The sequence below is a fragment of the Mytilus edulis genome, chromosome 12 (assembly GCF_963676685.1).
Source record: "Mytilus edulis chromosome 12, xbMytEdul2.2, whole genome shotgun sequence".
Classification (NCBI taxonomy): domain Eukaryota; kingdom Metazoa; phylum Mollusca; class Bivalvia; order Mytilida; family Mytilidae; genus Mytilus; species Mytilus edulis.
The window spans coordinates 24,891,746-24,963,834 of record NC_092355.1 but is presented as its reverse complement, the minus strand read 5'-3'; the positions used below and the strand labels follow the sequence as shown (position 1 = coordinate 24,963,834).

Genomic DNA, 72,089 nt, shown 5'->3' with positions numbered 1-72,089 from the left:
ATCAGTTAATGATCAATATACTGAAACGACATCAATGAGACATGAAATTTAGATGTGAAGAATGCAATATTATTCACGTGCCTATTTTGTTTGCTTATTCTTTCATCTTAAAGATAATTTCTCATCGGAAGATAGTTTTAAAGTGGCATTAGCTACGAGTTCGATTTGAAATTAAATATATGTTGTGTTCTTTTTTCAGACATTTACCATGTTTACTGAAGCGGAATAATTATGTTGTATTATAATATTGACGTCTGACGTAACTGACGTATAATTGAAAATCAAACTGCAGAAGTTTTTTTTATTAGAATACGAAGTCTATAAAAGGACCAATACAACCAGCTTATTCAATACTAGTAACCTAGAATATGTTTGTTAAATCATGTCAGTACCGAAGTAATTATATGGCCTGCCAAATACCATTTTGATTCATTACATCTTTCAAGAGACTTGAATTGTCAAAATCCGGATATGGTGTACCAGTTTTTTGCACCTCATGTTTGCAGTATACCATTTTTTGCTCAAGTTTATCATGTGTTTATTGTTTTCTGTTGGGTATTAAATTGACAATTAAGAACGTTTCGTTATTCTGGTGATCCGTTTATTTGGCAATCGAAATGGCAGTCAGCAGGGTTTAAGAACATCCGTTGTTCGACCTGCGAGCTGTCAAATGCGTTTTGGTAAAATATACTTTTCCACTTTTCTGGTCTTTTTCAAAATGTTGTCTGTGCTGTATTGAGACCACACTGCCATTTTTTTTACATGCACACGTATAAAAATTGCGATTTTTATCCGACGAAATTATAGGTTTGAACGTTTTAAATACTTATAAATTCATTCACAGAAAACAGCGATTTAATATTGCTAAACAAAATACCAACCTAAAAAATGTTAAACAATTTGTGTTAAACCATTCAAATAAAAAATTTACAAACACATAAACTATAACGTTGCGTAATTTAAACTGATAACCGTAACTGGAATTACGACTATCCCAATATGGCGACGGCAGATATATGTAAAATCTTTACAGTCATTTTTCTCAAATGTAGCAAAATTTTGTCATTAGTTACTCAGCTGCAAGGTTTTACCATACCAGTACATCATACTTTAATCGTAAAGGTGCACTGGAATTGTCTAAACGCTTTGAAAATTGCTGTTAAAAAATTCGGGATGATAATCGTAACTCAATGGCATATTTTTTGTTTGATAATCGTAATTTCTTTACAAGATAATAGTAACTGAAAAATAATAAATGTGTCTTTGAGCATTTCAATGGTATTTTGTGTATTAAAATGCAAATGTTCAGTTAAACGATGACATAACGCAAAATAAAAATATATGTAGAAACTTACAGGTTAATTCTAGGACAAATTTACTTATATATCTCCATTTATAACTGACAACACTATGCCTAACCGTTTAAAAGAGGGACGAAAGATACCAAAGGGACAGTCAAACACATAAATCAAAAATAAACCGACAACGCCTGGCTAAAAATGAAAAAACCAAACAGACAAACATATAATTAATATATACATGTACCTGTTAAAGATATGGAAATGAAGCAGCTGTCGAGTAAGTTATTGTGGTAAGTAGATATTTTAATTTCTTCCAAAGTTTCAAAGTTGTGTGCGCGTTAAAGGGTTCTTTCGGTTTGTTTTGTTGTTTTGTTTTTTTGTTTGGGGGGGGGGGGGCGGGAGGGGAAGTTGGGATTAGCAATATCCCATATCCCAAAAGTGCAATCCTTTCAATTCATTGATCAAAATGAAAGTCCCGTATATCACATTTTAATATGCCATATGTTTTGCCTCTAATATCATGTTTTTTACTAATATTCTGTGCGAAATGAAAAAATGTTTCCAACAATAACTTTATAATTGCATTATCGGATTTAACAGTTGATACTTTTATCGGTGGATATGAGTGTTCATATTGCCCTTTTCCTAATATTTCAATAAAAGTGCATATAGTTTAATTTTTGAGTGAATTGATAATTCCGGTTAAATAGTCGTTCATATTTTTTCCCGTGGATTTAACTTTTTTTCTGTTTTATACTGATATAATATATGATTTTAAAATCTTAATTCAAATGTTTTGATCAAATACCCATGTATGTAAGGACGTTTCGTTAAACAGTGTGGATGAAGCTTGCGGTTCACCCTTCCAATTTTATGATATACTTGTACGTAGCTGTTTTTATTAGAACTATTAATAATATATGTATCAAAAGAAATGTCATAAGAGGTTTGAACGTTTTCGTGATTAATTCATCACCATAATTTCTTACCCATAGTTAAAACACGAACGACTATTTGTAAAGAAGATACTTTTATTCTTGGGTATCAATTTATGATGTTTGACATCAATTTCTTTTATAAAATCATTGAGTATATATCATGTCTATTTAAATTAGTATCAACTTTGTAAACCAGTAACCTCAATATCTTTTACTCCACTCTTACTGACTATAACCTGTTTGAACGGGACTGAATGATGTCCAATACTAACTTATAGAATAGAAATACTAGGTTCATAAGCGGGCGGTAGTGCAGGATAAAATGGATATATTATTTGTGTTATCAACTCTAATATATTGAATCTACAATCTTGTGAGCAACTCTTATTGGTTTTATCAAAAAAGCCTGAATCAGAAACATTCTTCTAAAGTCCGGTGATAACCTTTATACTTTCAGGTAGTCTGTTATTTCGCGAACAGTAAAAGTAAAATGAACAAAATAACTGCGGAAACACAATAACCAGTTATTATGAAAGTCCTACCTTGTAAGTTTGTAGCTTCTGTAGTGAGTACAGCCTTTCCTTGAATTGCAGTACTTGTCTCTATGTACATGTACCATAACCCCTCGGCTGCTGAATTAGGACCAGTGCCAACGGTAGGGGTAAAACCCTAAAGCGACAACAGTTAAAACATAAAAAACAATAACATTAATATTCATTTCTATCCACGTTTATGTACAGAACAACATGTTGAAGGTGAACCTTATAAACTTATAAACTAACAATCCTTGTAAGAGAGGGACGAAAGATACCAGAGGGACGAAAGATACCAGAGGGGCGAAAGATACCAGAATTAAAACTTTGTCAACTAGATTGATCAATACCGCCCGAACTATAAAATTTATAAAAGTACGACGTTGCAGGGCATCGACGACCAATTTTTACAAAAGGGTTTTCCATATACAATTAAGGAATAAAATTGAAAATAAAAATCTATTTCAGGGGTTTAAACCCCTTGTTTTTGAAATTTCAAAACCATGAGCCTATCAATTAACTAATTCACACAACTAACGTGTAAAACAATGTACATGTCTCAATCAATAGACCATGACTAATGAAATTATGTCATATCAGGTTCATAGATACGAAATGTGTAAAGACTTATACAACTGTATACCCAATAAAAGGTATAAAACCACTAATTCAGGCCCAGTCGGAAAGAACATACAAGAAAGTAATACATATTCTAAACAATATATGTCCTACACATAGCTGTATCACTGTCAATAGGTTAAATATTTAAATAGTTTTTCGGTATCAAATGACTTGGGGACTACGGATTACTGTAGAACCCTTGTTGAAAGTTTCTTATGATTATTAAATAAGTATATAAAACTATAATAAGAAGGGACATTGCCCTGTTGTTCAGATAACAAGTACCTGTTTTGTACTATCAAACATCAGGGAACCAGTACACTCTAGTATGCAATTAACGTTATGTTGAATTTTTCTTCACAAGTCAGGATAAGGTATAGTTTTGACATGAAATTACTGCCACTTTATTTGAACTTCAGACAAAGTTGCCATTAATGCTTGAAATTGCATATTTTAACATAGAAGGCAAAGGGGCTATACGTATTGGTTTTAGACCATAATTGAGTAACCGCAGCACGTTTTTCTTATTGTAACAGTTGCTAACTATGTCACAATGACCTTAACCTATGGCCATGTTAACTCAGGATCGATTGTGGTCTATTTTTTTAATTACATCTCGTAAGCTCACAGGTTATGTCTATTTTCAGTCAAGTTAAGTCAACCTCTTGCTTAATAGTAACTAATATTATTGAAATCTTTTATTCTAGATTTGTATGTTCAAACCAGATTCGGTAAAGTGCAACCACTTTTATCGTCATTGAATATGAGTATCCATTTCCAACAGAGTATCCAATTTTCTCTCCATTTACTCGTTTTTTTTTTTTAATCAATTAAAGTTCTGATAGTTGCGTTTTACATAGGTAAACAATCAACCAATCAACCAACCAAAATGAGTTTGGTAACGGCAAAGACAAAATATTGCCATATCTAAATTTCGTTGTTGCCGTTTTGTGCTGCTGAAATAGCATAAAGCAACAAACAACTAAGCAATCAATTTAGATTTTGGGGGGTAGGCATCTAGTTTTTGCATCATTGTACAACCTCCAATTATTTTTTTCTAACGCTTATTTGAGTTGTTAAAGATAGCAAAATACTAATCAAATTGTTTGTTTATTCGAAAGCGTTAACAGTTAGTTTCGAACTTGTGTGTCTAAATATCCATTTGCTATCTCCTTTTCTTTTAAAAACTATACATCATGTAGAAATGGTCGGGAATTGTACGACTTTTTTGTTAAAAGTAGACTTGTTTTTGTTAAAGAACTTACAGATCCCCGAGTGTAATCAAAATCATCCAGACTTTTTTGTCTGAAAATACATTGTACAGTTGTCTCAAATCCACAGCTATAGTTTATTTCTGGTTTAACTGTAAATAATATCAAATTGTATTATGTTTAAGTAGATGGAATCATGTATTAATATGATCAATCAGTGTTAACTGTATATCTATTTCAGGGGTGTCCTTTTGTCTATTTTGATTTATATTTTACTATAACATACGTACAATGTAGCATGTCGAAAAATATAATAAAAATTGTTAGGTTCATATTTGTTGCTTTTAATTTTGCATCTGTCCCAACCAATAAGAATATACAACATGTACAAATTGGAATGATTATCTGTCGATGGTTCTGTGATTCAGGAATCATTTTTGCTAAATTTATTCTACTACTACTATATTTGACGACTCAATTAGCAGTGAACGTTACAGTCAAAACAAATAAACTAGCAGTATGAAGACATCATTAAGGACAAGGTCGCACTATAAACAATCTACCTTAATTGTTTGGTCTTCAACGGGAAAAGTTCAAATCGGATATGTTTTGTATAAATATGTAAATTTTAGATTTAAAATGACGTTGTTGTTGGATGCACTAGTCGCCACTTTCTTTGAAGTAGAATATAAACTGTCTATGAAAGAGGAGGAAAACCCTTTTCTATGAATTGTTTAAAAAACAACTTTTACAGTTCAATATTATTTGCAACATGGCAGCATGGTATTTTATTCAAACACTTGCCTTTGGATTCATCCTCTCCGCAACATGGATTTTTGTTGCAGCATCTGCCCTTTTTAATCCATCCTTGTCCAAACTTTTGTTCACACGTTAGACCTTTTGTTCCACATTTACCATTAGAAGCCAGACATTGTCCAGTGAGTACTGAAGAGAACAGTACATCGATACAATATGATATTATTCGCTCTTGTATATTCAGTGATGGTGTATTACATGTATTAATACTATAGATAAAAGGTCATAAAATGTAAACAATTCCATTATTATAAAAGTGCTAAATATTACCGTCAAATTGCTGGAAATTATTTCGGCAGTTATTCTAGCAAATAGATAGAAATATACCTTCCAAGCTCTATTATATCTAATTTTCAGATCGTACATGGTATTTCACAGAATTGTGAGGGAAACATGGAAAAAAATACATCTAAAAAAGAAGAGTTGGTATGATTCACAATCATATTTCAACATTACCCACGTAAAATATAGGACATAAATAAAAATGTGATGTTATGATATTGTGGTATTTATGATTTCTTGAAAACCACAACTCTCATTTGAATCTCTGCTGCCGGAGTTAAAAGCTGAAATAAGAATGTAAGTATCTACCTACGTGTTCTTAACTTACTACGGTAACACGACACCTTACTTACACGTAACTTACGAGTTAAACTTCCCTTGCCAATTTGTTCGAATTGTTTATTATGTGCATACGTATTCATCTAAACAGGTTGTTTTTGTTATCGGTGAAATGTATTGAATTGAACATCAAATTTAAATTGTTTAATTTCTTCTTAAAAAATCAGTTTACACAAAGTCAGCATTCCCAAAAAGGAGATTCTGGTAATTTTACAACACTCAAACACATTTCTCTAGTGAGTCTTTTGATCATCAACACTTTTCGACTTTGAGTTTTTATTCCTCTTTAAATGTCACCCAAACTCTTTTGTAGACAAATGTTGTAAACAGTTTCTCGGTTGAAAGCAGTATTGTACGCTAATACTATTTTGATTTAACTTTGTTTTATTTGATCGAATAGCGAACAAGCTGTACTAGTTATAAGATACTTACGGCCGCCATTAGTCAAGTAAATTGTGCAGATGATGATTACAATCAAACAACAAACCTTCATCATAATTCTGAAATGAATATTCTTCTATATCATTCTATATTCCAGATAATTGAGAAAGTACAAATTACGGGGCGCCGAATGGGACTCTTGTGGTTTTGTACAAAATTCAATTCTGTCATAACAAAATCATTTTTGTCTTACAAAACTATGTGCTACAGACTTGTTTTGTGAGAACTTCAATTTTGTGATGACAAAATTCATTTGTGTAGACAAAATTAATTTTTGTCATGACAAAATTCATTTTTGTAGACAAAATTCATATTTGTCATGACAAAAGTCAATTTTGTCTAAAAGGTATGCAAATATAAACATATTTGCATACAAAATTGACTTTTGTTACCTGATATGGAAATTAAATCACAAAAGTCAATTGTGTGAGGTAAGATTCAATTTTGTGAGACCAAATTGACTTTTGTGAGACAAAATTGACTTTTGTGAGACAAAATTAACTTTTGTGAGACAAAATTAACTTTTGTGAGACAAAATTGACTTTTGTGAGACAAAATTGATTTTTGTGAGACAAAATTCAATTTTGTTGAGACAAAAGTCAATTTTGTTAATTTTGTTGAGACAAAAGTCAATTCTGTCAATTTTGTTGAGACAAAAATCCATTTTGTTGAGACAAAAATCCATTTTGTTGAGACAAAAGTCAATTTTGTTAATTTTGTTGAGACAAAGGTCAATTTTGTTAATTTTGTTGAGACAAAAGTCAATTTTGTTAATTTTGTTGAGACAAAAGTCAATTTTGTTGAGACAAAAGTCAATTTTGTTGAGACAAAAGTCAATTTTGTTGAGACAAAAGTCAATTTTGTGACGACAAAATTCATTTTTGTGACGACAAAATTCAATTTTGTAACAACAAAATTGACTATTATGAGACAAAATTGACTTTCGTGAGACAAAATTGACTTTCGTGAGACAAAAATCAGTTTTGTTGAGACAAAATTCAATTTTGTCAATTTTGTTGAGACAAAAGTCAATTTTGTCAATTTTGTTGAGACAAAAGTCAATTTTGTCTCACAAAAGTCAATTTTGTCAATTTGGTTGAGACAAAAGTCAATTTTGTCAATTTTGTTGAGACAAAAGTCAATTTTGTCAATTTTGTCTCACAAAAGTCAATTTTGTCAATTTGGTTGAGACAAAAGTCAATTTTGTCAATTTTGTTGAGACAAAAGTCAATTTTGTCAATTTTGTTGAGACAAAATTCAATTTTGTCAATTTTGTTGAGACAAAAGGCAATTTTGTCAATTTTGTCGAGACAAAAGTCAATTTTGTATGCAAATTAGTTCACAGAAACCAAACTAAACTAATTTGAATACAAAATTGACTTTTGTCGCCCAATTTTCAAATTAGGTAACAAAATTCAAGTCTGTGTAACAAAAATGAATTTTGTCATGACAAAAATGAATTTTGTCATGACAAAAGTGACTTTTGTCCGCTGATAGATAATTTTGTATGACAAAATTTTAAATTTGTAGTATGATACAAATTTTGTTAAACTGAACTTATTTTTGTTGAACAAAAGTGACTTTTGTCCGTACAAAATTGAATTTTGAGTACAAAACCACAAGAGTCCCATTCGGCGCCCCGTACAAATGACCAGAAGCAAGCGCAATGCTCTTGAATTCCCTTATGATCTGTTTTTGAAATTCTGAAATTGATATCTGTGTACAGTTTGGTACGTGCTTTGAAGGATATAATCATCTTGTTACTATTGCAATATAGGAATTGTTGTGGGGGGGGGGGGGGAGATAAAACATGTGAATATATCCACTCCGAAACGGTCACTTACGAAACAAGTATGGAAGAAAAACGTTTCGTAGTGGACACTATCACTACCGTGCAGTCGTTTTTTTACTATTTTTTTTCAATTATATTATTTTAAAACAATTAACAAGGGTTAGTTTCATGTCATGTTCATCAACATAGAATAGGGTTGATGTCCACTACAAAACTTTTTGTCCACTTCGAAACTTTTATTGAAAAACGCCCTAATACTGTATCAAGGTTTTTCAAAAACCACGCATATATCAATGTTTATTTGTAATGGTGTATCTGCAGTGGTACAAGTTCGCAATTATTGCAGTTATTCTGGTTAACGTTGGTACCAGTCCACTTTTAGTGGTATAGGTTAACCTAGTACGAGTTTGTATTAGTATGAATGAACTTGCTATCCAGGGAGGAACAATATTCATCGGTTCTTCAGTACGAAAGTAATGAGACACATATCAAAAGAATGTTTACTTCTACGGGGATCAGGGTTGAGGTCTGACTAACCTCCCAAAAGTAAATGTTAATGACCCAAACCTTACGTCCTTGATGTCACTCCATACCAAGTTTGTTATAAAATGACAGGTGATTATAAAACAGGTGGTCAGAAATTCTTTGGCTTTACATTGCTTAAAATGTATATGTTTTCTTTATTATGAGCAAAAAATGAAAATTTGTAAAGGCTCAGAAATAATTTAAAAAATAATTAAAGTAAATTCAATCAACCTAGATTTATTTTTTGCGTCAATACAATATCATTACAAACAAAAAATAACAGTTACAGGTTGCTATTACGAAGTCTACCACATTTTTTACTGATATGCATATGTGACGCCTAGGAGTTTGACCCTGTATGTTTTTCAAATCTTTTTGAAATAACGAACAGGAAATCATATGGTTAAGTGGGTATCTCAACCGTTTACAAATTCTAAAACAGGAGGGGGTTTGGAGACCCGATGTTATTTTGTCCCATTCATCAATATATTATAGTTAAGTGCCGGGATCTCGACCATTTCCAAGTTTTCAAACAGGAGGGAGTGAGGTGACTCAAATGACGACCCCTTTATTTCATTTGATTCATTAGATTGTCCAATACATGAATATATATGGTTAAGAGGTGGGGATATAGACCGTTTTCAAGTTATAAAACAGGACGAGGCTGACCAAAATGACTACCAAATTATTGCATTTGATTTGTTAAATTGTCCCTTACATGAATATATATGGTTTAGGGAGGGGTATTTCGATGTTTTCAAGTCCTCAAACTAATGGGGTTGGGTGACCCCAGGGACTCCATATATAGTTTATTTTATTTCTTATTATGTTCCATACACGAATATATGTGTTTTAGGGGTGGGAATTGCAATAAAAGCAAATTTTCAAATTGAAGGGGGAAGGGATAACCTTAATTGACCCTATTTTTTTTTATTTTTTTAGTGTACTCATCTCATTACCGAAGACTACGTGTGTCTATCACTTACTGTAATAGTCATTTGAAGAAATAAATCCCATAGGGTTCTACAGTTAACCCATGCCATCTTTAGGTCCCTCAAAATACCCCAAAATAGTCCCGAATGCACAAACGAAAGATTGATGGCTCCTCTAGTTAGTAGTACATTTTATGAAACCCTATGTAAATTTAACAAGCGGTCCGAGTTGTTATCTTAGACGGTCCGACTTGTCTCTGGGACGAATTGTTCCCCATTTTTTTTTTAAATCGACCTGAATTGTCAATGTATTGTTAATTCATAAAATTAAGATACGGTCAGAGTTAAACAGAATAATTTTATAAAAGAAAGGAATTAAAATGTGAATGCATTTAATTGAAATCAATTAAATTATCACATTCTACTTAAATTTACAGAATATCCTGATAAATAATACTTTCGTTTAATCGAACTTTATACATTATCATCAGAATCTATTGCACATGTTGCACTTACGATTCGTCTAAGTTAAAATTACCGCCAACTTAGACTACCACATGGAAATTTATTTCTTTTATTATAGAGATTTGGTGTACATGAACAATATTCCAGCGCATTTTGCCATGATTAGGGTAGTATAAACGACTTGTAATTACAGATTGAAGCGTTTCATACAATTGTTTCTTGATCCCTTAGCCAACAGCACAGGGGGTAATTAACTACGTAAGGATTTCTATTGAGCACTATTTTCTTTGTGTAACTTCAAATGTTATGGTCGTCCAACGATCATTTAAGGTTATTTTTGTCATATTTGTTTGGGTTTTCCACAATTGAAAGCATGAAAAAATGTCAAATAAGTTATATTTAACATATTAACCAGCTACATTATAACAATGGCACTTGTTTCAGAATTCGTTAGGAAGAACACAAGTAAAGGATGTTAGAATGTGGCAGCTTATCTGCCTAAAATGAGTTTTAATATTACACAATTATTTTGTTCCTCATCTGCAAAGTCTGGACATAAATTTGTTTTTAAATCTTGTTTAGTTTTTTTTTGTACCCCCTTCTTTATGCTTGTTGACTGCCATTAATTCAGTACAATTCAAACAATTCCCTTGTTCTGGTAATGCTTTTTTTTTCAACATGACATTTTTGTATTTCATAAATTATTCCAACTTCTTTCAGAAAGGAAACAATATTTGGAATTGGAACACTATCAAACGAATCATACATACTATTGACATTGAAATGCTTCCTGCGAATATCAGCAAAGACAATACAGTTATTTAAAACATATTTAATATTATACTTGCAGTTGCAAGGTATACATTGTGGTTCATCTTCATTTTTTTAAAAGATACTCGTGTTAAATATAAAAGAAGTGATATATTAGAAATACCGGGGAATTTCCAGGAAAATTTAAAACTAAAAGTCCCTAATCCAATTGCAAATACATTTAAGATAGAACATATTCATATGAAATATAAATAAGCAAACTCAGAATACATTTTAAATACAAATTACAGCCCTATCTGTGTGAAAGATCAATAATATTGACTGTATCAATTAATTGTACAAGCAATTTTCCTTTTTTTTTTACTCGGACCACTTAACAGAAATAAAATATAAGTAGATTTCACAGTGTGTATGAAAAAACACATAAACCAAAACTGACAATATGTACACTTTATTATGACAATAATATGGCGCGGTATTACAAATCAGAAAACAACTTTCAACTTAGAATTAAGAGAATCAGTGTTCTTTTGATGTACTTCACAATCGCGAAAAACACTTTCTTATTTCATGATTGTTCGTATATAATCGAATATAGGACTTCATCCTCCCTAACTGGCCATCTCTAAAAAAAAATATGGAAATTATATGACGATGATTTTAGAATGATAGTTTAGCTTTGCAACGTCACCACTGTTTCGATGTTCGAAATTACTGTTGTATTAACTCATTTATTGAATTTAACTATTTCAAATCACAAGACCTTTATTATTTAAGAAAATATTTTAAAACTTACCACGATGTGTAATAGAAGACCTGTAGATAGAAAGATTACTTTAAGAGTGAAATGCCTACTGATATATGAAGTTGAATTAAAGAAATCGATGAAACATTCTGCACGGTGTGCATATGTTGCCTTTCGTCCTTAATCAGCTGACTATGCAAATATTTTTTAAACATGTAACATCTTATATCTGCTGTTTATGCCTTTCCCTTAATGATCGATTTTGTAATTGCATCGGCAAATTTAGAATGTCTTTTCAAAATAAAAAGGCAAAATATATCTACACGAAAAAATTAATATACAAAATTACACCTATATGTCAATATTCATAACAATAGTTATCAAAAGTACCAGGATTATAATTTTATACGCCAGACGCGCGTTTCGTCTACATAAGACTCATCAGTGACGCTCAAATCAAAATAGTTAAAAAGCCAAACAAATACAAACAAGTTAACAAGTTTGCTTATTTACATTTCATATGAATATTTTATAAAAGTAGTACTATGAGTACTATAAGTTTCAATGAATATTTCTGATGACATATTCAACAAGATTTCTTTTTTCAGAATGGTAAAAACAAATTTTTAACATTTCAAAATGTTAAAATAACATTATGCAAGAATTTTCGTTATTTGTCTGTAAGGTACCCTCATTACGACCCTCATACACATGACTCATCAGTGGAGCACACATCACCATACGGATGAAAAAAGATGAGTATCACTGATAAACAAATAGTTCTGTCAAATCCTCGATTAATTTAGTAAACGTTCCCGTGAAAATAAAAAAAAGATAAAAAAAAAATTGCATTCATAGAAAAGAGTTGTTAGTTTATTTATAAATATAATAGCATGGTCCAGATAGATGCAGGGGATGTTTTACTAATTGTGTGGTCGATTTTTTTTTAAAGAGAGTGCTTTTTATAATATATAATGATCTGTTTTGAAAATAAACGTGTAAGTAAGTACAAAATTAGGAACATTTACCTTATCTCTTAAAGTAATATCGTGCTTAAGAATTTAAATAGTTTGTCCCGATCTTTATACAGGGTGTTATTCTCTAAATCTATGATCTGTCGTTTAGTATTCATTTAATGTGGTGTCTTTACTTTACGAAAGAGTGTGTTTCTCTGAATATGTAAAATGTTTTTCTTTGTTCATTTAATGTGTCGTCCTTGCATTTATAATCATGATTATGGGTGTGCTTTTTAAATCTGAATCTGTTTTTCTTTGTTTATGTGGGATGTTATCCTTACATTTATAAAGATATGTCCATTCAGATGTAAATCAAATATAATATGGACCTGTTGAGTCGAGCCCTTTTCAACGGATTTTTATTGTTCGTTTATATGTTGTTCTGTTACACAATTCACCCTGGTCAATTAAGGTTTAGACACCTGCAAAAATGTTTAACCCTGTCATATTCTATATATGCCAGTCCCAAGTCAGGAGTCTGTTTTTTAGTTGTTGTAGTTTGTTGCTGTTTCATTGTTATGGACATATATAAGGTCGCCAGTTTCTCGTTTCAATTGTTATACTTTATGGAATAAATTTTGCTTATTGATGAAGGTCGTACTTTTACCTATATTTTTAGTTCCTATGTCATTTGTTTTGTTTTGGAAAGTTGTCCCAATGGCAATTATACCCGCTTAAGTTTGTAGTTATAGCAAAAGTTGCTGGAACATTAATCACTTATGTTATGTTTAACATTTAATATATTAGACATGTTAGAGAAAATTAAATTACATCTATGATACAGACAAGGTGGGGGAAATTGATTTGTGACAGACTCTGCTTTTCTTTGTAATGTAATTGATTATGCAGTTTCTACACTTTATAATTATGCAAATATTACGTCTATAATATTTTATTCAAACCATGTCAACTACCGATTGATTTTAAACATATTATGCTTACGTCTGTGGAATTTTACATGTTACCTTCAAAAAGTACATGCAATATAAATGTACACATGAAAAGTTCCTTGATTCAGGAATTTATCTTTGAAAATAAATAAAGCTGATCGAATTACATGAAAACTTAGATTCGAGTCTTCTGTCACAATCGCTTTTGTCCTTCTATAGGAAACTGTCAGGATTATGTAAATGTTGTCAATGAAAAGAGAAGTCTGCAGGTACCTATTGCACCATCTGATGTACTTGAATAGAATAGCCCTGTATTCCGGTTTCTTTATTTGTGACTTGTGAGTTCGGACCTTTTTATTAAATTTTCCAGTTTAGCCTATGTGAAATTCTTGCAGTCAACACATTCACTAATCAATACAGTATGTTCAATCTATTGATTTACATGTCATGTTTACATTCACTAATCAATACAGTATGTTCAATCTATTGATTTACATGTCATGTTTACAATTACGAAGAATATCTGTCAACTATGGAAATAATTTACATTGCCGGTTTCAAAGTTATCATAATTATTTGCAGCACACCCCAAGTTTTTACTGCAAATTCCTCTTTGTTCTACCGATATTAATTCTTGTCAGATTTCATTTTCCATGCTGCTGACAATTATATGTGAAGTTATCCTTTTTAGTCAGTTCGTTCATTCTGGTACTTGGAAGGTTTGATTTCATAACGTTGAATACGTTTGTAAAGTTTGGTTCATGAGTTCATACAAACACTATCAGTTCTGTATTATCCTATCTTTCTTTAGACATTCGGAGTTATTTATTTACGTTGTTAAGCTTAATAATTACCGTTTAACATGTTTAAGGAGGCTCGAGGGTATACAAATTTAAGAAAAAAATTAAACATTTGTTTTTTCATTACAAATTTTAGTTCTGACTTTATTAGTTGTTACTTTATCATATGGTACAAAAATCATTTAAATAAAACAATTCGTTTTGGCCCATATGACTTTTAAAATGTATATATCATTGAAGAAGCTGAAAATGATCTCCCTTTGGTGCAAAAATGCAATTTTTTGGCATTAAAATTGAAATATCTTTTTTAACTCATCGGTGACCTATATTATCAGATTATTATTATTATTTTCAAATAAGCTAAACTATTGTAAAATTTTAGAGATTTCTGTAATTTAGTTTTTTTTTTTATTTCGATATTACCTCTGTTTTTATTAGTTCAACAGTTTTAAATTCCGGTCCAGCAACGAGTGGTCAAAAAGACCTTTTAATAACTACGTTTCCACAAACGTTGCAATTCATTGATTGACTGCTTTATGGATTTGCTTACTTGGTGGATTTTTTGTAGTTCATAAAAACGACCTTGCTTTTGGTGTAAATAATCTAAATAAGCTTTTTCATGATCTGTAAGCGAGTCATTGTATATGCATGTCATCTTTTTTATATTTCATTTTGTCGCTTTTTCCGGAATTTGTGGCAGTTTTTGTGGTACAGTATTGATCATGAAACTGTTCTATGATCCTTTCTTTATGACAATTTCTGCCTCATACTAGTTTTATACCATCTTTTTTCCTTTATAAATGACAGTATAGTCATTATCTTTTATAAGAGCTTGAATGCTGGGTTGTTTTTTGGTCTCTCTATTGGATACGTTTGTTTGCAGCTTTTAAACTAATTTGGTACTTAAAAGACTAAAGATTTGTGGTAAAATTTATCTTAAAAGTTGAATGTCTGTGCCTCCTGCTGTGCCATAAGGTAGCACTCCACAGTTAGGAAATAAAACTAAAATTGAATCACAAAATGTTTCATCATCTTGTATTCCTATTGTCTCAATTGTAATTATACCACCTTAAGTTTGTAGTTATAGAAAAAGTTGATGGAACATTATTTACTTATTTTATGTTTAACATTCAATATATTAGACATGTTAGAGAAAATTAAAAATACATCTATGATACAGACAAGGTGGGCGAAATTAATTTGTGACAGACTCTGCTTTCCTATGTTAATTTAATTGATTATGCAATTTCTACACTTTTTAATGATGCAAATGTTACGTCTATAATATTTTATTCCAACATTTTATTTACCGATTGATTTTTAGTTATATTATGCTTACGTCTGTGGAATGTCACATGGTTCTTTCAAAGAGGACATGCAATATAAATGTATACATGAAAGGTTCCTTGATACAGGAATTGATACTTGGAAAATAAATGACCAATAACTGATAGAATAACATGAACATAATAAAATCGAGTCTTCTTTCACAAGCGCTTTTGTCTTTTTGTTGGGAACTATCAAGATTATGTAAAAATTGTCAATAAAGAGAGAAGAGGAGACTATGACTTATACCATTGTTTGTTAGGAAGTTCTGAAACTCTTGAACTAAGCGTTTATTTTTAGCTAAGGTTTAAATATCTTTATGAAATACTGTTCCATTTCATATAGGTATATTTAGAACCACCTGTTGCACTTCAAAAATGGTAATATTTTAAATGTTCCATTGCCGCACGTTTCATTGTGTATTCTAAATAGAATTTGCCTGTATTTCGGATGCTATTTGTTCTTGTGAATTCGGACCCTTTCAATTAATTTTCCAGTTTGGCCTAGGTAAAGTTTCTTGCAGTTAACACATTGAATTATATTGATTTATTTTCGTTTATACATTCACGGAGTAATTCTGTCCAATGTGGAAATATTTTATATTGCCGGTCTCAAAGATAATTATCATTATGTGAAGCACGCACAAGTTTTACTGCAAATCACTTTTGGTTCGAATCTAATTTTAATTAGATACATTTTTTTCAATTTATAAGCTGCAGAAGCTTATATATATATAGCCCAGGTGGTCGTGTGGTCTAGCGGGACGGCTGCAGTGCAGGCGATTTGGTGTCACGATATCACAGTAGCATGGGTTCGAATCCCGGCGAGGGAAGAACCAAAAATTTGCGAAAGCAAATTTACAGATCTAACATTGTTGGGTTGATGTTTAGACGAGTTATATATATATATATATACATATATATATATATATATATATATATAATCGAAATATAAATTGTTGGTGTCCGTTTATATGTACCTACCTTTGGGGTAATAAATTCTTTGGGGTAATTCGCCCAAAGGTTTGTACTAATTTCAACCTTTTATAATAATGTTATCATTTTGTGGTTTTAATATGATATACAGCTAGTTGATATGTCCCAAAAACGCTTAAATCGGACAACTATTTGAACAATTATCGATTTTTGAAATATGACCGTCTGTAAAGTGCATATCTAGCTGGAGTTAAAAACGGGCGGTTGGGCTAATTCGCCTTTTTTTTGTTTTCCACCAAAAAACTGATATATATCACACATATTATTATTTAAGCATAGTGGTGGGAACTTTCTGCAGTTTTCAATTAATTTTCCCAAAGAAATTGTAAGAAATAGAAAAAATATTCGACATATATATGAGTAGCATGTCTGAAATTTCATAATCTTTCGAAGATCTTATTTGGAACACCTTTGGTCTCATTCGCTTCGATTAAATAGGACAAAATGGCAGCTTGCAGGTAAAATCGTTCCGTTTATAATATTATATATATCATTATTTTATGTGTCATTCTTTCAACTGATTTTTAACGTATTGTTGCAGATAGATGTATTATTGTTCGATTGAAGAAAGAATTGTTTTTTTTTTCTTTTTATTCATTCGTTACTCATGCATGTTGTAACGGACGCTTGCTTCTGATTGTTCTGTCGGATATAAATCATAAATAAAAATTATACTAGTAGCCTCCTTCAACAAGTCAAAGATTTATATATTTTATATTTTTTATCTATTGAACAAGACGATTGTTTAGTAAGGTGATGAGATCCAGTGAAATTTATACAGTCAGGGGCGTTACTTAAACAAGTTATTTTTTTTTAATTACTTATATAAGTATTTTTTTATTTTAAAAATAATAAAATTACTTAATAGAGTTATTTTAATTTTCAATAGAAACATAGACTAAATGTAGTTTTCATGATTTTAAACAACATTTTATATCATAAAATAAAGAATTTATCAGATTTGAGAGGAGTATAGAGATAAAGGGTTACTTTGAAAATAATGGCAAAAATATTACTTGAATAAGTTATTTTAAACATTTTTGAAAAAAATAGCAATTAAACTTATCTAAGGCACATATGTAATTGATTTAGGTTACAAACTATAAATAACTTCAGGTCTTAATTAATTCACAAGTAACTATCTATTTATATCAGTCTACCTTCAAGATTTTAGAGGAAAATGATAATTTAATAGTCCTAAGAGACCAATCTTTGACCCAGAAGTGTCGGTATGAAAGATAAGTGCGTCGGAAAGTTAATTAGTGTTTCTGAAGAATTAGTTTTTATATATCAAGAGAAAAATAACCAGATAACTGTGAAAATTATGTAAAGCTAGTAAAATCTGTATTCTTGGACACCTCTAAACATAATATTCAGAAAAATAACTTATATAAGTTATATTTAAATTGGCCTCGTTTTCAACATTACTTGTATAGGTAATTTTAATTGTTACTTGTTTAAGTAATGCCCCTGACTGTTATATATACGTGTACTTGTGAAATTTGAGCTTTAAAAATTGGCTATTTAAACAGCTTGCCACTTAGTTCAAATAATTATGACGTCTTGAAAGGCTATAACAAAAAAGAAAAACATTATAATAGCCTTCGACCACGTATAATAGCCTATCATGATTATTTGGACTACTTGCCACTAGGACCTTTTGGATGCATCAGCCGTCTGGTGTCTGTCTGCCTATTGGCAGTGTTGCATGTCTGGTGGTAGATCACATTGGCGGATCCAGGGGGGTTCGGGGTTGGAAACCCCCTTTTTTGCCGATCTATGCCTTTGAATGGGGACATAATTATAGTTTGAACACCTCCCCCCCCTTTTTTTTTAAATTGCTGGATCCGCCCCTGGATTATTCTTATGGTATTCTTCTTTGATATAGTAGTTAAACTCAATAATTAGTACTCAATGATCTGTGGCATAAAGGACATCAATATGCGAGTGTGTTACTTGGTTTTCTTTTAAGATTTAGATGTACATGTATGTTTATTCCTTGGCGCAAAATGGTGAGTTGCCTTCTTCAGATATTCATGATATATATTTTCAAACATGTTACTGTTATTTTTGTAAAACATAACAAGTCTGGTTTCCTTTCTTAGTTGTTATAGGGGGTCCATCATGTCTGTGACACTAGCAGTTGTCACATACCCTGCAGCCCTTCTTTGTATAAAAATGTTTGTTCTATTTAGTCATGTTAGTACTAAGACAAAATGGTAGATGGATTCTTTTGTGGCAGCTGGGTCCGATACAGTTGTGGCGTATTCAAGTTGCGGTCTTACTAATAATATTTTGTCAGCCTGGACTTCTTTCAACTTGTGGCTGTATAGAATGATAGATGGTATGTTGATTTCATTTTGATAGACCTGTGTCTTCCTGTTTGTTACCCTTTAGACATTGCATTTGTGGGGATAAAATTGCATACACCATGATCGTTCCAATATTGCAAGTGTTTCCCCAAGGCATGTTTATCATGGATAGACTCCATGCCCTTTTTGCTTACCTGGCCCATAGGGCCAAGTGAGCTTTTCTCATCTTTTTGCGTCTGTTGTCATCGTTCATCGTCCATTGTCGTCGTCATTAACTTTTAATTTTTAATTTACAAAAAATTTTAATTTACAAAGTCTTCTCCTCTGAAACTACTAGGCCAAATTTAATCAAACTTGGCCACAATCAGCATTGGGGTATCTTGTTTACAAAATGTGTCCGTTGACCCGGCCAACCAACCAAGATGGCCACCATGGCTAAAAATAAACCATAAGGGTAAAATGTAGATTCTGGCTTATAACTCTGAAACCAAAGCATTTAGAGCAAATCTGACATGGTTAAGATTGTTTATCAAGTTAAGATTTATCTGCCCTGAAATTTTCAGAGGAATCTGACAACTGGTTGTTGGGTTGCCCCTGGAATTAGTAATTTTAAGGAAATTTTGCCGTTTTTGGTTATCATCTTGAATAGCATGAATAGTATTATAGATAGAGATAACCTGTAAAAGCAATAATGTTCAGCAAAGTAAGATCTACAAATAAGTCAACATGACCAAAATGGTCAAGTTACCCCTAAAGGAGTTATTGACCTTTATAGTCAATTTTTAACAAATTTTCATTAATTTGGGTAAAGGAGTAGGGTTTATTAAACATAGTGAAATGATGTCCATCTATAATAAAGCAGGTGAAATTGATAATCAGCAGGACCGAGAAATATTTTTGATAACTTTTTTAAATTGGCACATAAGGTTTAAAAATGCATATTAGGATCAAGAAATGTCAACGAAAAACATGATTTTTATGTGATGACGTCACAATTATGTCATTATATATACTGTTTTCACAAAAACGATGAAAAATACAGAATTTATACAGTTTTCTATCTTTATACAATGTATCTGTTGTGGAAACATCGTGTGCAGCCAAGAAACAACAAAATAATTTCACAGATGCTTTGTTACAACTATTATGCTATTAACAAAATATCACCAAATTTAAAGTTGTTTCTTGTCCTTTAATTAATATGCACATAGACAAAGGTGAGTGACACAGGCTCTTAAGAGCCTCTAGCATGTCTAGTTAAATGATAGACACTGCCATGCACTTTTTATGTCCTAATAAATGATGCCATACCGTCTTCACTTCATGTTGGTCTCGAAAATGATTGAATACAAGAAAGTGGATGTACAAATATAATTTTCAATCAGGATTTAACTATTAAAAGATCAATTTATATGGTTATTTAAATCTTTCAAAAATGTGAACTAGTAAAAATTATCGTAGTTTTTTCAACAAAACCTTTGTAAGTATTTCTCGGTACTGCTGATTATCAATTTCACCTCCTTTATTTTAGATGGACATCATTTTACTATGTTTTTAATAAACAAAGTTGATGGAAATACTAAAATCTTTTTTTATCAATTTTGACAAGTCACCATTTTGTGAATTTTTAACTGGTCCTTCACTATCAATCAGGCAAAAATAATCACGAATATAATGCCTACCCATGTTAAAACTACAATAAAGTATTTCTTAATTAATGTATATTATTTTTAGATAATCCCCCAATATCATCAATATAGTAGCCTTATTTATCATTTTCACCTCAGAAACTAACAAAACCTTTAAATAGACTTATCAAGAAGGGATATAGTTACGATACTGTTGTCAGGTCACTAAAGATTGCTTATTTTGGCGTTAATATTGATTCACTTATAGGGTCTTTGCATCGGAACTAAACACATTTATTAAAAAACCAGTTGTTGGCATGACACGGGTTATGTTCTTCTCATATATATACATGATATATGTTATGATGGTATGATACTAAACCCCTAACGGGAAGGATTGTGCCTGATATTCATATGATGAAATCATAATCTTTCAATCAGTTTAATTGAAGTCTGGAGCTGGCATGTCAGTTAACTGCTAGTAGTCTGTTGTTATTTATGTATTATTGTCATTCTGTTTATTTTCTTTGGTTACATCTTCTGACATCAGACTCGGACTTCTCTTGAATTGAATTTTAAATGTGCGTATTGTTATGCATTTACTTTTCTACATTGACTAGAGGTATAGGGGGAGGGTTGAGATCTCATAAACATGTTTAACCCCGCCGCATTTTTGCGCCTGTCCCAAGTCCGGAGCCTCTGGCCTTTGTTAGTTTTGTATTTTTTTAATTTTAGTTTCTTGTGTACAATTCGGAAATTAGTATGGCGTTCATTATCACTGAACTAGTATATATTTGTTTAGGGACCAGCTGAAGAACGCCTCCGGGTGCGGGAATGTCTCGCTACATTGAAGACCTGTTAGTGACCTTCTGCTGTTGTTTTTTCTATGGTCGGGTTGTTGTCTCTTTGACACATTCCCCATTTCCATTTTCAATTTTATTACTTCATTTTTTATACTTTGACAATTCTTATTCAGACTTTGACAAGAGAGTAGATTTCACAAATGTAAATATTGCCATTTTACATGATCCCATGCTTAATTTTCAAAATTATCCATATTGCTGCATCTTTGCTAGCCAAGGAGTACATGTACTTTCAAGTCCCCCTGCTTCTGATTTGATTTTACCCACAAAGGTAACGTAATAAGATAATAAATACATGAAATATATATACATTTTTCATGTATATAATCACAAAAAGATGTGTTATCATTACCAATAAGACAACTCTCCATTCAAGATCCAAAGCAGTGAACTTAAACAATTATAGGTCACTAAGGTCAGAGTGTGCCATTCAATAAAGAGCCTTGACTCACACCGCAATATAAGCTATGAATGGCCCCAATGAATACTAATGTGAAACAATTCAGGTAGGACACACTAACAGCCAGTCTAATATAAAAAGATTAACAAGCTATATATAGCTACATGTACAACCACTAAAGTAACAGGCTCCTGACTCAGGACAGGCACATTGTGCATATAGTATAAATACAGCTAGGTTAAACGTATTTGCTGGATCCAAATTTTAAACCCTCTCTCTAACCTGATCTGATCTAATGCAGACACCACTGTATTGATCTAAAGCACAAAAATATAAACAAACATTTAAAACTCTTTTGTAGGGGTTTTAACTCATCAGATGCATGATTCAGATCAATACAGTGGTGTCTGCATAAAAAAAGTTGATGGAAGAATGATGTTTACTAAAGGTACATGTAGGGTTTAAACTGGGTTAGAGAGTGACAATAGAAAAAAAATAAATTTTATAATTTTATAGGGTGTTTTTCAGGGGTTTAAGATGTTTTTAGAACGTTATAGTTAATACAAGTGTTGATTTTGGACTTCATCATGTTCATAATGCCCTGGATGTCACTTTAACCTATCTCCTCTTATGCCCTTTTTTTTATACGACTGCAAAAATTGAAATAATATTGGTCGTATGTTGGTCATGTTGGTATATGACGTTGGAGTCATCGTCCGAAGACATGAAGACATTTGGTTTTCGCACTATAATTTTAGTATAAGTAAATAGAAATCTTTGAAATTTAATCACAAGGTTTATGAACATAAAAGAAGGTTGGGATTGATTTTGGGAGTTTTGGTCCCAACAGTTTAGGAATTAGTGGCCAAAAAGGGCCCAAATAAGCATTTTTCGTGGTTTTCGCACAATAACTTTAGTATAAGTAAACAAAAATCTATGAAATTTTAAAATAAGGTTTATGACCACAAAATGAAGGTTGGGATTGATTTTGGGAGTTTTGGTCCCAACAGTTTAAGAATTAAGGGCAAACAAAAGTCCAAAATAAGCATTTTTCTTGGTTTTTGCACAATAACTTTAGTATAAGTAAATATAAATCTATGAAATTTTAACACAAGGTTTATGACCACAAAATAAGCTTTGAATTGATGTTGGTCCCCGAGTTTTGGTCCTAACTGTTTAGGAATTAGGGGCCAAAAGGGGCCAAAATTAAACTTTGTTTGATTTCATAAAAAAATGAATTATTGGGGTTCTTTGATTTGCCAAATCTAACCGTGTATTTAAATTCTTAATTTTTATACGTCCGTCAAAATTTTGACGGGACTTATTATGGTATACAAATGTCTGGTGTCCGTCCGTCTGTCTGTCCGTGCCAACATGAGTGTTACGAACGAACAGACAGAGGAATTGAAGGTATCATTGTGTTACTATTACCCCCTCGAAGCATCGCTGGGGACAGGTAATTACTCTGAAAAAAAGAAGGATGTCTCTTGAAGGGAAAAGTTCGGCGTGTCGACAAAAAAATCCAAGCCGACATGTAAGTTCAAGTGATTTTTATAGTTCGTTCTTATGTTGTACTGTTATACCACTGTCCCAGGTTAGGGGAGGGTTGGGATCCCGCTAAAAATTAACTTAATTGTTTAACCCCGCCACATTATGTATGTATGTACGCGTACTGTGCCTGTTCTTAGCCAGGAGCCTGTAATTCAGTGGTTGTCGTTTGTTTATATGTTTCATATTTGTTTTCGTTCATTTTCTATTATATGAATAAGACGGTAAATTTCGCGTTTGGATTGCTTTATATTTTCGGAGCCTTTTATAGCTGACTATGCGGTATGGGCTTTGTTCATTTTTGAAAGCTGTACAGTGACCTATAGTTGTTAATTTCTGTGTCATTTGGGTCTTTTGTGGAGAGTTGTCTCATTTGGAATCATACCACATCTTCTTTGTCATAAATCTGCTTCATGATCATGCAGACTACAAGAAACTTGGATATATAGCAAAATCGTGGCTCTATGGCGGTAGATAAGTAAATAGTTATCAAAGGTACAAGGATTATAATTTAGTACGCCAGACGCGCGTAAAAGGGGCGGATCCAGAAATTTCAAAAAGAGGGGTTCCAGAATAAAAAGGAAAAAAAACAAGTTGTTGTCTCCTTTTCTGTAATCTTCTCGTAATCTTTCGAATTTTCCGAAGAAAAAAAATATTCAATCACAGACCCGCCCCCCTTGTACAACCAATGAGTAAATTATTTGTAACTTTTTATCTGTTGTACATAGTAAGCTTGGATGGTCTGCATGAGTATGACATACGATGTTTAACTTTCTTCTGTTCAACTGAAATTGATGCGCAGAATTCCATGACCCTGACCTTTGAAATTTTTAGGTTTTAAGTTTATCTTCTTTTCTGAGTCATATTTTTTTTATAGGTATTAACTACTAACTTTTATCTTTGCGCAAGTTCATTGTATTAGGTGCATAAAATTGTAAATTATCATTACTGTAATAAACGCATATGTAAATTATAATTTCTGATGCTTTTTAAAAGATGACAATATAACACTTTGACTATTTAAAAACTAAAAATATTCAGCAAATATGGGAAACATAATCAGATCACCATGAAATTCTAATGATGAAAAGGTATGCATGACAAAGCTATTACATGTTACTTAAATAAATGAAAAATTACAAAACTTTCTAGTAGGCATCAACAAGATAAAAATCACACCAATCGCCATTTTTCCCAAAAAAACACACACTAAGATACTAGTAACCGATTATACAATGCTGCCAAAATCATCATCTGAAGCTGTTCCGGTCATGATTTTTTTACAAAGATCCAAAAACGTCCCAGTCTGGATCCTGTATCATATTCGTCAAAGGGTTGCTTTCCTTTTCAGCTACATGCTGCTGACATTCTTGTGTTGCTTTGTTGTAGCTTGAAGCGTAACATTCGTGGCGTACTGAACACAGGTAAACACATTCAATGATACTTCTTGCAAAGGCTGTTTCCACAAAGTCCTCTTCAATTCTGTGTCCAGATGCTCCACACTTGTAAGACCCTTTACCACCTGTTGAAATAAGATAGACATAACTCGTAAAGCGTAACACAATATCTCAAACTGTGCTCAATTCAGGCTTAAGTATGTTCGCTGTTCTTGTTTTCGGCTATTATAAAATATTCGAAATCATCTAAATATAAATTTTGTTCGCCTACCCTTACTTTTTCTATTAAGAATTCCATTACATATAGTTTAAAATGCCATTTTTGAAAATCTAATAAAATCCATCGAATGTTTTTCTTGCTATTTCAAATGATTTTAAAAAAATCAAATGACAAAATGTACACAAAGACACAAACATTTATAATAAATACAAAACAATTGCCATAAAAAACAAGAGGCTCTCAAGAGCCTGAATCGCTCACCTTAATTCTTTTGGTTAAACCTCTCATCAATGATTATTTTGGCTTTTCAATTTATTTAAATGTTTTTTGGATCGTCCTATTTTCTTCAAAAGCCAAAAAAAATAATCATTTTCTCCTATGTTCTATTTTAGCCATAGGAGCTATGTTTCTTGACATACAAGGAAATAAAATATAAAATTTATACTAGATACTCTGAATCTCATTTAGCCTAAGTTTGGCTGAAATTGATACAGCAGTTCCAAAGGAGAAGATTTTTTAAAGTAAGTCAACATGATGAACAAATTGTGAAAAAAGTCTTTAAAGGGCAATAACTCCTTAAGGGGTCAACTGACAATTTTGGTCAAATTGACTTAATTGAAGATCTTACTTTGCTGAACATTATTGCTGTTTACAGTTTATTTCTATCTATAATTATATTCAAGATAATAAACAGCAAAATTTCCTTAAAATTATCAATTCAGGGGCAGCAACCCAACAACAGGTTGTCTGATTCATCTGAAAATTTCAGGGCAGATAGATCTTGACCTGATAAACAATATTACCCCTGTCAGATTTGCTCTAAATGCTTTGGTTTTTGAGTTATAAGCCAAAAACTGCATTTGACCCCTATGTTCTATTTTTAGCAATGGCGACCATGTTTGTTGATAGATCAAAACTTCGGATACAATTTACAAACTAGATACCCTAAGGAACATTCAGTTAAAGTTTTGAAGTATTTGGCCCAGTAGTTTCAGAGGAGAAGATTTTTGTAAAAGATTACTAAGATTTACGAAAAATGGTTAAAAATTAACTATAAAGGGCAATAACTCCTAAAGGGGTCAACTGACCATTTCCGTCATGTTGACTTATTTGTAAATCTTACTTTGCTGAACATTATTCCTGTTTACAGTTTATCTCTATCTATAATAATATTCAAGATAATAACCAAAAACAGCAAAATTTCCTTAAAATTACTAATTCAGGGGCAGCAACCCAACAACGGGTTGTCTGATTCATCTGAAAATTTCAGGGCAGATAGATCTTGACCTGATAAACAATATTACTCCTGTCAGATTTGCTCTAAATGCTTTGGTTTTTGAGTTATAAGCCAAAAACTGCATTTGACCCCTATGTTCTATTTTTAGCAATGGCGACCATGTTTGTTGATAGATCAAAACTTCGGATACAATTTATAAATTAGATACCCTAAGGAACATTCAGTTAAAGTTTGAAAGTATTTGGCCCAGTAGTCTCAGAGGAGAAGATTCTTGAAATAGTTTACGACGACAGACGACGACAGACGACAGACGACGGACGACGACGGACGCCAAGTGATGGCATAAGCTCACTTGTCCCTTCGGGACAGGTGAGCTAAAAAGGAAAAACTAAGACGGAAATAATGCTTATCTCTTATACCTATATATTCTGATGGTAACTGTCTGCCATATATTTCAACCTCTCACAATGAAAGATGGTCTGTTTGCTCTAACTGAATACGAACGAACTGTCCCACTGTATTTTGCTGACAGGTTGCATTTAGAAAGACGACTTTCTCGTTTTGATAATGACATTCGGAAATATCTCCCATGAAAAAGTCGGTCCAGTTACCAAATTGATAGGGTCCACATTTAGGAGGCTTTACTGGCATAATGGCATCAATGGTAAACGATGAAAGTCTTTCAACTGAAATCATATATTCATATTTTCCATGATATTGGTTACATTGACTCATCATGGTTATATACATAGATATGTAAGCGGCAATAAGTACAATAAGGCATTAGGATTAAATCCAAGTCAATAAGCTAACGCCTAGGTAGTAATTATATTGCCTACATGAGGATTTAAGCTTAACTCCTTTAAAAATGTATGCAGGCATTAACATTATTGCCTAAAATATAAATGCGTGTATATGAAAGACATTTATTCATTTAAAAAAAAATAGCATTTGTTACATAACATTAACATTACGAGAACGGAGGCTCAAAGTGTCATCTACCGGAAATAATATCACTGATAATACATTTTATTTATTGATATTTTAAATCTCATCTAATAATACTTTAATATGATCATTTTTTATCACAAGTTGTGGAACTATTAACAGAAAAAAACACTTATCCCCAAAAACATTGGAAAATGGTTTAAGCAAACAATCATATCTTAATTTGTCTACCTTTATCCAGTAACCACTTCTGTTTAATGGACAATACAACATAAAAGTATGAGTTAATGATGTACACCTCTGAGGAGCCAGAAAAAAAAATCTTGATTTAAAGTGTTTTTCTTAACCTGATTTTTGGATTTATATAAAAGAATAATTGATGAAGAAAACATCTAATAGTGTTGACTTTTTTTTGCTACTGCCCTTAGAAAGAACCATCTTTAGATGATTTGGGTTTATTATCGTGAAAAAAAATCACAGTCAAATATTTGAATTTTATTCATATTTTCAATAAAGATGAAGTGGACCAATCTTAATAAATTTAACTTATAAAAAGCTATAGGATTTGGTGTAATATAAGAAATGTTATCAAACTTCAGTCTTTTTCGTTTCAAACATGTTGTCCATTTTGTAAATTAGTAATTTTTCTCTGTTTTAGGAACAAAATATTTATTCTTTCAACAGCTATATTATAAATGATTGCAAAATTACATATCTAAAAAAATTAAAAAGAAAAAAAAAGTGATATGGGAATTATATTTGTACATATTGTACAATGTCATGTTTCTGGTAAACACTTTTTTTGTCCCTCTTTTGCTCATTTGTGGCTAAGAAAACTTAATTTTTAACGTTTAATCCCGCTGCAAATGTTTGCACCTGTCCTAGGTCAGGAATCTGATGTACAGTAGTTGTCGTTTGTTTATGTACTTTATACGTGTTTCTCGTTTCTCGTTTTTTTTTTAAAATTTAATCTAGATTAGACCGTTGGTTTTCCCGTTTGAATGGTTTTACACGTCTAGTAGTTTTGTTGCTTGTTGTTTGGTGTGAACCAAGGCTCCGTGTTGAAGGCCGTACATTGACCTTAATGGTTTATCTTTTTTAAATTGTTATTTGGATGGAGAGTTGTCTCATTGGCACTCACACAACATCTTCCTATATCTATTGGATGGAGAGTTGTCTCATTGGCACTCACACATCTTCCTATATCTATTGGATGGAGAGTTGTCTCATTGGCACTCACACCACATCTTCCTATATCTATTAATTACTAGATTGATAATGACATTTGAACAATTTATTACTCAAAAACTACTTATTGTAGATACACAATGTTTATATAAAGTTATGTAGGTTTGGTCATAACATTTTTAAAATTCATTGATATTTTCCACTTCTATCACATGTTTGTGAAATGATCCAAAACGAGATTTCAAAGAGACTGACACATCATGCAGAAAATTACGTCGTTCATCATATTTTAAAAAGGCAGAATTCCATTATATTTACAACGATGAGTGAAGCAAACCAACAGACATACAATGTCAAAAGTACAGCAGACAACATTGTGCTATAATCTTAATCACTAAAAAACATACAAATATGAAACAAACATCACAAAATGGCTCAATCATTTACGCAAAAATTAAAGACAAGAATATGCAAATTGACCTTAGTACAATTACACAATGGCGTGATGTATATAAGTACAGAGCCACGTCATATATGTGACAAAGCAACATAAAAAGGTATATAGACAAAGTAAATAACAACACTGAAACACAAACAACAAACAAGTTTTCGAAGTAACACCCAGAGCCATATAGACAAAAAACATTGGTAAAAATACCGCGCTGAAGTACGTTCATTATTCATAGTTCAATATTCATTATTCAATAATGAATAATGAAATAGTTCACTATTCACTATTCACTATTGAAAAATGAATAATGAATAATGAAATGGTTTATGTTTCATTATTCAAATTGAAGCGGTGAATAGTGAAAAAAATAAAGAAAAAATTGACTGCGACACAATAGCTATATTTTGATTCGAAATGACCATAAGACGGTTTACGGAGGACCTAAATGCCACAATATGCATATAAAAATGAGGAAATATCAAAAAAGAAGATGTGATATGATTGCCAATGAGACAAATATCCAGAAAGACCACAATGACACAGACATTAACAACTATAGCTCACCGTACAGCCTTCAACAATGAGCAAGGCCCATACCGCATAGTCAGCTATTAAAGGTTCCGCAACAAATATTAGAAGTCCTAAATGCCGAAATACGCGTGAAAATCAAGAAATAGCCAATAGCCAGAAAAGGATATTTTGAATAATAGAATGGAGTGCGGCCACCCTTTAGCCCCCAATTATAGATAAACCTTATACCTCATTCGAAAGCTGATTACAAGAGTAACAAAATGTATATAGTCAATATGTTCCGCAACGAATATTAGAAGACCTAAATGCCAAAATACGCATGAAAATGAAGAAATAGCCAATTTTGAATAATGAAATTTATATTTTGAATAATGGAATGGACTGCGGTGACCCTTTAGCCCCTATTATGGATAAACCTTATACCTCTTCCGAAAGCTGATTACAAGACGAACAAAATGTATATAGTCAATATGTTCCGCAACAAATATTAGAAGACGTAAATGCCAAAATACGCGTGAAAATTAAGAAATAGTCAATTTTGAATTATGAAATGGACTGCGTCGACCCTTTAGCCCCTAATTATAGATAAACCATATACCTCATTCGAAAACTGATTACTAGACGAACAAAATGTATATAGTCAATATGTTCCGCAACAAATATTAGAAAACGTAAATGCCAAAATACGCGTGAATATTAAGAAATAGTCAATTTTGAATAATGGAATGGAGTGCGGCGACCCTTTAGACCCTAATTATAGATAAACCTTATACCTCATTCGAAAGCTGATTACTAGACGAACAAAATGTATATAGATAATATGTTCCACAACGACTATTAAAAGATCTGATTGCCAAAATACGCGTGAAAATTAAGAAAAAGTCAATTTTGAATAATGAAATGGATATTTTGAATAATGGAATGGAGTGCGGCGACCCTTTAGACCCTAATTATAGATAAACCTTATACCTCATTCGAAAACTGATTACTAGACGAACAAAATGTATATAGTCAATATGTTTCGCAACGAATATTAGAAGACCTAAATGCCAAAATACGCATGAAAATTAAGAAATAGCCAATTTTGAATAATGAAATGGATATTTTGAATAATGGAATGGAGTGCGGCGACCCTTTAGACCCTAATTGTAGATAAACCTTATACCTCATTCGAAAGGTGATTACAAGAGGAACAACATGCTTATAGTCAACATGTTCCGCAACGAATATTAGAAGACCTAATTGCCAAAATACGCGTGAAAATTAAGAAATAGCCAATTTTGAATAATGAAATGGATATTTTGAATAATGGAATGGACTGTGGCGACCCTTTAGCCCCAATTATGGATAAACCTTCAACCTCATTCGAAAGCTGATTACAAGACGAACAAAATGTATATAGTCAATATGTTCCGCAACGAATATTAGAAGACGTAAATGCCAAAATACGCGTGAAAATTAAGAAATAGTCAATTTTGAATAATGAAATGGATATTTTGAATAATGGAATGGAGTGCGGCGACCCTTTAGCCCCTAATTATAGATAAACCTTCTACCTCTTTCGAAAGCTGATTACATGACGAACAATATGTATATAGTCAATATGTTCCGCAACGAATATTAGAAGACGTAAATGCAAAATACGCGTGGAGATTAAAAAACAGCCAATTTTGAATAATGAAATGGATATTTTGAATAATGGAATGGACTGTGGCGACCCTTAAGACCCTATTATAGATAAACCTTATACCTCATTCGAAAGCTGATTACAAGAGGAACAAAATGTATATAGTCAATATGTTCCGCAACGAATATTAGTAGACCTAAATGCCAAAATACGCATGAAAATGAAGAAATAGCCAATTTTGAATAATGAAATTTATATTTTGAATAATGGAATGGACTGCGGTGACCCTTTAGCCCCTATTATGGATAAACCTTATACCTCTTCCGAAAGCTGATTACAAGACGAACAAACTGTATATAGTCAATATGTTCCGCAACAAATATTAGAAGACGTAAATGCCAAAATACGCGTGAAAATTAAGAAATAGTCAATTTTGAATAATGAAATGGACTGCGTCGACCCTTTCGCCCCTAATTAAAGATAAACCTTATACCTCATTCGAAAGCTGATTACAAGACGAACAAAATGTATATAGTCAATATGTTCTGCAACGAATATTAGATGACCTAAATGCCAAAATACGCATGAAAATTAAGAAATAGCCAATTTTGAATAATGAAATGGATATTTTGAATAATGGAATGGAGTGAGGCGACCCTTTAGACCCTAATTATAGATAAACCTTATACCTCATTCGAAAGCTGATTACAAGAGAAACAACATACTTATAGTAGAAATGTTCCGCAACAAATATTAGAAGACCTAATTGCCAAAATACGCATGAAAATTAAGAAATAGCTAATTTTGAATAATGAAATGGATATTTTGAATAATGGAATGGACTGCGGTGACCCTTTAGCCCCTATTATGGATAAACCTTATACCTCATTCAAAAGTTGATTACAAGACGAACAAAATGTTTATAGTCAATATGTTCCGCAACGAATATTAGAAGACGTAAATGCCAAAATACGCGTGAAAATTAAAAAACAGCCAATTTTGAATAATGAAATGGATATTTTGAATAATGGAATGGACTGTGGCGACCCTTTAGCCCCTATTATAGATAAACCTTATACCTCATTCGAAAGCTGATTACAAGAGGAACAAAATATATATAGTCAATATGTTCCGCAACGAATATTAGAAGACCTAATTGCCAAAATACGCGTGAAAATTAAGAAATAGCCAATTTTGAATAATGAAATGGATATTTTGAATAATGGAATGGACTGCAGTGACCCTTTAGCCCATATTATGGATAAACCTTATACCTCATTAGAAAGCTGATTACAAGACGAAGAAAATGTCTATAGTCAATATGTTCCGCAACGAATATTAGAAGACGTAAATGCCAAAATACGCGTGAAAATTAAGAAACAGCCAATTTTGAATAATGGAATGGACTGTGGCGACCCTTTAGCCCCTATTATAGATAAACCTTCTACCTGATTCGAAAGCTGATTACAAGAGGAACAAAATATATATAGTCAATATGTTCCGGAACGAATATTAGAAGACTTAAATGCCAAAATACGCATGAAAATTAAGAAATAGCCAATTTTGAATAATGAAATGGATATTTTGAATAATGGAATGGAGTGCGTCGACCCTTTAGACCCTAATTATAGATAAACCTTATACCTCATTCGAAAGCTGATTACAAGAGGAACAACATGCTTATAGTCAACATGTTCCGCTACGAATATTAGAAGACCTAATTGCCAAAATACGCGTGAAAATTAAGAAATAGCCAATTTTGAATAATAAAATGGATATTTTGAATAATGGAATGGACTGCGGCGACCCTTTAGGCATAAATGTCAGAATACGCCCGAAAAAATTAAGATATAGCCAATTTTGAATAATGAAATGGATATTTTGAATAATGGAATGGACTGCGGCGACCATTTAGCCCCTATTATAGATAAACCTTATACCTCATTCGAAAGTTGATTACAAGAGGAACAAAATGTATATAGACAATATGTTCCGCAACGAATATTAGACGACCTAAATGCCAAAATACGCATGAAAATTAAGAAATAGCCAATTTTGAATAATGAAATGGATATTTTGAATAATGGAATGGACTGTGGCGACCCTTAAGACCCTATTATAGATAAACCTTATACCTCATTCGAAAGCTGATTACAAGAGGAACAAAATGTATATAGTCAATATGTTCCGCAACGAATATTAGTAGACCTAAATGCCAAAATACGCATGAAAATGAAGAAATAGCCAATTTTGAATAATGAAATTTATATTTTGAATAATGGAATGGACTGCGGTGACCCTTTAGCCCCTATTATGGATAAACCTTATACCTCTTCCGAAAGCTGATTACAAGACGAACAAACTGTATATAGTCAATATGTTCCGCAACAAATATTAGAAGACGTAAATGCCAAAATACGCGTGAAAATTAAGAAATAGTCAATTTTGAATAATGAAATGGACTGCGTCGACCCTTTCGCCCCTAATTAAAGATAAACCTTATACCTCATTCGAAAGCTGATTACAAGACGAACAAAATGTATATAGTCAATATGTTCTGCAACGAATATTAGATGACCTAAATGCCAAAATACGCATGAAAATTAAGAAATAGCCAATTTTGAATAATGAAATGGATATTTTGAATAATGGAATGGAGTGAGGCGACCCTTTAGACCCTAATTATAGATAAACCTTATACCTCATTCGAAAGCTGATTACAAGAGAAACAACATACTTATAGTAGAAATGTTCCGCAACAAATATTAGAAGACCTAATTGCCAAAATACGCATGAAAATTAAGAAATAGCTAATTTTGAATAATGAAATGGATATTTTGAATAATGGAATGGACTGCGGTGACCCTTTAGCCCCTATTATGGATAAACCTTATACCTCATTCAAAAGTTGATTACAAGACGAACAAAATGTTTATAGTCAATATGTTCCGCAACGAATATTAGAAGACGTAAATGCCAAAATACGCGTGAAAATTAAAAAACAGCCAATTTTGAATAATGAAATGGATATTTTGAATAATGGAATGGACTGTGGCGACCCTTTAGCCCCTATTATAGATAAACCTTATACCTCATTCGAAAGCTGATTACAAGAGGAACAAAATATATATAGTCAATATGTTCCGCAACGAATATTAGAAGACCTAATTGCCAAAATACGCGTGAAAATTAAGAAATAGCCAATTTTGAATAATGAAATGGATATTTTGAATAATGGAATGGACTGCAGTGACCCTTTAGCCCATATTATGGATAAACCTTATACCTCATTAGAAAGCTGATTACAAGACGAAGAAAATGTCTATAGTCAATATGTTCCGCAACGAATATTAGAAGACGTAAATGCCAAAATACGCGTGAAAATTAAGAAACAGCCAATTTTGAATAATGGAATGGACTGTGGCGACCCTTTAGCCCCTATTATAGATAAACCTTCTACCTGATTCGAAAGCTGATTACAAGAGGAACAAAATATATATAGTCAATATGTTCCGGAACGAATATTAGAAGACTTAAATGCCAAAATACGCATGAAAATTAAGAAATAGCCAATTTTGAATAATGAAATGGATATTTTGAATAATGGAATGGAGTGCGTCGACCCTTTAGACCCTAATTATAGATAAACCTTATACCTCATTCGAAAGCTGATTACAAGAGGAACAACATGCTTATAGTCAACATGTTCCGCTACGAATATTAGAAGACCTAATTGCCAAAATACGCGTGAAAATTAAGAAATAGCCAATTTTGAATAATAAAATGGATATTTTGAATAATGGAATGGACTGCGGCGACCCTTTAGGCATAAATGTCAGAATACGCCCGAAAAAATTAAGATATAGCCAATTTTGAATAATGAAATGGATATTTTGAATAATGGAATGGACTGCGGCGACCATTTAGCCCCTATTATAGATAAACCTTATACCTCATTCGAAAGTTGATTACAAGAGGAACAAAATGTATATAGACAATATGTTCCGCAACGAATATTAGACGACCTAAATGCCAAAATACGCATGAAAATTAAGAAATAGCCAATTTTGAATAATGAAATGGATATTTTGAATAATGGAATGGAGTGCGGCGACCCTTTAGCCCCTAATTATAGATAAACCTTATACCTCATTCGAAAGCTGATTACAAGAGGTACAACATTCTTATAATCAATATATTCCGCAACGAATATTAGAAGACCTAAATGTCAAAATACGCGCGAAAATTAAGAAATAGCCAATTTTGAATAATGAAATGGATATCTTGAATAATGGAATGGACCAGCAGTACCCTTCAACCCCTAATTACAGATATATATTATACCTCAATCGAAAGCTTATTAAAAGAAGGAAAAAAGGTATATAGTCAATAGGTTCCGCAACGCATATTAGAGAAGTAACGAAGGACTTTTAAAAATATCGAAATACGCGTGTGCATATAGAAAGAGCCAATTTTGAAAAATGAAATTGAAATTTAGAATAATGGAATGGACTGGCAGAACCCTTCAGCCCCTAATTACAGATATATGTTATACCTCAATCGAAAGCTTATTAATAGAGGAACAAAATGTTTATAGTCCATATGTTCCGCAACGCATATTAGAGGAGTAACGAAGGACTTAAATATCGAAATACGCGTCAACATTGAGAAACAGCCAATTTTGAATAATGAAATGGACATTTTGAATAATGGAATGGACTGGCAGGACCCTTCAACCCCTAATAACAGATATATATTATACCTCAATCGAAAGCTGATTAAAAGAGGGAAAAAAGGTATATAGTCAATGGGTTCCACAACGCATATTAGAGGAATAACGAAGGACTTTTAAAAATATCGAAATACGCGTGAGCATATAGAAAGAGCCAATTTTGAAAAATGAAATTGAAATTTAGAATAATGGAATGGACTGGCAGGACCCTTCAGCCCCTTATTACAGATATATGTTATACCTTGATCGAAAGCTTATTAATAGTGGAACAAAATGTATATAGTCAATATGTTCCACAACGCATATTAGAGAAGAAACGAAGGACTCAAATATCGAAGTACGCGTGAACATTGAGAAAAAGCCAATTTTGAATAATAGAAGGGACTGGCAGGACCCTTCAGCCCCTTATTACAGATATATATTATACCTCAATCGAAAGCTTATCAAAAGAGGAACAAAATGTATCAAGTCAATATGTTCCGCAACGCATATTAGAGGAGTAACGAAGGACTTAAATATCGAAATACGTGTGAATATTGAGAAATAGCCAATTTGGAATAATGAAATGGACATTTTGAATAATGGAATGGACTGGCAGGACCCTTCAGCCACTAATTTCAAATATATATTATACCTCGATCGAAAGCTTATTAATAGAGGAACAAAATGTATATAGTCAATATGTTCCGCAACGCATATTAGAGGAGTAACGAAGGACTTAAATATCGAACTACGCGTGAACATCGAGAAATAGCCAATTTTGAATAATGAAATGGATATTTTGAATAATGGAATGGACTGCTATGACCCTTCAGCCCCTAATTACAGATATATATTATACCTCAATCGAAAGCTTATCAAGTGTAATGGTAGTTGGGTCTCAAAGTTCAAGTCCAATAAATTCTACTGTTTTATTGTTATAAGACGCATTTGATGAATAATACACAATACAATAGACTGCATACAGTGTCGCAGGTACCCTCGTACTAAGTTCAGTTTACATGAAAAACTACAAAGAAAAAAATGAAAACAACCTTATTAAAACAGTCAAAATAAACAGAAAATATATTCGAATGACATATGAATCAAGCACAATATCCGCACAATACAAAAAACACAACAAATTTACCTTTTTGGGCCAATTACATACTGATCCAGTTCGTACATTCGTTCGTTCACTGACAAGGGAGATAACTGAAAAACAATGCATAAAACCTAAAACCTAAAACCTAGGGCGCATCTCCGCGTCCGTTACATGGCTCCTCAAATTAGGATATCTAATTTCACTATTAAAGTCAACGAATAAATCCTTTTATTCGTATGGCTCCTCATCAGGGAATTATTCGGTCTCCTGGAGTAAGACCAATTTATGGATTGGTCGTTCTAGTTCGGTGAGCTTTGACTTACGGACTCCTCTACGATCCAAATTTGTTGATCCCACTGCGAGTCTTACTTTTCGGACTAAATTATCATCATCAATGAATGTTTTGCAAATTCGACCTAGTCTCCACATGTTTCGCACTAAATTGTCATCCTTAATCATAACAATGTCACCAACAGATAAATTTCGCTTCGGAGCGATCCATTTTTGCCTAGACTGAATATTTGAAAGAAACTCTTTCCTCCAACGACTCCAAAATTCATTTGCAAGAAACTGAACCCGTCTCCAACGCTTTCTGGAATATACGTCGTTTTTCATGAAGTTTCCAGGTGGTGGTAGAAAAACTTTACTTTTCATAGTCAATAAATGATTTGGTGTCAACGGTTCAACGGAAAGCGGATCGTTCAGGTTTTCCAACGTAAGTGGTCGACTATTCACTATAGCTGTTGCTTCAGACATTAAAGTTCTCAACGACTCATCATCAAGCTGAGTTCCTAGCTGACATAGTAAAGTTGAAAGAATGTTTCGGACAGAACGTATCTGTCTTTCCCAAACGCCACCCATGTGGCTAGCAGACGGAACGTTCATCTTAAATTGTACGAAATCACAGTTTTGTTCAAGTAGATATTGACGGATTCGGTCAAAATCCAATTCAGACATTGCCTTAGTAAATTCTCCTTCGGCTCCAACAAAGTTAGTTCCTTGATCACACCGAAGATGCCTTACGGGTCCGCGGATAGACACAAATCTTCTCAAGGCATTAATGAAAGACCTCGTATCTAAAGAGTTAGCAGTTTCGATATGAATTGATCTCGATGACAAACAGGTAAATAAAACTCCATACCGCTTAAGTTCCTTGCGGCCCTCCTTAATTAACCAAGGTCCAAACAGATCAACACAACAGTACGTGAATGGAGGCACGGTCTCTAGTCGGTCTACCGGTAAATCAGCCATTTTCTGTACTTGGGTTTGGCTACGCAATTTTCGACATGTAACACATTTAAACAAAAGGTTCGAAACAGCAGAACTACATCCGATTATCCAATATCCATGTGAACGTATTGTGTTCGTAGTAATTCCACGTCCTTGGTGAAATGATTTTTCGTGAAAATAGCGCATGATAAGCTCGGTGACGTGAGAATGTCTAGGTAATATAATAGGATGCTTCAAATCAATGCTCAGATCAGCACGTCGGATGCGGCCACCAACTCGGATGATGCCGTCCTGGTCGAGAAAGGGGTCAAGTTTATACAAAGACGATTTCTTTTTCATAGTATTGTTTCGCACTTTAACTGAGTCGTTAGCTTCAAACGGTCCTTCAGAATCAAATGAACGCAATATGAGTAATTCTTCCTTGAAGAAAGTGTTTTGAACCCTTTTGACAATTTCAAGTTCAGCTTGTCGCATGTCTTCCACGTTAACGGATAAACAGGTTCCCTTCGGACGTTTTGCTAGCAACGCATTTCTCAGGTTCAAGCAAAGAGCTGTCGCATGTTTAGCTCTGTTCCAATCTGAAAAGTATTCTAAACGTTCAAGTATGGACGCAGGAGAAGGTAAACAAGTACTTGTAGACATCACTTTAACTTTTCTAACTTCCGTGTCATTCAATAACGGTTTATACGTATCCGATAATTCCTTTCTGACTACGTGTTCCGCATTCCATAAGAAATCTGGTCCCGTAAACCACTTTGATTCTCTTAATTTGATCGGTGTAGCTCCACGAGAAGCAATGTCGGCTGGGTTTTCGGCAGAACTGACATAATTCCACTGAAATGGTTCGGTGTTGTCGCGAATCTGTTGTACTCTGTTAGCCACAAACACATGAAAACGCCTGGAATCATTCGCAATATAACCTAGTACTACGTTACTATCGGTCCAGAAATACTCAGTGACATTTTTATCGGAATACTCAAGTTCATCTCTCAAAATTGCACTGATTTTCACGGAGATTACTGCAGCCGTAAGCTCTAACCTGGGAATCGTAATGGGCTTTAACGGAACTACTCGAGATTTACCAATAACCAGAGCACAATGTACTTGTTGTTTAAAGTTGAAAAGGCGAACGTATGAACACTGACCGTAACCATTTGAACTAGCATCTGAAAAATGATGAAATTCTATGAATTTTACTTCGCCAAAGTCGACCGGTTTGAAGCAACGATTGATTTTCAATAATTCAAGGTCTATTAAGTCTTGCTTCCACCTTTCCCATTTGTTCTGGATATCTTCTGGTAACGGGGTATCCCAATCGGTTTGATCCTTACATAAATCTTGCAAGAGCTGTTTCCCAACAAGAATAATGGGTGAGATAATACCTAGCGGATCATATACTGCGCTTAATGTAGACAGCATTCCACGCCTTGTAGGCGGCTTGTTGTTGAGCGTGATACGAAATTGAAACACATCTAATTCAATACACCATTCAATTCCTAATGTCTTTGTCGTAGGAAGTTCATCATGTGATAAGTTTAAATTCAACTCTTTGGCACGATCCTTTTCTGGTATGTGCGCTAAAACATCCTTAGAATTTGACAAAAATTTGTGCAACCGAAGACCACGCTTATTGCACATTTCTACACTACCATGTATAAGGTTTACTGCTTCTGTAACGTTTGACACAGATTTAAGACCATCGTCAACGTAAAAATCACGTCTAATAAAGTTCGATACTTCGGAACCAAAATCGGCTTCATAATCATTAGCAAGTTGTTTAAGTCCAAAATTGGCACATCCTGGGGATGATGCGGCCCCAAATAAATGGACGTTCATCCTGTATTCGCATGGTTCTTTCGAAAGATCTTCATAATTGTCCCACCACAAAAATCGTAAATAATCTTGGTGTTCAGTTCTCACTTTGAACTGTAAAAACATTTGTTCATGACGAAATCTACAAAGCACTCCTACCAACGAGTTCGTTAAGTCTGGGCCTTGCAGCAAGTAATCGTTTAGTGATTCACCTTTGTATCTAGAACTACAATCAAACACAACACGGACCTTTTCGGGCTTCTGAGGATGATATACTCCGTGATGTGGTATGTACCAAACATGTCCTTCGTTATCGGATTGAGACGGTTTAACTTTCTCCGCAAATCCCTTTGTTATTAAGTCATCCATACTCTTAAAATAGTCATTTCGGTATCGAGCATCATTGCGTAAACGCTTTCGAAGATGATTGAATCTCTGAATGGCTTGAGACTTGTTGTTCGGTAATATCGGTTCGGATCCTTTAAAGGTCAAGGGCATTTCATAATGTCCATCATTTACTCTGATTCCGCTTTCAAGAATGTTCAAAAAACGTTTGTCATCAAATGACATAGACTGTTTGTCATGAGTTCGTTCGGAAAAATCGAGTTCCATCATTCGCGCTACTTCAACGGGACTTACTAATTTTGTACAATTTCTAATAATAAATAATACATGGCTTTCAAACGCTATCATTCTGTGAGAATGTGTAGTTAATGCATCATCAATGCAGCTCGGATCCACAATACCAACTATACCCCATCCGAGGTCTGTTTTCTGTGCGTAAGGTCCATCATCAGTTGTCGGAATCACCTCTCTAGGAGTCAATGCACGGGCGCAATTATAACCTAAGTAGTCCGAATTCGCAATCACTTACTGGCATCAACTGACTGGCAATCTTCTCTAACTGCGACCATCTTCTCGCCATATCACCAGTAGGTATATGTGCTCTATTTGCCGGTAAGATGTCGCGGGCAAATGTAGACGGTAACGTTATCTTCATGTCGCTATCGTAAGCCCTTACTATCAATCCATCTATCTTACAGCTATCGACTATTGAATTCTGTGAATGCATGGTTGATAATGACAGCTTCACGTCGGTACCAGAAAGTCCAAGAGTTTGACGTGTATTGTCCAAAATGAACGTAGTATCAGACTGAGTATCTAAGAGTGCGTACACTAGTATTTCATGTTGTTGGTTATCAGTATGAGAGAGATAAACAGGAACAATCATCGAGCTTTTTCCACATGACTCGGTTATGCTCATTAAAACCGCACCAGTTTGAGACTTATAAAGTTCCTTTTCCTCATTACAAGGTGTAGGTTGTTTTGAATTGTTCGGATATTGTTTTACTACATCTACATGAAAGGCTGTCGGATGTCGTTTTGTGCAAATGCTGCACGTTGCGCGTTTGTTACACTGTTTCGATAAATGTCCAGAGCCTAAACAAGCAAAGCACAACCCTGTTCTCTTAGCAAATTCTTTACGCTCTTGTACAGATTTTGCAAGGTAGTTTCTACATGAATCAAGTATGTGTCCAGCCTTGTGACAGAACAAACAATTCTTATTAGCACCGGAGTTACTTTCTTTGGTCCTATCATAACTAGTCGACTTTGTCTCCGTTGCAAATGCATTTCTGCGTGGTGTATTACGGTCATTTTTAACACTTCGAAAGTTTGTGTCCGTATTTCGTGGTGTACTATCTGTTTTAAGAGAGTTGAGAGAAGTAACAGGATCGTTCGCAATCGTTGATTCTCGTTCAATAAACACAGAAAAAGTCTGAAATGACGGAAATGTATGATGATCACTTTTATGTTTAGCGACAATTCGTCCCCATCGTGTAACTATCCAGTCGGGAAGTTTTGATAAAAGTTTTCGGTTCTCACGATCATCGTTAAGAACGTTCAGATTCTTGATCGTTTTCATTGCGGAAAGACACTGTTTAATATAATCTGAAAATTTTCTCAATCCTAAGCTATCACGAGACGCTATCTTGGGCCACTTTTCTAGTCGGTCACGAAAAGCGTTACCAACGATAAACGGGTCACCATACCTTTGGTCTAACAGTTTTTTAGCATCAAAATAAGAGTCATCTGTTGCAATAAGGAAAAAGTTTTCGATTACTTCACGAACGGAGTCTCCAACATACCTACGTAGGTAATGGATCTGCTCTAAAGGTGGTATGTTCCTTCGCTCAATAAGGGTCTCAAAAGCTACTTTCCATGACGCATATTTTAATGGATCGCCATTAAATATCAGAGGTTCAGGCGGAGGAAGTCTATTCAAGTTAACTTGGTCGGCAAAAGATTTGGCTAAGTCAGTAACCACATCTGAGCTTATTGTTTTTGACATAATTGGCATTTCGGTTTTCGGTAAATCCACATGCACAGAATCGGTTTGTACGTGATCCATCGCTCTGAAACTACTTGTTTCTCTTTGAATCGGAACAAATTCATTTACTTCCGGATTTAGACCTGAGGAGCTAACAAAAGGTGCAACAACTGGTTGATTTTGGTTTATCGCATAGTCAACATTTGTATCACTAGTAAAAGGCACAGAAGACGATAAAATGTTAGGTACACTTGAGTTTTTGTTTTGATCATGTGAAGCACTTACAGTCTTTAAGAAGTTTGTCATTATATCGGCTTGTGGTAAATATTTTTTAGCATCATCAAGCACTGAGCCACCCTGACTTACTCCTTCGAGTATTTCTAACTTTACTTCTGCAGTTTCTAACTCACGCCTAGTTTGAATTTTATCAAGTTCTAATTTTGCTTTCGATTCAGCTTCAATATATTTCAATTTTGTTTTAAGTTCAGCGGCTCTTGCAGCAGTTTCAGATAATTTAGACGCATTTGATATTCGAGACGAAACATGTGACCTTTCAGACACTGAACGATTCGATCGACTAGAACGCCTAGATGACCTTTCACTTTTTACCTCATCAATACATTGTATGCGTTTAGTAATCTCTTTTAAAATAGTAGCAGTATCCGTTTCACACTGTTCGAATTTCTGAGAAATATCAGTTCCAATTTCGCTAGCTAATTGAGAATGTTCCGAGCCTACTCCGCTTAGCAAACGCGACAAATGTCTGTAAATGTCTTCAATTTGACTCATACATTTTACCAATGAGTCTCTAGTGGCACGTATTTCTGCTAAATCATCACTGTCACTCAAGAGAATACTTAACTTATTGTGTTTCGAGTGCCAAGCTGATATAGCTTTTTTTAAATTTTGCTGAAGAGTGTCTAATTGCCAAAATAAACCCTTTTCAGTCATTTTGCGGTGTCGCGTAACGCGTGGTTCCTCACCAGGACTAGACATGAAAAATTATTATACAATATGATATATACAGAATCAAAATGCACATAATTCAAATAAATCAACATTCAAACCTATGCATCAATATGACAAATAATAAGCAATAAAAATGACAAATTCACTTTGGCAAAATATCAATATGACTTGCTATGACAAGTTTATAAAAAATGCAATAATATTCAAAGGTATTACCAACATTATTCATCAAACTATACAAAAATCTAAAAAAGCAACAATGGCGCAATGAAATTTCAAGTTTGTCAATTATGCTAAATCAATAGTCATATTAATAATATCAATTTATTTCTGTAAATAATAGAAGGCTATGTCCCAGTCTTGACAGCTTCCACTGTTCTTCTTCTGTTGTAACCGCAATTTCTATGAAGAATAAATGTTACAAACACTTTGGATTCGTTTATGATTGTTTTTTGCACAAATGTTCACTGTTACGTAAGTTACGTGTCAATAGCCACTGCCAAATCACAAGTGTTAAATTAACGCATCACATCAGGTATGAAACTGTGTAAAAAGTTTTTCACTGTAATGGTAGTTGGGTCTCAAAGTTCAAGTCCAATAAATTCTACTGTTTTATTGTTATAAGACGCATTTGATGAATAATACACAATACAATAGACTGCATACAGTGTCGCAGGTACCCTCGTACTAAGTTCAGTTTACATGAAAAACTACAAAGAAAAAAATGAAAACAACCTTATTAAAACAGTCAAAATAAACAGAAAATATATTCGAATGACATATGAATCAAGCACAATATCCGCACAATACAAAAAACACAACAAATTTACCTTTTTGGGCCAATTACATACTGATCCAGTTCGTACATTCGTTCGTTCACTGACAAGGGAGATAACTGAAAAACAATGCATAAAACCTAAAACCTAAAACCTAGGGCGCATCTCCGCGTCCGTTACTTCAAGAGAGGAACAAAAGGTATATAGTCAATATGTTCCGTAATGCATATTAGATTCGAAATACGCGTGAGCATTGAGAAATAGCCAAATTTGAATAATGAAATGGAAATTTTGAATAATTGAATGGACTGGCAGGACCCTTCAGCCCCTAATTACAGATATATATTATACCTTGATCGAAAGCTTATTAATAGAGGAACAAAATGTATATAGTCAATATGTTCCGTAACGCATAGTAAAGGATAAATGAAGGACTTAAATATCGAAATACGCGTGAACATTGAGAAATAACTTATTTTGAATAATGGAATGGACTGCTGCAACCCTTCAGTCCCTAATCAAGGCAAAATTTATAGACTAAATTAAAGCTTATTGGTAGAGGAATAAACTGAGTATAAACGATATGTGCCGCAATGACCATTAGAGGGTTTACGGAGGATCAAATGCCAAAATACGCGTGAAAATTAAGAAATAGCCAATTTGGAATAATGAAATAGATATTTTGAACAACGGAATGGAATGCTGTGACCCTTTAGTCCTTATTTATAGATAAACCTTACACCTCATTAGAAAGCTTATTACGAGAGGAACAAAATGTATATAGTCAACATGTTCCGCAACACATATTAGAGGAGTAACGAAGGACCTAAATATTAAAATACGCTTGAACATTAAGATATAGCTTATTTTGAATAATGGAGTGGACTGCTGCAACCATTCAGTCCCTAATCAAGACATTCTTTGTGGAAGAAAGAAACACACACACAAAAAAAAACAAGAGTGCACACGCTGAAATGTCTCGCCTTCTTTACTAATCATTGATATTATTTTGATAGTCTTAAATATAAAGCTTTATTACAACTGTCACATAAACTCAACATAAACCAAGAAAATGAAACATTGATCAATTAACCATGAAAATAAGGTCAAGGTCAGATGAACCATGCCAGGCAGACATGTACATCTAACAATTCTTCAATACAACAAAAGTAGTTGACCTATTGCTTATAAATTAAGAAAAACCGACCAAAACACAAACACATAGCACTTAGCAATGAACCGTGAATATGAGGTCAAGGTCAAATAAAACCTCCGCGACTGACATAATTTTATTATAAATAAGTATGTAAATAATTATCATACACCAAATATAGTTGACCTAATGCATATAGTATTAGAAAATAGACCAAAACTCAAAAACTTAACTTTGACCACTGAACCATGAAAATGAGGTCAGGGTCAGATGAAACATGTCAGTTAGACATGTACACCTTACAACCATTCCATACACTAAATATAGTAGACCTAGGCCTATTGAATATAGTATTAGAAAAATAGATCAAAACTCAAAAACTAACTTTGACCACTGAAACATGAAAATTAAGTCAAGGTCAGATGACACCTGTCAGCTAAACATGTACACCTAATAATCATTCCATACACCAAATATAGTAAACATATTGCATATAGTATGAGAAAAATAGACCCAAAATTCAAAAACTTAACTTTGACCACTGAACCATGAAAATGAGGTCAAGGTCAGATGACACCTGTCAGCTAGATATGTACACCTTACAATCATTCCATACACCAAATGTAGTAGACCTATTGCATATAGTATCAGAAAAACAGACCAAAAAACTTAACTATAACCACTGAACCATGAAAATGAGGTCAAGGTCAGATGACACCTGCCAGTTGGACATGTACACCTTACAGTCCTTCCATACACGAAATATACTAGACCTATTGCTTATAGCATCTGAGATATAGACTTGAACACCAAAACTTAACCTTGTTCACTGATCCATGAAATAAGGTCGAGGTCAAGTGAAAACTGTCTAACGGACATGAGGACCTTGCAAGGTATGCACATACCAAAATGATCTTATTACTAATAATAAGAGAGAATTTAACATTACAAAAAATCTTAACTTTTTTCAAGTAGTCACTGAACTATGAAAATGAGGTCAATGACATTGGACATGTGGCTGACGGAAAGTTGGTAACATGAGGCATCTATATATAAAGTTTGAAGCATCCAGATCCAGGTCTTCTACCTTCTAAAATATAAAGCTTTTAAAAAGTAATCTAACACCGCCGCCGCCGCCGCCGCCGGATCACTATCCCTATGTCGAGCTTTCTGCAACAAAAGTTGCAGGCTCGACAATAAAAATTCACAAATAGAATAAACACAATGGATTTTACGATTACAATTATGTCTGATCAGAGATAGAATACGGCGCAAGAGGTATAAATTCTGGAAAAAAAGTGGACGCTGTTAAGGCCAATCTAGAACAGCGCTGCAATGATGAGGAAATTCTCAAATGGCAAGGAGTAGGGCCGGACTCAACATGGATTGTCAAAGACATTAAAGATGTTGACACGAAGTAAAAGTCTGCAAAATTATAACCTTGTGCTCGAAAGGGGAAACTATTCGCACATGGGAATGTGAGAGATTAAACAAGCAGCTTTCTACCGTCTTGGCAAAGAGAAAGAGACCGATGGAGCTGTGCACTTTTTGAGCTATGGAATTAAAAAATCAAGACACACCGGGTACGTTTCACGACTTTCTTATTTTTCATAAGGATGTAGGATCGAGAGTGTTAGGATATGTTTTGTAAGCCCCAAAACTGGGTCTGAAAACCAGTGAACTGGGGATGGTGATTTTGGGGTGACCTACATTGATTTTTTTATTGTTAGGATAAAAACATGAATCCAATAGTGAACATGGAGTTAGTAGTTGAAAACGTCAAAGCCCTGAGAGGTATAGCCATAATGAACCACCTTCGAGGGTATTCCCGTTTGAGGAAAGATCAGTTGGTTGAGAGGTGATAGAAACGAAGACAAATCTTAAATTTCATCGTCGTCCCAAACCCCACACGAGGAAGGAGATTATCACCCAGACAAAACAACTTGGGTTGAAGGGAGTTAGCAGGCTGTCGATAGATCGACTGCTAAAGAAGGTGCAGGAAAAGATTTGGGAAGATAGGAAAGCCATTGGGGATAACATTGATGTACATTCGCCGAAGAAAGCCTTTAAAGATGTATTTACTACCTGGAATATGACCCCATCATGGCATGGATGTGCAGACCTCCCTTGAGGTCTCTCGGGTGTCACGTGAGGAACTTATAGAATATGGACATTGTAAGGGGCAAACCAATGTGATCATGCACTGTACCTTTGAAAAGATTAATCCAACAGGTAAGGCGGATGATGAGAACGAGAGATAATTTCACTCTGGAAACTAGATTTTCACCGCGGCCACGGACTTGGTTGAATCCCTTGAGGAGATAGATGAAAAGATCGTAGAAAAGATTGCCCGGTGGATGTCTGACAAAACTAGGAAAATGGTGAATACTTCCTCGGTCCAGTGGAAAGGGGGGGTGTATCCCTTCTCGAATGTACCTTTCTTCTTGGTGATTCGGAAAATCGGGGTGGTTTAATGGGAGGTATGCTGCCGTAAAGGTTCCAATACAACTTGTTTTCATGCTCCTTATGACTTGCGGCAACAGGGACCATCTTGATAGCGATGCTTGGTGGTATTGCACTGGCGATCAAGATCTTTCAGGACATCAATATAGGTGCGTGTGGAGTTGGCTGAAAAGTATTTGAACATTTTCTCTTTCATGGTGCGGTTTCAACGTTTGACGATACTCGACTTATCTTCGTTCCCGGTGGAGTAGAGATCGATACCATGCTTTTGAAGCAGCTGATTTACATGTGTGTTGTAAAACTCAGTGCCTTTGTCTGTACATAGCGTCTTGGGCATACCGCTTGGAAGGCATCCCGCACCATCACCCCCTTCCTGTTCTTGAGTGGTATCAGCCAGTCATATTTCGAGAAGACATCGATAATGCTCAGGATAAAGGAGTAGGTCCGGTAAGGACCGATTTTGGCCTCAAATTTCAGGTTCATCTGACGAAAGATTTTGACCACTTTTTAAACACTTGAGTGTCTATTTTATTTGAATTAATTAGTTTATGTGAAAGATTTTAACAGATTTAGTCATTAAAAACGATCCGATTCAAGCTCAAATATGAACAATCTACCTAATATGCCGAAAAATGTCACTTTTCAGATGGTTTTTGGTAAAAATGAAAGTGGCCGCATCCGTGTTCATCCTCAACCTTTATATATGTTATGTATTATCATCAAATACAACTTACATTTCAATATTAAGGATGAACACGAATGCGGCCACTTTCGTTTTACAAGAAAACCGTCTAAAATTTAACTAAAATGCTAGAATTATGAGGATTTCAGTAATTTAGCATGACTTAATGGTGCTAGTACCGGATATATGTGCATTGTATTATCAAAAACAGCCCATATTTATGTAGCAGAAGCATTCTACTGTCCAAAAAATAACTAAAGGTTTACATTTTAACAATTTTGTAAAACTGCTATATTTTGGGGCCAAAAAAGGGTCTTACTGAACCTACTCCTTTATTTCCCTTGATGTCCCTAGAGAAGTCACTCATATCAACGAGGTCGGCCGCCCAGGTCTCATCCACACCACCCACCGCTACAGAGCGTTTATGAAACTAACGTCGAACTGGTTTGTGCAACTCCTCAGCTAGCTCATCGGTCCAACGAACAGTTTGTTAACACCCAGACCGAATCGAACTTTGGTACCGATGATTGGTCCGACGATACTGCAGTCCAAGCGTTCGTGTGTGGTACAGTTGGGAATGGTGTTAAGCGAGGCTAGCGTAGCTTCGTCACAGATGGTGTTGCGTGCGGTTGCATCCTTGTGCTGGACATAACAAAGATCGTGGTGATATTTGGTCACCTTGAATAATGGGTTTTGACCAAGCCTTCGGGTGCCATCGGGAAGTAGTCGCTTTCTAAGTCTAGTCCCTCGCCCGGTGAAGTTGTGTCCGGGTACATGAATTTCCATAGGTAATCGGTTGATTAGTTTGTTCATGAACCCTGTACCGGTTGTAGCAACGAACTGAGATTTCTTGGCATCGCACACCTTGCAGTTGCCTATCTTTCTTCGTCGCCCGTTGCTGGTCATTACCTCGCTTGTGTTAACTGTGTCCGTCTTTCTATGACTTTCAAGCAGAAAATCATCTCTATGTTATTTTAATAAATGAACGTTGAAGACTTTTCCTACAGTGCCAACGCCCCCACGAGGAATAATCACTACCTCCTACTTCAGCGATCGATAAGACGGTTGATCATTGGGAAATCGGACTGTGGTAAGACGACGCTGCTGAACAACCTATTCCAGCGCGATGGATGACTCCGACTACAATCGATTGTACGTCTACGGATAATCGCTTCACCAACCTATCTACCAGCTGTTGGAGCAAGCGCTGGAAAAAAGCTTCCCTAAAGAAGATATCGAGACCTCCTACAGTGCAAGGGCAAGTCACCCTACTCGTTGATCGATGTGGTCAACACCTTATCACCACCACGACACCCGAGTGGTATCGAGACTTTTTTCGATCAAAGGAGCGATGTACCAAACCCCCGAGAACTTGATCCCAGCCGTAAGAACCTCATGGTGAACCTCATGGTGTTCGACGACTTGATGCTGAGAAAACAGAACACGTGTGAAGACAACGTCGATTGTTTCTACGTGTGCCAGAACTACTTCACACTGCCCCGCCAGTCGATCCGGGAGAATGCCAACTTCCCCTGACTCTTTCAGCAGAATGCTAAGAATATCGACCACACCCGACGCGATCACTGCAACGATCTCACCAAGGAACAGTACAATTTGACGCTCTGTGTAAGCATTGCTGGTCCAAGCCCTATGGATTTGTAACCTTCGATTTTACAAGCACCAAGGCAAATGGAAAATATGCAAATTAAATGAGTTCTTTGAGGTATAAGATAATATAAATAGATAATATCTGGACACAGCGGAACCCCAGCTCTGCAAGTTCGAATGGCCCTGCAAATTCAATTTTGAGTGGGTTCCATGTTGAAAATGCAGTTGCGTGATCCTTCGACCAATCTAAAGCGGTGGAGGTGATTTCAATGCATGGAACTCCACCATTATGGTAAGGTGTAGCGATTTTCTCAACCCCAATGCCCTGTCAAGACGCTTTGAGGCCACCAGTGCACATACCCATGACACTTGAATCTTTCGAAGAAAAGGGATCCGTATCAGCTGTGTAATACCTTCATGCGCAACTCATTGATTAGGGGCGTTCACACCAACGTTTAGGGGCGTTCAACAGCATTCGATCCTATTAGATAAATGACATTTATCAAGATTATCGACCCTTAGCAGCGTGAGGCACTTGTCAGGGAGTTGAAAGACACCAAACGGAAGATTCAAGCCAGTAATATGCAGCATCGCCTCTACAAGATTGAACTTAGCCGGGACCTTTACAAGGTGTTCAAGCCTGTGGTTGAGGCTAAGCGAGAGGCAGCTTCACAGATCACCAAAAAGATCGCAGACCTTCCTGCAACAGTGCCAGTACTCCCTCCTCCACCGCCCAAGTTTGCCGTCCCACTAGTAATTGCACCACCTACAGAAACCTTCCTTGGATCTCGAGCACAGCAGCATTTGCAGCTCAGTATGACTACTTCCGACGACCACACCTTTTGATTGCGATCTGAAAACAATGGTATCTTCATCAGAAGCTGACCAGTTACTTTTGACGGCGATAATTTGTTCATGGATAGAGTACAAAGGAAGTTATGGTGAAAAAGAAACAAGAATCGTTCGAGCACGACGACCTTAAGCTTGACGACTATGCAGAGATCCTGAAAAGTTCCGGTAATATGTATAAAAGCAATTCCATCTTTTCAAGAACCCCGAAGGCGAATAAGAATTACAAGTGGAAGGGAATCGTGTCCCACATCTATCAGAAGTATAAGTTTGGCAGTAAGCTGCAAACCGTGTTTTTTTCCAACTTCAAGCAGCTTCTCTATCGCTTGGAACTGTGTGCTGCAGCATATACCGAGCAGGAAATAATGGTGTGCGCAACGAAATTGTGTCGATTATATCCATGCTATGAAAAAGGGTAGATATATCAGCATCGAAGAATATATGGCGCTTCATCATAGTATCCTATAATAAATGTTGCAAATCAAGAAATGTTACGCCTGAAAGTAGGCATACAGTGGTAGAGGACTGTTTGGCACAATTGCCAGTTTGGCTGGACGCATGTTTACTTCCTCTGCCACCAAAACCATAGGAAGTAAGGCCGTAAGTGCAAACACCAATGCAGCCTTGAGAGGTATTGAAAAAGGGGTCCCAAAGCCGTCGACCATGTGGTTGATAAAGTGGCCCGCCCCCGAAAACGCAGAATGTCCACTCAACAGTCCAATGGTCAATCAGCAAACCGCAGCAAACCCAGTTAAACAACCTGATCTCCGTTTCTGGCATTGCTACCAGCCACGACTTTGTGCAGCGCTATACATAAATACATAATGTCCAACATCCTTATAATCACCGAAGGGTTGCTCTACTACGAAAGTCTTCAAAAATATAAGGTTCACGAATACGTACCTCAAGCTGGTGCCAACCTGAATAATTCAGGTGAGATCCGAATCAACTTCGAAACCCAAGACTTGTTCCTCCATCCCGCTGAAAGTTATCTCTTGGTAGAGGGGCGACTGTAAAAGAACCACGGTAGTGCATATGCTAATGCAGATCTAGTGTCTCTCATTCACAATGGAATCATGTATCTCTTCAAGACTATCAGTTACAATTAATGCAAGTCTCATGCCAGCTGATCGAACATATCAACGACCCAGTCGTTGACATCACTATGCTGGGAATGTTGATCTATCCCAACAATTTCTCCAAATCCCAAGGTCTTAACTAGGTGTGGTACAAAGATTCATCTACCGACGCCGAGGCCGAAAACACAGGCTTTGCAGAACGTCATGGGTATATAATATCACCAAGCCCGCCAATAAAAGGATCGTTTTTATTCACCATACCCCTGAGCAGGGTTTCCACTGGCGGTATAATAATTGTGGCGATTAAAATTCGTCATTGGCGAAAGAATTTGGCGAAAGAAATATACTATAACGATTTATTTTCAACCATCTTGTTTGTTTACTTTTTCTTTTGGATTTTTCGGTCTTTACCTGGTCAGACAATACTCTGAATTCACCTTGAACTCGTTAAGATTTTGACAGAAAATCAATAATCAGCTGATTGCATGTTATGCCTATCGACATCAAAGGACTAATTAATAAAGGTTTTGATTGTAATGACAAAATGCTATGGTTGAATGGCGTTCGTTACATGTCACTTAAAGGATCTATTTACCACTTTGCGACGCACGTGTTTGAAACAAAATTTTGACGACTCCTCTCCTTCTTTTAATGATAGTCCAGAAAAGAAAACTTGCTATGAAGGAAAATGTTCAAAAGCAAGAAAGGTCTCTAATTTAAAACTTTATCATTTAACTTTGATATCGATAATTCATTGGATTGGGTACTTTAAAGTCATTTCAGTGACACACATATGTCAAGCATAGTTGTACTTACACATGTATTTACGATGATCTTGAAAAGAAAACTGTCGTTATGAAAAAATTTATTCAAAAGATTGGGAACACCCCCTCGAATGAAAATAACCCTTCAATGTTATGACTACACCTTACATGAGGGATCAATGTCAAGTGATAAAAAAAAAATTGTTTTGTTGTAAAAAAACACTTCTTAGTACGAAAGGACACATGTTATTATTTTTTTTTAAACTTTCCCAAAGAACTGTGACATCTTTCATGTAACCAAGTTTTTTTATATTCCAGGATATATATCTTCTTTAATTTCAAAAGTAAGTGGCCCCCTTCTTTTAAAGTTGTTCAAAATATAATAAATTTTCCCTAAACAGTTCTTTTTTTTATAAGGTAAATGTTTAGTATTTTTATTTATTACAATACAGACCGTAATAATAGTTTTAGAAAGTAATCTTAGACAGCAATTGGGCAAAGTAATCTTATTAAGGTTTGAGGGAGGGGAATTCAAAAGAAAGATATATCTGTGTCACATGGCGAATTGTCACTCGTGCGCGACTCGGACGACAATGCCATCCTGCTGCTGCCGTCAACGACGTGGCGAAAATCAACCTGAGTAAGATCTCTTGGTTTGTTCCTCACGTCCTTCCTTCCTTCCGATAAAAAAAACTGCGGTTGTAAAAGACCATCCAAAGCAAGAGTAAGATCGATTGTGGTTTCCGAATACGACAGTGTGATTCTACAAGTGCTACCGAAACCTTACAGTTCCACTGGCGTTTGTCTACCAAGAGCGGTCGGGAGAAACATCATCGTAGCCTTTCAGACCGGTAAAAGTACGATCGGACTTAAAATGAAGCCGTGTTCGACCACTGCCGGTTGCGAACTATCTACGTCACCCTCAACGCAGAATGCTACCTGGCGGTAGACTTCAATGCCAGTTTCACACAAACCAAGATCGCCAGAGAGTACAAGCATGTCGCAGAGTTCTAAAAGAGGGACGAAAGATACCAAAGGGACAGTCAAACTCATAAATCTAAAACAAACTGACAACGCCATGGCTAAAATTAAAAAAGACAAACAGAAAAACAATAGTACACACGACACAACATAGAAAACTAAAGAATAAACAACACGAACCCCACCAAAAACTAGGGGTGATCTCAGGTGCTCTGGAAGGGTAAGCAGATCCTGCTCCACATGTGGCACCCGTCGTGTTGCTTAAGTGATTACAAATCCGGTAAATAGTCTAATTCGGTAGGTCATATTCATGAAAGGGAAGGGGATTGTAGTTACGACGTAAGGAACATATCCGATATCATTTGTGAAACGGTTATTCCATAACGGTCAACCAACTCGTGATGGCGTCCGTAAAATTTACGAAGGGCACTACTTCAACATGGACCGTTTTATCAGCAACTGCAACATTAACCCCTCCGATTTCAACGATCTGTATCTACTGTTTGTCATTGATGTGAGTCACCAGTCCATTTGAATCCGATAGTCAGAAGATGAACGTCGTGTACAAAAAGTAATAAAATGGATAAAATTCACATACAAGTAATTCCTCTTTGCCAGCCGCCCTGCCGAAGTCTATGCGATCGTTGTGATCAACAACTGAGAAGTATGACGGTATCGAAGAAAGGAAGCAAAAATATGTGACAATGGTGTACCATAAATAAATGGATAGCATAGTTGTTCTTTGATTACCGTACGACTATTATTCTTTTAAATTATAGCTGTCTTACCTGAATAATGATGTAGATAAAAGATAATTACAATCTTTTTCGATATTGATTGAAAAAAAACGTTATCCGGAAACACATGGAAACTGATAGAAGTCATCCCAAACTCGGATGAACTATGAAATACCGAAAATAACGGCAGATGATATAAATACTTTAATATAATTAGAATAGCATTATTTATCTATTGATGTAATATTTACAATATTTTGTAAACGACTAACAATATGCAGTTTATCTACCTGAAGAATCCCTGAACTTCTGGTACTAATGAAACAGGGACCTTCCTTGAGATAGCTGTGTCAGTGGAGTAATTATTAACAGCGAGCAATACTGTTGTTGAATAAAAAAAAAAGAAGAAAAAAATGGATAACACATGGTTTCAGCAATTGCTAAAATCACCAATCCCAAGCATAGGTTTTCCTTCATCGTTTCTGGAAACGATAGCCAAATTTTTACCCGGTTCAACCTGCACTGCAACTCAAGGAACCAAAGACCTACGAGATGGCATTGGTAAATCTGAAAACCAATAATTCCACCCCTAACATTCATATGTATACAGGTAACCATTCCTTCCGCTACTCTCCCGATGATGGTGTCAACTGGTTTTCTATCGCACTGAGCACAGGTTCCTATGACATCGAAGACATCAACAATGAAATCCAGCGACAGCTACGGCTCAACAAACACAAAACGAAGATCATCATTGATACCAACCGGGCGACCCTAAAACAACGCTGACCCTCGCCAAACTCTATCAAGTAGACTTCAAAGTTGTCAATAACATCAACACCGTCTTGGGATCCAAGTGGCAGATTTACACGTTCGGTATGATCACAAACGGTTATACAGAATGGGAGCACATTGTAAATATCATCAGAATCAACAGCACTCTGGTGAATGGTGATATCAACCATGAAGTTATGTAAATGGTACACAACAGTCTTCAATCTACAGCTTTGTTTTCCCGCAGACGGTCCTGGTATGAAAATCATTCAAACCCCCAAGCACCTTTTGGTAGTATACTTGCTAGTGATCTTGCGAACCAGCAATCGCATGCAAACATATCTCAACGATCAAAACGGTAGGCTCATCGATCTCAGAGGTGAACATCTCACTATCCGTTTTCATCTTCTTGCGTTTACACAGTGAATCCCAGTGGCAACGGTCTCTACCTCAAATCCCCATACGCCCGGACTACCTATGGGTATGGACTTTACTTGGAGCGTGGTAGCAATTCCACGACGGAGCCGTTCTGATCTTATATTTAGATGCTTACAGTCCCTTCAAAAACATTCCCCTCCTCGGTATGCTCCTATAAAATAAATGAACGATTTAGATTCTTGGTACCGACAATGTGTGTCGAATCAACTCGATGCAGAAATTTGAAGGTATCAAAACTACCTTGAATGCCTATAAACGTCTGGACAAAGCTGTATCTGTAGCACTGGGTGCTTGTTCTGTGGTTAGTTTGGTGTTAACCAGCAGTACCCTGGGTTCAGCTTTGACCGGTACAGGTCTTATAGCCACCCTTCCTCTGGGGTTTCTAGCTTGCTTGAATGCTACCACCGTAATGGATCTCACACTAATTTCTAGGCATGTAACCAAAAAAAAAAAAAACACCACTATACCTTGCGATTGCCCCAGTCCAAAAAGTCCTTGGTTGAGCAATGTATCAGCTATGCTTTAGCTAATGATAAACAGATCTATGATGCCGAGTTTGGGAAAGTCGTCACCTGTCTCAAAAACTCAATTCAATGGTTTTAGACCCGATTTTCAGGCTTAAACAACATATCCTAACACTTTCAATCATACCGTCCTTATCAAAAATATAAAAGCCGTGGTAATCATAGCCGGTGCGCCTGGTTTTTTTTCATCCCATAGCTCACGATTTGCACTGCTCCATCGGTCTCTCTCTTTGCCCCGACGGTGGTCAGCTGTTTGTTTAGTCTTTCAAATCCCCAAGTGCGGATATTTTGCCCTTTCCAGCACAAGGTTATGATTTTTGCGAACCCACATTTCGTGTCAACTTCGTGTCAACATCTTTAATGTCTTTGACAATCCAGGGTGAGTACAGACTAACTTCTCGCCATTTGAGAGTTTCCTCAGCAGTATTTTCTAAAATTTCTACCTCTTGCGCCATATTCTCTCTCTGATCAGACATATTTGTAATCTTACAATCCATTGTGTTTATTATCTGTGGATTTTTCTTGGTGTGTTTTCTTTCTTCCACAAAGATACATTTTCCCACGACCCCAACCCCCACTTTTTTCCCTCTTAACCTCGTCAACGAGCGTGCAAGATTTTCGAATTTTTCGGTCCGGTCCCAGCAGAAATTCCCCTCAAAATGTTCACGCATATTTCGATATTTAAGTCCTTCGTTACTCCGCGGAATAAATTGACTATATACCGTTTGTTCCTCTCTTTATAAGCTTCCGAATGAGGTATAAGGTATATCTGTAATAAAGGGCTGAAAGGTCACAGTATTCCATTCCATTATTCAAAATATCCATTTCATTATTCAAAATTGACTGTTTCTTATTTTTCACACGAATTTTGGCATTTAAGTCCCCCGTAACCCCTCAAATGGTCATTGCGGTACATTTTTTTTCTCAATTTATTCATCTATAATTTCAACATTTAAGTCCGTCGTTACTCCTCTAATATGCGTTGCCAAACATATTGACTATATACATTTTGTTCCTCTCGTAATGTAAGCTTTCGAATGAGGTAAAGTATATCTATAATTAGGGGATAAATGGTCGCAGCATTCCATTCCATTATTCAAAATACCTAATCAGTATTCAAAATTTGCTATTTCTTAATTTTCAAGCGTAATTTGGTATTTAGGTCCTCTGTAATCCCTGTAATGGTCATTGCGGCACATAATGTTTATTCTCAGTTTATTCTTCTCTTAATAAGCTTTAATTTGGTGTAAAAATATTCCTGAATAAGAGGTGAAGGGTTGCAGCAGTCCATTCCATTATTCAAAATATCCATTTCATTATTCAAAATTGGCTATTTCTCAATGTTCACGCGTAATTCGATCTTTAAGTCCTTCGTTACTATTTTAATATGCGTTGCGGAACAAATTGACTATATACCTTTTGTTCCTCTCTTGATAAGCTTTCGATTGAGGTATAATATATATCTATAATTAGGGGCTGAAGGGTCCTGCCAGTCCATTCCAATATTCAAAATATCCATTTCATTATTCAAAATTGGCTATTCCTTAATTTTCACGCGTATTTTGGCATTTAGCTCTTCTAATTTTCGTTCCGGAACATATTGACTATATACATTTTGTTCATCTTGTAATCAGCTTTCGAATGAGGTATAAGGTTTATCTATAATAGGGGCTAAAGGGTCGTCGCATTCCATTCCATTATTCAAAATATTCATTTTATTATTCAAAATTGGCTAATTTCTTAATTTTCACATGTATTTTGGCACTTAGGTCTTCTAATATTCGTTGCGGAACATATTGATTATAAGCAGGTTGTTCCTCATGTAATCAGCTTTCGAATGATGTATAAGGTTTATCTATAATTAGGGCTAAAGGGTCGCCGCACTCAATTGATCTATATATATTGATACGATATTCCCGTGCTTGCATTTCCTATCCTGATTTTCTTGATAGAGGTTTGCTGCTCACAAGGAAGCTATTAAACCAAGAGTTCCAAATGGTGAAGTTGAAATCATCCCTTCGTAAATTTAACGGACGCCATCACGAGTTGGTTGACCGTTATGGAATAACCGTTTCACAAATGATATCGGATATGTTCCTTACGTCGTAACTACAATCCCCTTCCCTTTCATGAATATGACCTACCGAATAAGACTATTTACCGGATTTGTAATCACATAAGCAACACGACGGGTGCCACATGTGGAGCAGGATCTGCTTACCCTTCCGGGGCACCTGAGATCACCCCTAGTTTTTGGTGGGGTTCGTGTTGTTTATTCCTTAGTTTTCTATGTTGTGTCGTGTGTACTATTGTTTTTCTGTTTGTCTTTTTCATTTTTAGCCACGGCGTTGTCAGTTTGTTTTAGATTTATGAGTTTGACTGTCCCTTTGGTATCTTTCGTCCCTCTTTCGAACAAGGTGTAAGGTTTATCTACAATTAGGGGCTAAAGGGTCGGCGCACTCCATTCCATTATTCAAAATATCCATTTCATTATTCAAAATTGACTTTTTCTTAATTTTCACGTGTATTTTGGCATTGAGGTCTTCTAATATTCGTTGCGGAAGATATTGACTATCTACATTTTTGTTCCTCTTGTAATCAAGCTTTCTAATGAGGTATAAGGTTTATCTATAATAGGGGCTAAAGGGTCGCCGCAGTCCATTCCATTATTCAAAATATCCATTTCATTATTCAAAATTGACTTTTTCTTAATTTTCACGCGTATTTTGGCAATTAGGTCATCTAATATTCGTTGCGGAACATATTGACTATATACATTTTGTTCCTCTTGTAATCAGCTTTCGAATGAGGTATAAGATTTATCTATAATAAGGGGCTAAAGGGTCGCCGCAGTCCATTCCATTATTCAAAATATCCATTTCATTATTCAAAATTGGCTATTTCTTAATTTTCACGCGTATTTCGGCATTTAAGTCTTCTAATATTCGTTGCGGAACATATTGACTTGAAGCATGTTGTTCCTCTTGTAATCAGCTTTTGAATGAGGTATAAGGTTTATCTATAATAGGGGCTAAAGGGTCGCCGCACTCCATTTCATTATTCAAAATATCCATTTCATTATTCAAAATTGGCTACTTCTTTATTTTCACGGGTATTTTGGCATTTAGGTCTTCTAATATTCGTTGCGGAACATATTGACTGTATACATTTTGTTCCTCTTGTAATCAGCTTTCGAATAAAGTATAAAGTTTATCTACAATTAGGGGCTAAAGAGTCGCCGCACTCCATTCCATTATTCAAAATATCCATTTCAGTATTCAAAATTTGCTATTTCTTAATTTTTACGCGTATTTTGGCATTTAGGTCTTCTTATATTCGTTGCGGAACATATTGACTAGATACATTTTGCTCCTCTTGTAATCAGCTTTCGAATGAGGTATAAGATTTATCTATAATTAGGGGCTAAAGGGTCGCCGCAGTCCATTCCATTATTCAAAATATCCATTTCATTGTTCAAAATTGGCTATTTTTTAATTTTCACGCGTATTTTGGCATTTAGGTCTTCTAATATTCGTTGCGGAACATATTGACTATATACATTTTGTTCCTCTTGTAATCAGCTTTTGAATGAGGTATAAGGTTTATCTATAATTAGGGGCTAAAGGGTCGCCGCACTCCATTCCATTATTCAAAATATCCATTTCATTATTCAAAATTGGCTATTTCTTTATTTTCACGCGTATTTCGGCATTAAAGTCTTCTAATATTCGTTGCGGAACATATTGACTATAAGCAGGTTGTTCCTCTTGTAATCAGCTTTCGAATGAATTATAAGGTTTATCTACAATTAGGGACTAAAGAGTCGCCGCAGTCCATTCCATTATTCAAAATATCCATTTCGTTAATCAAAATTGCCTTTTTTTAATTTTCACGCGTATTTTGGCAATCAGGTCTTCTAATATTCGTTGTGGAACATATTGAATATACATTTTGTTCCTCTTGTAATCAGCTTTCGAATGAGGTATAATATTTATCTATAATTAGGGGCTAAAGGGTCGCCGTAGTCCATTCCATTATTCAAAATATCCATTTCATTATTCAAAATTTGCTATTTCTTAATTTTCACGCGTATTTTGGCATTTAGGTCTTCAAATATTCGTTGCGGAATATATTGACTATATACATTTTGTTCCTCTTGTAATCAGCTTTCGAATGAAGTATAAAGTTTTTCTACAATTAGGGGCTAAAGAGTCGCCGCAGTCCATTCCATTATTCAAAATATCCATTTCATTATTCAAAATTGCCTTTTTTTAATTGTCACGTGTATTTTGGCAATCAGGTCTTCTAATAATCGTTGCAGAACATATTGACTATATACATTTTGTTCGTCTAGCAATCAGCTTTCGAATGCGGTATAAGGTTTATCTATAATATGGACTAAAGGGTCGCCGTAGTCCATTCCATTATTCAAAATATCCATTTCATTATTCAAAATTGACTTTTTTTAAATTCTCACGCGTATTTCGGCATTTAGGTCTTCTAATATTTGTTGCGGAACATATTGATTATAAGCATGTTGTTTCTCTTGTAATCAGCTTTCGAATGAGGTATAAGGTTTATCTATAATATGGACTAAAGGGTCGCCGTAGTCCATTCCATTATTCAAAATATCCATTTCATTATTCAAAATTGACTTTTTCTTAATTTTCACGCGTATTTCGGCATTTACGTCTTCTAATATTCGTTGCGGAACATATTGATTATAAGCATGTTGTTTCTCTTGTAATCAGCTTTCGAATGAGGTATAAGGTTTATCTATAATTAGGGGCTAAAGGGTCCCCGCACTCCATTTCATTATTCAAAATATCCATTTCATTATTCAAAATTGGCTAATTAATAATTCTCACGCGTATTTTGGCATTTAGGTCTTCTAATATTCTTTGCGGAACATATTGACTATAAACATTTTGTTCCTCTTGTAATCAGCTTTCGAATGAGGTATAAGGTTTATCTATAATAGGGGCTAAAGGGTCGCCGCAGTCCATTCCATTATTCAAAATATCCATTTCATTATTTAAAATTGACTTTTTTTAAATTCTCACGCGTATTTCGGCATTTAGGTCTTCTAATATTTGTTGCGGAACATATTGATTATAAGCATGTTGTTTCTCTTGTAATCAGCTTTCGAATGAGGTATAAGGTTTATCTATAATTAGGGGCTAAAGGGTCGCCGTAGTCCATTCCATTATTCAAAATATCCATTTCATTATTCAAAATTTGCTATTTCTTAATTTTCACGCGTATTTTGGCATTTAGGTCTTCAAATATTCGTTGCGGAACATATTGACTATATACATTTTGTTCCTCTTGTAATCAGCTTTCGAATGAAGTATAAAGTTTTTCTACAATTAGGGGCTAAATAGTCGCCGCAGTCCATTCCATTATTCAAAATATCCATTTCATTATTCAAAATTGCCTTTTTTTAATTGTCACGTGTATTTTGGCAATCAGGTCTTCTAATAATCGTTGAGGAACATATTGACTATATACATTTTGTTCCTCTTGTAATCAGCTTTCGAATGAGGTATAATATTTATCGATAATTAGGGGCTAAAGGGTCGCCGCAGTCCATTCCATTATTCAAAATATCCATTTCATTATTCAAAATTGGCTATTTCTTAATTTTCACGCGTATTTTGGCATTTAGGTCATCTAATATTCGTTGCGGAACATATTGACTATATACATTTTGTTCGTCTTGCAATCAGCTTTCGAATGCGGTATAAGGTTAATCTATAATATGGACTAAAGGGTCGCCGCAGTCCATTCCATTATTCAAAATATCCATTTCATTATTCAAAATTGACTTTTTTTAAATTCTCACGCGTATTTCGGCATTTAGGTCTTCTAATATTTGTTGCGGAACATATTGATTATAAGCATGTTGTTTCTCTTGTAATCAGCTTTCGAATGAGGTATAAGGTTTATCTATAATTAGGGGCTAAAGGGTCGCCGCACTCCATTTCATTATTCAAAATATCCATTTCATTATTCAAAATTGGCTAATTCTTAATTATCACGCGTATTTTGGCATTTAGGTCTTCTAATATTCGTTGCGGAACATATTGACTATAAACATTTTGTTCCTCTTGTAATCAGCTTTCGAATGAGGTATAAGGTTTATCTATAATAGGGGCTAAAGGGTCGCCGCAGTCCATTCCATTATTCAAAATATCCATTTCATTATTTAAAATTGACTTTTTCTTAATTTTCACGCGTATTTCGGCATTTACGTCTTCTAATATTCGTTGCGGAACATATTGATTATAAGCATGTTGTTTCTCTTGTAATCAGCTTTCGAATGAGGTATAAGGTTTATCTATAATTAGGGGCTAAAGGGTCGCCGCACTCCATTTCATTATTCAAAATATCCATTTCATTATTCAAAATTGGCTAATTCTTAATTCTCACGCGTATTTTGGCATTTAGGTCTTCTAATATTCTTTGCGGAACATATTGACTATATACATTTTGTTCCTCTTGTAATCAGCTTTCGAATGAAGTATAAAGTTTATCTACAATTAGGGGTTAAAGAGTCGCCGCAGTCCATTCCATTATTCAAAATATCCATTTCATTATTCATAATTGGCTATTTCTTTTTTTTCACGCGTATTTTGGCATTTAGGTCTTCTAATATTCGTTGCGTAACCTTTAATAGCTGACTATGCGGTATGGGCTTTGCTCATTGTTGAAGGCTGTACGGTGAGCTATAGTTGTTAATGTCTGTGTAATTGTGGTCTTTCTTGATATTTGTCTCATTGGCAATCATACCACATCTTCTTTTTTATATTTCCTCATTTTTATGCATATTGTGGCATTTAGGTCCTCCGTAAACCGTCTTATGGTCATTTCGAATCAAAATATAGCTATAGTGTCAAACTCAATTTTATTTATATTTGTTTCACTATTCACCGCTTCAATTTGAATAATGAAACATAAACCATTTCATTATTCATTATTCATTTTTCAATATTGAATAGTGAATAATGAACTATTTCATTATTCATTATTGAATAATGAATAATAAACTATGAATAATGGACGTACTTCAGCGCGGTGGCAAAAATGCACACAACACGAATATTAGAATATCATGAATATAATGACAACACATACAAATACAACAAGTATCATAATAACAATAAAAACAAAAAAATATTTATTATATTTAGCAAACTTAACAACATCATTAGCTGCTTTCTTATTTTTGAATTCCATTTATGTATGTTAAGGCTCTAATGAAGGATAGCGCACCAGACGTCAGAATGTAAACGTACACAGGTAGATATATGAAATATTTTTTGTCGTTTAAAGTATGAAAATAATATAGTCTATAGTTCTTTGTGCATATCCTATGAGGAATGTAAATAAGAGGTTTACATTTCCTTCTTGTTTATTGTCTATAAGTTAATTGTTTATTTCTTCAAAATAAAAGATAAACGGTACGAAAGTGATTTGTTACGATTGCTAACCAAACAATTGTATACAAATGACTTTGGGTCAAAAACGTAAGTTAGTGTGCAGTATTTTTAACAATGTACAAACTCATGATTACGATTGGGTCCGCTATCTCAAATCGCAAAATGTGTTGTAATACTGTAACTGCTTTCAAGAAAATATTGATTTTGATAGGAGTAATTCACATTTGAGCGATCTCATATATCCAATCGAATTAGAGATGAAGGCTACTACATAATCGTTCAGTCATTTGAATTGAGGTCTGAAGCTGGCATGTCAGTAACTGCTAGCAGTCTTTGTTAATTTATAAATCATTATCATTTTTTTGTAGTTTCTTTTGTTACCGATTCTGACGTTAGACTTGGAATTTCCTTAATCTCAGTTTAACTATGCGTATTGCTGTGGGTTTTTCTACATTGGTTAGACTTATAGGGGGAAGGTTGAGATCTCAAAACACTTGTTGAACCCCGCCGCTTTTTTACGCCTGTCCCAAGACAAGAACATCTGACCTTTGTTTGTCCTTTATTATTTTTAATTTTCATTTATTTCTATATTTCGGGATTAAGTATGACGTCCGTTATTACTGAATTAGTACACACTTTTGCTTTGGAATCAGCGGAGGCACGCCTTGTGGTTGGGATCAGGGGCGTAGCTACCCGGAGGCACGACAGCACGTGCATCCACGTCGTTTTCACAAAAAAAAAAAAAAACTAACAGAAGAGATGAGTTAAATTGGTCAATCGGAATCGGACAGCGTGATGCATGTAACAGTATAATAGATTTATCTTAGACTATTATGATATTTGTTTAACGTTCTTCGACACAAACTTCGTGTAAATAAGATTGAAACAACAGCAGGGGTCGTGTTTATTTGACAACCTAGTTACAAGTGTTGATGAAGCTGTTCGAATCATGCTGCTGCGCAGAAAAGGATCGTAGCTCCCCAAACGCTAACACGCAGTTGCGTATACATTGATTCGGCATGCAAAAAAGAAATGGCAATATTTAAAAATTGAATGTTAAAGGAACACCTACGTTGTCACTTTTTTGATTGATGAAATATCATTAAATAAGGACATTTGGTTTCAAAATAAAAACATATTGGAGATTATGACAAAATCGGAAGGTAACTTGTATCTTTTACAAGAATTGAATTTGTAATGCTCAGTCTAAGACATGTAGTTTTGGAGCACATTTTACAGTGTACAGTTCATCAGTTTGGAATGTGATGTACCAATCGGCATTAATATTATCGGATCCCTTCGATATCGTTGAAAATATGCCTAGGCGATGTGGTCGACAGACTACCGGAGCCAATCACCCTGCATGCGCGTAGCTACGTTTACGTCAAAACGCCCGGGCGTACACTTGAATTTTGAAAATAAAACAAATAATCGACATAAAATAAGAAAAATTGGTCAAAAGCACATCAGCCTTGTGCTTCTTTTTTCAATGGATTGTAATTTTGAATAAAAAGAGTCGAAATCTACTCAAATAGATCATTTAATATACTAGTATTTGTTCGAATCTTTTGTAAAAGTCTGAATCTACTATGAATTCTACGTACTTTTCTTATATTTAAAGCAATTCACTGTCTGCTCAGATACGATATGCTGTTTGTATTTATGTCGAGCCTGTGATTTATGTCCCAAAAGCGAGACAAAGCGGCGTGGATAAAGTCTTTTGAATGACTCTCCGTGAAATTTTACGAAAGTTGGACAGAAACTGTCATAATGATCAAAAGAGTATTCAGAGCAATATAATAATGCAATTATATCTTTAATTTTCCCGCATTTAAAGGACAAAATGTATTTCTTTCTGCAATTAATAAGTAGTCGCAGTTTGGGCTTACATTTTATTATTTCTCAATTACATTAACTACTTGTCGAACCTTCATCGAATATTATGAAAATGCTGAAGAAGCTTTTTCTGTGACTTAAATTATGTCTAAAGGTTGCATTTCTGTAAATATTGACAATGCAATTTCCCATAGGAACTCCCTTTACGGCTAAAACTGTACCACTTTTACTATGAAGTTTTGAAAAAAATCTTATCCTACAATTGAAAGTTTAAACTAACACTAATTTTCTTAACTACCCCTACCTCGAATGAAAGGTTACCACAGATTTCAATGTAAACAATATGCACATGTACATTTACTGGTAACATTCCCAAGTTATGTCTCTGTGAGATGGAACACAGAGAGCATAACTGGGAACCAGTATGTAAACAAAATTAATTTTCTATGAATATTCAAGATCTCCCCAAAAGAGGCGTGTTTTGATAAACAGCTGTATTTACAAAGTGCAACCTATAATAGCTAAAATTTTGAAAGCATTTGTTTTCGTTCATTTTTCTGTTCTTTTCTGATAGACAGATAGCCGGACTTTTCTTTACGCAATTAATTGTTTTACATGCTCAATTTATAAATCTTCATAGATTGTCGTGAAATATTCCAGATCAAGAAAAAAATATCAAAAAGATTTTTTTTTTAAATCCCTTTAAAGTAATGACAAATTGATTCACTTTTTGTGGGAAGACATCCTAGGTGTTCCAGAATTTTTTTATATTGCACCTCTTAGAAATATATTTTTTTTCGTGTTCATTAAAAAGTGCTTTTGTCGATTGTATGCTCAGTCACAGCACCCTTTAAACTTATTTAAAAGTAATATTGGTTTGGACGTTTTCTCTAAAACCAATGACCATTAGGCTAGCTTCCAGTTTAACACGATGAATAAGTTAACATATTACAAAACTTAACCAAAACAAATAAACCATTTAGATTCAAAAGTATGTTGCTATCAATGATTTTTTACTGACAGGAATCATTATGGTATCTCATTCTCGATAGCTTTCCCTTTCGAACCCACTACCAGCAGGTGGTTTAACATTGAGCGGTTGGAACCCCTCATATCCCTCGCCAAGGTTCGGGCGTACACGTAAAAATGACCCAGCTACGCCACTGCCCTGCAACCACGCCAACACAGTATTTGAAAGTCTCATTATTTTTTGCGTTCGTAGACCATATGATAAGGGAACTGGAGAGTGGAGTCGCGTCAAGTATATTACCAGAAAATCGCTTCTTTTCGCTGTATCTGCTTCATCGTGTTGTAGGAAATATCACAAACGAACAAATCTCAATATTGTCCGAGAGTCACACATACGAAACTGACCTGGCATGTAATTTTGACGAATTCAATTGGGAGGTCGCTCGATGCCGAACACGTACGCTGGTTTTTAACATCTCGCGAGTGCTACCATGCCATGATGGAGATCTTTCAGTCACGGTACTAAGTATGTAATTGAAAACAAAAGTACGATCAACAATGAAAATCGACAGTTACATCGCATTACTGCATATTCATCGGGATTCCAGTGTGAATTTTGACAAAGTAATAGAGAAGTTTGTTTCTGTCCAGACCCGAAGAGCAGATTTTTGACAATTTTGAGTAAATTCTGTATCAAAAATATGTGTTGCATAAATTTTTATCTGCATACAGCTCCTATTTTAACCGTTCTATGACATGTATGATTGAAAACCGAAAAAAAAACATTTTTCTGCAAAATAGGGTCCAAAACATTTTTCGCCTCGCTCCGCTCGGCGGTAGTTGCTTTCACATCGTTTCATTCTAGCTACGCCCCTGGGGGATGTTGTATCTTTGACACATTCCCCATATATTTTCTTTTTCAAATTTACTTTCTAAACTAGAAGATCTACGTCATGTCTTGATCGTTCCTCGATATTGACAATAGACTAACAACATATAACATTAATCTTTGAAAAACGAGTTTATTTTAATTTTCAAGAAGGTCGACGAAAATTTACACAGCATAAGTATAATGGTTATCATTATTGTTGATAAATATTCCGTATGAATTTCACAAATAATACATAATGGTTTTGAAGTAGATATATTTTAGGTACTGATGTTGTCTGACAGCTTAATTACATATTTTAATATTTGCCTTTGTAAATCATTAACTCAGACACGAGATATGTTAAACTAAATTAAACTATGCATTTGAAAATTTGAAAATGAAATGACAATTTAAGATGCACTAGCTGTCCTTTTTGTTTTATTTAGTAATAATCAGTCTATTTTTTTTTACCTTCAAATCTATAGTAGAGGTGAATAATACGCAAGAAAATAATTGAATTTGGAATCGCCTATGATATTTATACATGAACAAAATGACGAGAAACTAGAAATTGTAGTGATGAGAAACGAGCGCACCAAAAAAAATGGCTGATATTCATAATAACATTTATTTAGCGGTGACTCTACAATGATTGGCATATTTTAAGACATGTGTAAAGAGAACTAAAACGATAAATCAAAATAAGAGTAGCTATTACGCAAAACTAGGACGAACTGTACTATTGTGCAACATGATGTTTTTTAATAAAATTATATGTACAAACTTTTGGTATAAGTTGTTTCAATTCTAAATATTTTTCTTCGAATTTCTATTTTTTTCTTGTATCTTCCTCTGCTTTACTGCAAAAATATGTCAAGAATATTCAATACCCAATTATACCCAATATTATAAGATTTCAATCTTTTTGACTTTCTTGGAGAAAGAAGTAAAATTCCTGATCATTCCGTTATATTAGCAGAATTCAATACCTACGAGGAAGCTAACGAACCCTACCAAGTTACAAGTTCTCTGTCAAAACGATACAAATTAAACTCGATACCAATTGATTTTCTAGCGTCGGACATGCGTAAAACCGCTTTGCAAAATTTGATATTCAGAATAGAAACCACAAGAGAAAACTAGACAAATATGGATAATATATATTCAGATTTGTGTAATATAATCATTGACGAAATGAACGCTAAAATTCCGGTTTTCGACTAGTAGAAGGACAAGTTAAAGTTTTAAAGTGGGAAAACCTTATTGGAATTACCATCTTGGCTCACTGTGGCATTCAATGCGTAATAAGGAAAAAGGATTTCTTAAATTCAGAGGAAACTTGTCCGTTAAACGTAAACTCCGTGAAGAATTTCATACTGCCCAAAATATATTTGACCGCACTTTAAAGCGATGTGAACGACAATTTAGACATTCGTTTTGTGTTGAAGTTGAAAACATGACAACATCGAACCCTAATTAATTTTGGGAAAAAATAAAAAAAACCCAGAGAATCCCGATGGAGGTATACGGCGAAGATGGAACGATTCTCACGGATGATGAAACTATATTGAATAAATGGAAAACAGAATTTGAGAACATATACAATACGGATAATGCCGCTTCAAATTTCGACGATGAATTTTATAGGCAAGTTTCAACACACAAATCGTCATTAGAGGACAAAATGCTTGACCCGCTTTATAATGCAAATCAAGATAGAAATACGACTATAACCATCGAAGAAATTAGACGGCTTGTGTACAAAACAAAAAACGGCAAAAGTTGTGGTATAGATAGTATTCCATACGAAGTAATGAAGTATGAACATATAGTGGTCGTGATTCATTCATTGTTCCAACTGATTTTTGAAACCGGTATCATTCCATCTGTTTGCTATATTTTGTCCAATTCTAAAAGACAAATCTTCAGATCCACGTGTACCTCTCAATTACCGAGGAATTAGTTTACTTTCTTGTATATCAAAACTGTACAGTGCATTCATAAACAGTCGAGTATCATCATATTTAGAGTCCAACGATATTTTAGCAGACGAACAAAATGGTTTTTCGCTCCGATCGATCGTGTGAGGATCATGTATTTACTCTTAATGCTGTATCGAGAAACCTCAAGACTTCATTTACAACTTTTATTGATCTAAAGAAAGCGTTCAATTTTGTTGACCGAGATTTGCTGTTATATAAGCTTTTGTTAAAAAAACATTGATGGGAAAATTTACAACTCCATTAAAAACATTTACCTTTAGTTAGTACTTCTGCTTGTGTTCGTGGGAACAACAGACTTTCACAGTAGTTTGTATGCAGTTCTGGGGTTAAACAAGGGGATAATTTATCCCCGACGTTATTTTCGATTTTTATCAACGATCTGGTAGAGGAAGTAAACAGTCTCGGACTTGGTGTAAATATTGGCGACTCAAGGCTTTCGTTACTTTTATATGCGGACGACATAGTCTTATTGGTATCATCCGAAACTGACATGCAATGTATGCTTGATAAAGTCCATGAGTGGTGCAAGCGATGGCGTGTTTTGATAAATACAGAGAAATCAAAACTTATGCATTTTCGTCCGTCTCGATCTAAAAGAAGTAAATTTCAGTTCAAAATCGGTAACAATCTTCTTCAATTAACTGACACATACAAATACCTCGGTGTAACATTTCACGACCTAAAGGACTTTAAAGATAATGCAAATAGACTATCGGAAGCTGGAGGTAGAGCTTTAGGAGGAGTTATATCCAAGATTCATCATCTAAAAGACTTTGGAATTAAAACTTTTGAGAAACTTTTTACCTCGTGTGTAGTACCAGTGCTTGACTACAGTTCTTCGATCTGGGGATACAAAGACTTCGCTTGCATGAATCAAATCCAGAACAAAGCAATTCGTTATTTTCTTGGCGTCCATAAATTTGTACCAACATTGGCAATAAACGGTGAAGTTGGTTGGGTGAATGCAAAGGAACGACGATGGTGCAATATGATAAGGTATTGGAACAAACTTATATCAATGGACGACACTCGTATATGTAAATGCGTCTTCAATTGGGACTACGAAAAATGCACGAACAATTGTTCACTCGAAGTGAAAAACATTATGTCAGTTATAGGACTACAGAGCAATTTCATTACAAAAAACACCTGCGATGTATTGATGTGTCAAACATTACTCAAAGATAAATGATCCGAAAATTGGCAGAAAGGTTTAACAAACTTTCCGAAACTACGAACATACAGGCTCATAAAATCTGAATACTGCTGTGAACAATACATTGAACTTAATCTTAACCGTACTGAACGATCCATAATAGCGCAACTCAGGTGTGGCATTCTTCCTCTCAGGTTAGAAACTGGTCGTTTTGTAGGTGAAGACGAATGTGACCGTTTGTGTAAAATGTGTAGCGATAACTGTGTGGAAAACGAATTTCATTTCCTTATCAACTGTAACTTTTATAACAATCTGCGACTGCAACATTTCTCACAAATAGACAATTTATGTATACTATCAAATGAAGACAGTTTAAATATTTACTAAGTCAACATCCGAGAAAAACTGCTAAATATCTTTTGCAAGCTTTCAGTGAGAGAAAAAACTTTTTATATGAAAATTTTCGATAACATTTATTTATTTTTGTTCGTCGTACTATTGAAATTTATGTTTAAAGTGACTTAAAGACCCAAAGGGTCGGGTGTTCTAATTATTGTTTATATTTCACTGTATTATATAATATTTTGTGAAAAACACATGTCACTATAATAAACAATTTACTTACTTACTAACTTATACCCGATACGTATATCATAATCAATAATACTCACTGCAGCAATCGTTTCGTCCCCAAATAACTACACGAGATATGAGATATATTGCACCAAGATCGACAGACCACCAGCTGTTTAATTCTTGTTGTGTATGCGTGCATCTGTTCCCTATATTGTCGTACATGTACGTACTTCCGTCCACTGCTAAATAAGAACTTTTTTGTTGTATGTAATGATAAGATGACTGTTTAGTCTGTTTTCTTAAAGCAATGTTCTGACCTGTTTATAAAAATGTACATTGAAAGTGTGGTGAATGCAGAGTGATATAAATATATTATTTTTTTGTATGTAACTCTTTTACGTTTTCACAATTTGTTTGTTTTTATTCTGTATGAAATATCGTTTCGTTTTTAAACATACAATTCATTTTTCATTAGTACATGAAAGTGAGTCTGAAATGGTCATTTTTAACTTAACATCGTCTTAAAATTATAAAACTAGTAGTCATGTGCTGTCTTTCATTTTGTTTTTAGAAATATCCACGGCTGCAAATTTAGTACTATTATAATGATTGGTTGTCATGCAATACAGATGTGGTTTGTAGCTATTTAGACAATGCAGTATTGTGCTGATGTCTATATAGTTAGCAAAGGTACCAGGATTATAATTTAGTACGCAAGACGCGCATTTCGTCTACATAAGACTTATCAGTGACGCTCAGAATGTTAGAATAGCCAATAAACAGTCTGAACGTAGACTACGTTTATTTTGATTGACTGGATCTTCTGAAAGGTACTGAGTTAACGACAGTGTTTAAACACTAAATAAACAAAACATAAACAAATCAAATCAAGGACTTGCTTTCCAACTGATTCGCCGTTGAATACTAAGGTTGTTCGATGGAGGTTTCAATTTGTCTGGGTTATTAACCCAGGAATAATAGGGTTGTTTAATGAAGGCTTCAGTTTGTTAATATTATTCATCGCTCCAGCCAATTTTCGTAAAAAAACCCCATCGAAATTAAACTATTACCAATCAAGTATTTACTGTATAATGTAAGGTATAATAATAACATTGAATACCTTACACACAAAATTTCCTCCTCTGCTGTCTTTTTCCATAAGT

The 72,089-nt window shown here is 34.5% G+C and overlaps 1 protein-coding gene and 1 long non-coding RNA gene across 2 annotated transcripts in view; both read right to left on the bottom strand.

Moving 5' to 3' along the window:
- The window catches only part of LOC139498105 (MAM domain-containing glycosylphosphatidylinositol anchor protein 1-like), a 16,741-nt gene extending 4,883 nt beyond the window's left edge, over positions 1–11,858 (bottom strand). The window contains exons 1-5 of the mRNA XM_071286441.1: positions 11,764–11,858; positions 6,474–6,541; positions 5,409–5,549; positions 4,659–4,756; positions 2,782–2,908 (exon numbers count right to left, since the gene is read on the bottom strand). Coding sequence (XP_071142542.1) covers positions 2,782–2,908; positions 4,659–4,756; positions 5,409–5,549; positions 6,474–6,537 — 430 coding nt within the window. The 5' untranslated portion in view covers positions 6,538–6,541; positions 11,764–11,858. The remainder of the gene's footprint in view (positions 1–2,781; positions 2,909–4,658; positions 4,757–5,408; positions 5,550–6,473; positions 6,542–11,763) is intronic.
- A 12,677-nt stretch (positions 11,859–24,535) lies between these two features.
- Positions 24,536–71,169, bottom strand: LOC139498104 (uncharacterized). Its single transcript, XR_011657812.1, has 3 exons — positions 71,022–71,169; positions 26,764–27,030; positions 24,536–25,012 (listed from the first exon to the last, which is right to left on the bottom strand). It is a non-coding gene; the product is annotated as an uncharacterized lncRNA (long non-coding RNA).
- Between the last annotated feature and the right edge of the window lie 920 nt (positions 71,170–72,089).